We start from the raw sequence: 71,778 nt of genomic DNA on the forward strand, positions 1-71,778 counted from the left end.
CTTGCCTTTTTTCAGAAAAGCTACCATTATATTGGGTTGCTCAAGGCTGTTATGAGATTGTCAATGACTGCGTTGAAAGGTGCAGATGCTAAAGAAATTGCCTCTTCTGTTACTGCAATTGCAAATGAGAAGATTAAAGCAGAAAAGGAAGCCAATGCAAGTAAAAAGAAAGGTAATGCTGTGCCTACTTTTGTCTATGATAATTGTGATTTCCAATGGCAGGGCTTATGACTTTTCCGTTGCAGCAGGTGCAAAGAAGAAGCAGATACATGTTGATAAGGCAGATGATGAAGCTGTGGTAAATGCATATGATGGTTATGATGATTATGATTTCATGTGAAAGGGAAACTTAGCAAACACATGCCTGTTAGGCCGACATTATCACCTTTCTAGTTACATCAGTCCGACAATCTTTTGGATTTACAAGTGACAACTGTGAGGAAGATCCTGCAGCCTGTTATCTCCCAATTCTGGAGGCTTATTGAGTGTCAAGTTTTTTTTTTTTTTTTTTTTTTTTGGGTTTACATTTTGAGGTCAATTACTGGATGGAGATCCTTGGTAAAATATTTTTCAGTTGATCTGCGTTTTCTTGTATGATGTGGATCTTAGATTTTGGACCTATAGATTTCCTGTTACTGTCTTATTCGAGACTATTTATATGGACTCTTTCTTCTCATGCTTTTCTTCTGTTGCTGACTATTTGGCGATTTGTTTATATGATAATTATTTGATAATGTTTCTGTGGAAATCAAATGGCCCAGAGTTGAACGGATGTAACTTTGGTTCGATATAACCATATGAAACTCTTGTTTTAAGACTTGGATTGCCAAATTCAACCTCTGCATGAGAGCGTGAACCTTTGGCAATTCTGAACGCCTCAACTCTTATTCTTTATGTTGTTATTTCTTGAGAAGTTTACGTAATTAATGCCAAAATTGACACATCTTGATGTCTTACGAGCTGGTTTAGTTGACGCAAGCCATGATCTTAACAAATAAGATGTACTAGTAGCACTAAGAATCGAAGTTGAGGTGGTTCGGTTTTCTTTGAATGGAGAAGTGGCTTCGTGTATTTCAAATTCTTGATTTGGGTATAACGTCAAACCATAAAAAATTATGATATTTGAACACATGTTCTATGTAATTTTAGAAATTTGATCTTAAAATCCAAATTTCTGAATTGTTCTGGGAAACGCAATTAGCAAAATTGAAACATTTCTTGATGAGTGTTTAGTTTTCTATGTTATTTTTGAATATAGGAATGTTGATATCACTTCAATTGCCGTCAGGAAACATCCTATGACGGTGAAATCTTAGTCTGGTGGTGACGAACTCGCATAATGATACTCGAACAAAGATGTTTTATGTTTAATTTAGTTTTAGTTTGAATTTGTGTCCAACCTATATATTGATATTGCTTCTCTCTATAAATAGCTAGTCTCAATTAGAAAAACAGCAACAGTATAAAGAATGAAATCACTACGTTTTATTTTTCTTTCTCAATATTAAAATACAAAAAGGTGTGAAAGCAAAAAAAAAAAAAAAAGAATCAAGTAGGAGTATAATTAAGTTGAAAAAAACAAATGGGAGTATAAATAAAGTATTACTATTACTGTCCCTTTTAATTACTCCATTCATACCAAAAAGAATAATAGCCTCGGATTTTGAATTTTGAATTATTATACAGTAATTATTTTTTATTTTCCCAAATATTCTGTCCGAAATTCATGGTCAGATTCAACTCTGAAAATTCCAACACTTAATTTGGTGACCCAGTTCAAATTATTACCCAAAACCCCGCCCTCAATTCTCTCATACTTGAGCAGGCGCCACTGCGCAGCGACATACAGACAGCACAAAGACGCCATCAGTCGATACTGATATAGTAGCAGCCATGGAAACAGAGGAAACCCAAAGAGTTCTTCCATTTCAGCTTCAGTTCGACAAACCCATTGCTTCGAATGTATTCACATATACAATAGATCTTTTTTTTTTTGTACATGAATACTTATATAAGGTGTGTAATGTAAACCTTCTTCTATTACGATTCTTTTCAATTTTCTTCTGGGGGTGTATTTTGCAGATTAAAATAGCGGAATGGAACCCAGAAAAAGATTTACTTGCTATGGTTACACAAGACTCTAAGCTTCTTCTTCATCGTTTCAATTGGCAAAGGCTTTGGACTGTTTCTCCGGGTACCCCCTTTTGCTTACACCTGTAATTTTTGTTTGTAACAAGTTGCTTGATGTATTGGTCGAAGTTCCTGCAAACTGACCAGTAGTTTTTTTTTTTGATGGTTTGGCTGTTAGGATAGTGTTATTGTGGGGGGGTGTAAAGACTCTGATTTCATATATTCCTGATAAGAGGGGGAGAAATGATTAAGATTGCCATCATGATATCAAAATTGATCCTATTCCGTGGTCAATTTGGCATGTTTCAGTGTCCAAGATGTTAAGTTACAACATCAATTTCCTAATCTTGATCATCCGCTAATGGGATTATAGGAAAGAACATAACATCCATATGTTGGCGCCCCGATGGGAAAGCAATTGCAGTTGGGCTTGAAGATGGCACCATTTCCTTGCATGATGTAGAAGTGAGTTTGGTGATATAAAGGATGCTTTTCTTAGTTAAAAAATTTGTTAGTTTAATTACATGAGTACTTCAAGAATCTGTTTAATCAAAATATTGTGGCTGCAGAATTGAAGATATTTAGCATTAGATGATCCTTATATCTATCTTCCGTTATTTTATTTCTTATACTTGTAAAAACAAAGAAAAAATAAGTTATGCCATGAGATAGCAAATAATTATCTGAATACTGTGAAAATAAAGCCCTTCCACTTTTTTTCAAACTTCTCTTGCTCAGTTTAGGATGTTGCTTTTATTCGTGATATTTGTGTCCTGTCACTATTGACTAGATACTTACTCCTGCTGTCTTTCCTGAAAGAAGTGATACAATCCTTTGTAATTTGGGATATAAACAATAGGTTCATCTTTTTCCTTTTTCAGAACTTACAGATTGTTTTTCCCCCATAAGCCTTGTAAATACTTTTACTAAAGGAACATCACTACAAGGGTCCATTAAACATATCGTATGAGATACTGCATCTTTCAAGGATGTCCATAAAGCTTCTTTGAGGATCACATATGTAAATTCAATGTGCATTACTTGTTTTGGATTTTGACAGAATGAATACAATACTAGTTTATCTCTTGAGGATTATATTCGCTGAAGAACCTTAATCTACATTTTTTTAGCTGCAAATTAGAGAAAACAAACTACTATGTTGACACTGAGTACTTTGCTAATAAAAACGTTATTTTCAAGGGCTTGGTTGATTTCATTAGGTTTAGGTTGAGTTGCAGGAATTTCATTTCGTATACTTGAGCCTTTATTGCCCCTATCAATCAGAATATTGTTGGTTCATTCTCTTCTGTTTCTGTACATACCATTTTCTCATTGGGTGTTTCCTTGCAGAATGGGAAGCTGTTGCGAAGCATAAAATCCCACTCGACTGATGTTGTGTGTCTCCATTGGGAAGAGCATAGGAAAAAGGTTGTACTACTTTTTCTTCCATTTTTTGACCGACTGCTTTTTCTTGGGTAACGGTAGTGTAACTCTATTCAATCTTGATGCAAGTTGTTATTTATTGTGCAAGGAACATCAACAAGTTGAGGTCTGACTTTATTTGGACTTCCATTTGTGAACTAAGCTGCATTATTCCGATTCACCTCAAGTGTAGGAAAATAGTTCCTAACTCGTAAAAATATCTAAAATTACAAGGCAAGTTGCCCTCTCTTTCTTGTCTTAACAAAATTCCTTCCTACAAAAGCAACATTTAGCATCCACCTGGATATTTGCTTTGTGCTCCATGATGAAGCTCGTCTTGATTTCTTTTCATCTCTTAGTAACTCTAAGAAACTTAAGAGTGGTTAAGATTTCTTACTATATTGAATTTCCCTAAGTACTATCTCAAGTCCAAGATCAAACAACTTGTCTCGACTGTGTATAATATTTGGCTGTTGGGGAACTGTATGTTTTGATATTTGTTATTTCTGTTGAGATGTTTGACTGTGATGAAAGCTGAAAAGATGTCATAGCATATTTTACAGTGTCTACAAGGGCCAATGGCCCAAAAAGATATACCACAGCTATGCATATTTGACATTCAGATGACTTGCAGACGGTTACTTCCCTTTTGTAGAACCTGGAACTTTATGCTATTGTACTAATTAGTCCAGATGGCTTCTACATATGTTTTTGTGCTTCGCTTTCTGTGCTTTCTTAAATCTTGATATTTTTCTTTTACTTTTCCTGAGCATGTAACTCTTATTCTTGCTATTTAGGACAACAATAGTAACACTTCCAGTTATGAAGATCGAACTTCACGGTTTTTTCCTCCTCCCCCTAGAGTTCCTAAGATGCCTGGACTAGTACCTGGGGATAGTGGCTTCATGGATGATATAGAAGATTCTTTCCAGGAGCTATCAAATTCTTCACATCAAAGATATAACATTTTATGCAGCGGGGACAAGGATGGAAGTATCTGCTTCAATATCTTTGGCATATTTCCAATAGGGACAGTTGTAAGTTGTTTTTTATCATTGGAGATGTTGGTGGTTTTTCTTTTTAGAACAATATTTTTATTTCACCTGTCTCTTTGACTAATTATCTGATACTTCCTTTCCTCTATGTGGATTTCTTGGACTTGCTCACAAGAACATACACAACCTTGTTGTCTCTAGTTCACTCTCAAGTAGCAATGCTGCTAGCCGACTTCTGAATGCTTCCATTTGTAAGGTATGTGTTCCACGGTCTTATAATCTCTTTGTAGCATAGGGATTGAAGTATTCATGCTTTGTTCAATGGTACTTATTGCTACTTCCTGCTTATTCACATCGATATTTTATTTTAGTTTCCATTTAAATAATTTTATTGAATGGATACCGGGGAAAGAGTACAGTCACTATAGAAACAGAACAAAGTCTCAAACACCACGAAACAATAGTGATAGTGGTAAAAGTAGTGATAGTAATTTAAAAAGAAAAGTAGTGATAGTAAAAGATGCTTATGCAGAACCAGCTTTGGTTTCTCAAAACTTGACAGTATATAACATTCCAAAAAATGATGACGTGTTTGACGATTAGTAATTGCCACTTCGGATGCGAATTCTTCGCACAAATTGTGCCTAATCGTGCCTAAATTCTATTCATCAATTTCACTATGCATTTTCATGGTACGCACATTCAACAAGGAGCACTGCAAGACTTATTCATAATATTTCTTGAAATTGAGGTGCTAGGAAGATATTCCTAGTCCACTGATTTATTACCTGTTCAGTTATGGTAAACTTAAGAGTAGAACATAAGCTAATTGATGCTTCTGGGTAAAGGGTTATGCTGCTTTAGCTTTACCATTCAAGAAAAGTACTGATGAACAATTCCGATGATAAGTTCCTGGTTGAATTCAACACTGAGATAAGGATAACTTGATTCTCTGAAGAGAAGGTAGTAAAAATGGTCAAAAATAAACTGAGAACAGGTTATGTGTTAGCATCAACATGAACTTTGTCAATTATTTTCTAGTACGAGCATAGCAGAGGAGTATGTCTGATTCTTAACCTTTTTTTGCTGATATCTGTGTTCTTTTATGATGTCATTGAAGGTGGCCTTGTCTAAAGATCTTTGCCATTTAGTAGTTTTGTGCAATGGGGAGCTAATCACAGATGAGGTTGAACAAGGTGAAGGGCAGCATGGGTTACTTGGCTTACACTGCTTAGTCCTCAACACTTCAATATTTTCAAAAAGGTAATTGTAAAACACAATTTTATGAATTTTCACATCCTGTTTTAAGATGTGAAAACACTCTATTGCAGCAACCATCAAATGTTCTTTCTGAGATAATTGTCATATATGAATTACGATGAATTTGACTTTTACTTGCATTGGCTTTTTGAGGAAATAAATATAAGGGAACTGGAATATCGGAGATAAAAGAGATTGGAAAAGTTTGTTTTAAGATTATTATTTTTTTGAAATAAAAGGAAAAAATTGGAAATTTGACTGGGTGGAATGTAGCATATCTGTGACACATTGTGTTTTTAAGGGTACTGCATGCTTAAATTTTTCCACTGTTCTCACGGTTTGTCATTGTTGAAGAAAGAGTAGGGTTCAGTTGTAAGTTTGTACAAGGAGCAAGGCAGCCAGTTTGGTGAGATATGGAAGAAAAAAATAACAACAATTTTTAGATAGATAGATAGATAGAGGGAGGGAGGGAGGGAGAGACGGAGGGAGAGAGAGGCTAAGAGAACTCTGTCAAGAAGAAGTGACATTGCTGGTTTCATTGGCTACTTTGATTAGGCATAGGATTGAATTTATTAAGTGGTCGAACTTACCTATGCTCTTTCTCTGTTAAGAAGGTCAAGATTGGGTGTGTAGGGCCCGCATGAGATATGCTTCTGTTTTATGGCTCATGGCTCCAAGCAGAGTGGTTTATATACGTATAATAATATGGAGACTGGAGAATGTATCCTAGGTGATTTAGCCCTTAAACGAACTGCTTGAATTGTGATTTGCTGTTTTGTTTTTTATTTGGCATGTATTTTAACTGATGTAACCAACCAACTCCAGGAAAACTGAACTTCACCAGGTAGCCCAACAGGCTTCCAACATTGAAGATCTGAGTGAAGTCGTCCGGACATCACTATCAGTCATGTCTAAGATATGGTCTGATGCTGTGCACACATTTCACGAGAAGTTCAATACTGTATCGACATTGATCATTGACCATGGTAATGGCTCAAAATTCAAAATTCAACCTTTAATTGTTTCCTTCTCTTCTTTATTGATGTTAAACTTTTGTTTTCCATTTCTCCAAAGGACTTGACTCTACTCCTCAGGATGAGTTTCTAAGCCTTTTAGGTGGTGCCAGGGCCAGTCCTCCACTTCATCAGTTTTTAGAAAATTCTCTTGGTGAAGCGGTATGGCTTCTTCCACAGGAGCATTTAAAGTAGGAGAAGTTTTACTGGTTAAATTTTTATTTATTTAACTATTATTGCCAGGGTCTCAAGCGGGTAGCAAAGGCAGTTAATGGTGCTGGGAAAGAGCTTCAGCTAATTGTTCTTGATCATTTACAGGTGTCCTTGACTTTTTACTATGTTTTTAGTTTGTGAAACGATGATTTTTCATGGTGCCAGAACTACACAAAAAATTCATTTATCCTAAGACAAGCCTGTCTCTGATTCCATATTATTACTTGGAATTACTTTAAGATGATACCCATTCTAAAAGTGCCTTGGATTCTCGTAGATTATCATGGTTTAACCAGTTTACAAGGTTAACCAACTTTTATTGGCGTAGTATGTTTGGTTGCCTTTCTTTTTTCTTGAGAAACAGCTCAAAATCTGAACGCAATATTGTTTTTATTATAGTTGGCGATTCTTTTTAAAAATCTGTTTGTCTGCCTTTTGGAGTAAAGGGTAACCATGTTGTATTTATATGTTGTACCTGTCCCTGATGAATCGAAGAAAAGATTACTATTATTAGTTGATTTTAATGGGTGAAGTTTAACGGTGAATAATTATGCAAGGAGATGAGGCTATTTTGCTCTAGTTCTTTTTTTTTTTTTCAAAGAATTGATTCTACCTGCATTTAGAGAAGCTTTTATAACTGCTCTGAACAAAATGGAATCTATCCATTTACTCAACTTCGTTACTAATGGTGTATCAATTAAGTATTCTGTGTTTCTTAGTTATATTTACTTTTGTCAATTTCTTTGATGCTTTGAGAACTGAGCTCCTGTTTCCAGCCTGCTGCAGAAATTATTGGATTCAGAATTGGAGAACTGAGAGGGCTTTCAAAATGGCGTGCACGATATAAAGGTATCGGCTTGGATGAAAAGTTGATGGATAATGCTACGGAAAGGGCTGGCATGTTACTTGTACAGGTTGAACGTTTTATGAGGGTTTTAGCTTCTGTTGTACAGCAGGTAATTGTTTATTTGTTAACTACTCTAGTTGTACTCTTTTCTAGAGTAGGAGCCTGCTTGTTACTTGTATTTAGCGCTATATTTCTTGTGGTTAAAAATCAGTTCTCATTTATTCTGCTAGTAAGGGACTATAATATGTTGTCTCGAGATTTCTGATTTTGCTTTTCAAGATAACGAGGATAAAATGTAATCTTTATAGCTTGAAATGTTTGTTACCCTCTTTGAAAAAGAAAATCACAAAATCATGGAAATATTGAATGCTAGAATTGTGCCGTTCTATATTTTTCTAGTCTAGATTTCAATCCTAATGATCCCATTGTGCATAAATAGCATATTGACAGACAAGCTTTCTTTTTTACTACTTTATAATAATGCTGTAAATTCCAAAGTAGATCTTGATTGCCAAAACAGCCTTCTTAATGTAGCTGTATAGTTGTGTCTATGTTAGAGATGAATAAGAGGAGATTATTTTATCACCACAAGGATGGGCAGGAGTAAACTGCTCGCTTCATACCGAGAAGTTATCCTTAACTAGCATTGTTATCCTCAACCATAACTTTCTTTTAAAGAGTCCTCAACCTTTTGTATACAACAATAACAACAACAACGACCCAGTATAATCCCACAAGTGGGGTCTGGGGAGGGTAATATGTACGCAGACCTTACCCCTACCCCGAAGGGTAGAGAGACTGTTTCCAGGAGACCCTCGGCTCAAAAAGCAACAGGAGATGATATATTAGTACCATAAAAATGCGTAATAAAAATAACAACAATATATAAGAGATATGAAATATAAAATACAGGATACGAAATACGAACTACGAAATAGATGGCTGGTATAGTACAACTAGAAGGTAAAGCCCCGCATCGATAGACGACCAATGACATTCCTAGTCTAACTCCTAACTGGATAGTCTCCCTCTATTGTGCTGTAGAAATATTCACACTCTCCCCTAACCTACAACCTTAATGCTCGACCTCCATAATTCCCTATCAAGGGCCATGTCCTCAGTAATCCTAAGTCGCGCCATGTCCTGTCTGATCACCTCTCCCCAATACTTCTTAGGTCTTCCTCTACCTCTCCGCGTGCCCACTACAGCCAGTCGCTCACACCTCCTCACCGGTGCATCAGTGCTCCTCCTCTGAATGTGCCCGAACCATCTGAGTCTTACTTCCCGCATCTTGTCCTCCATGGGGGCCACACCCACCTTCTCTCGAATATCTTCATTCCTAATCTTATCCATCCTTGTATGCCCGCACATCCACCTCAACATCCTCATCTCTGCTACTTTCATCTTCTGGATGTGTGAGTTCTTTACCGGCCAACATTCAGTTCCATACAACATGGCAGGCCTAACCACTGCTCTATAAAACTTACCTTTTAGTAACGGTGGCACTTTCTTGTCACACAAGACTCCCGACGCTAACCTCCACTTCATCCACCCCACCCCTATACGGTGTGTGACATCCTCGTCAATCTCCCCGATCCCCTGAATAACCGATCCAAGGTACTTGAAACTACCTCTCTTGGGAATGACTTGAGAGTCAAGCCTCACTTCAACTCCCGCTTCCGTCGGCTCAACTCCAAATTTGCACTCGAGGTATTCCGTCTTCGTCCTACTCAACTTGAAACCTTTAGACTCAAGAGCATGTCTCCAAATCTCTAGCCTCTCGTTGACGCCGCCTCTTGTCTCGTCAATTAGAATAATGTCATCAGCAAATAGCATGCACCATGGAACCTCCCCTTGAATATGATGAGTCAGTGCATCCATCACTAGGGCAAATAGGAATGGGCTGAGCGCAGACCCTTGGTGCAACCCCGTAATAACTGGAAAGTGTTCAGAGTCGCCTCCTACTGTCCTAACCCGAGTCTTAGCTCCATCATACATGTCTTTAATCACCCTAATATAGTTACTCGGGACCCCTTTATCCTCTAAGCAGCTCCATAAGACCTTCCTAGGAACCTTATCGTACGCTTTCTCCAGATCAATAAACACCATGTGGAGATCCTTCTTCTTATCTCTGTACCGTTCCACCATCCTCCTAATAAGGTGGATAGCTTCAGTGGTAGATCGTCCTCAACCTTTTGTATGTGTTTGCAAAATGTTGTTATTTCAATCAGCGGCCAACTTCCTAATGTCACTGAAGGGTAGTATGGGAAGACTGAAGAGCACTGAAAATCCCAGAAAATAACAGAACTATTATATATTTTACAAAGCTTAGGAACTATCTATCTTCTTAATGCTTCTCAGCACCACCTCCAAGGTCTACTTTCCAATGTCATGAGCTTGGGGGTAGACTAGGCAAAGCTGCTGGACATGGGCTGGAGAGAAGTGAAAGGGGGCTGTGGATGAGGGCTAATGGTGGAGTAATTATTTGGGATGGGCCTTGGAGAAGAGTGTGCTCAGCTTAGCTGTGGGGAGGGGGTAACTTCAGAGGAGTGGAAGAGGGTTTACAGTGACAAGGGGAGTTGCAACTGTGGCAGTGCACATTGACAGTGAATTACCTGAAGAAGAAAGGGGTACGAAGATGGATATTTATTGGCTGGATAATATTCTTGGTTCATCTTTTTTAATTTTTATTTTTTAAATTTTATTTGGTAAGTTTCCTATCTTTTCTCTATGTAGCATTAGAAATGAACTTAAATGGCTGGCAGCATGAGAAGACACATATAGCATTGGAGCAGATTTAGTGAACCATATCTTTGTGCATATTCTGGACAATTTGGCTACTGAGAAATAGAGCTTGTTTGATGGGCAGAAAAATCATATTTCTAGAATAAAAAACAAGTGTCTGCATAATTTCTTTTTTTGGTGTAAGATTATTCTCACGGAAAGCATTGATCAATATATGGACTTTCTGGAATTGTTAGGGAGATGCTGTAACTGACTGTATGGATATTCCCAGCATTTTTATGTAACTTTTTATTACCATCTTGATACTCAGTAATAAAGTTTTACCTTATCTAAGAAAAAATGAACTTAATAATGTTTCTGGTGGTGTTAGAGGACTATATATAGAACAGAAATAACAAAATTGAGTACATTTCAAAGTGTTGACATTTGTTCTCTTTTTGTTTATATCCATATATATTAACTGCTGAAGGAAGCTTTAGGCCTTCTTGAAAGCTTTAGCTTCTCTGAGTTTGTAATTATTTATTCCTTTTCTCTTCTGATTATTATAGTGGTTCTAATTAGTCTTGTTTCCAGTTTTCAAATTTCTTCAGCTGGCTTCTGAAATCTGTGAAGATTCTAATGGCTGAACCAAGTGATCAGCTACCTTTTAATAGGTTTAACTTTCATACAGTCTCACTTGTTTCCACCATTTTTTAATTTTATATCAACTTATAAACAGAATCACTTGGTTTTAATGTTGAATGGTCTTTCCCTGTGCTTCTTTGTTTTGACAGTGAACTTGTTATTATATTCTTGAAGTTCCTATATGATCAAGATCCTGTAAGGCAGTTACTGGAGATTTCTGAGGGAGATAGCAGCGTTGAAGTAGACCTGTAAGTTGTATTCCCGCCGAAAAGAAGTTTGTGCACGAGACAAGTTATTATGTTTTATTCTCCATTATGGTTATGTTTTGTTTTAAGTTTAACCTTTATGTATCATGTTTCTTTTCTTTTTGTTTTCCTGAAAACTCCTCTGCTCCCAGCATCACTTTCCTCGAACTTTAAGACCGCAGCCCAAGCCCATGGGGGGCAGAGAAAAATAACCAAAGCTCATTGCAAAATTTTCCTCCTGATTGAAAAAGTAGATCGATCCTTCATAGTTGGTTTCTTTTCCATGAACATTGACTAAAAAAGCTCAGTTAAATTAAGGCTCTTGGAAATGGAATTGCAGTTATGGTTTTGGATGAGAGATGGAAGAGCCTGGAAATAGAAGTCGGTTGTGGGGGGGGGGGGGGCATTACTCGAAACTCTTGAAGCTCAACTTTTTAACTGTTGGGATTCGTTTGAAGATCATTGCTTGTCTTTTTTGTGGATGATTTAGAAGCTATTATTCTCTTTCGAATTCACTCCGGAATTAGACGAAACTAGTTTAATCTACTTGTGTTTTCACATTTTTATTGTGCTGGTAGGGAAACGATGCAAAGAATTAAACAACTAGCACACTTCGGAGGGTTTTCAGATTTAGAATATTTGAAAAGGACACTAGCAGAAGAATTTCAACAAATGGAGTCTTGGTGCGCCTCACTTCTCTTTGTTTTCTCTATCCTAGATTTTGTGCATGATCTTTGTTAGCATCATTCCTGTGGCGGTGATGGCTGTTAAAGATCCCAACTGCCTGGGGCTTGGCGCATATTTTTATTATTTATTTGTTTGTTATTTTTTCATGATCAAATATAGCCAGTACAGGTGTAGGGTGGATATTTTTTTGCTGAATTTATTGATGGTCCTAGAGTGCCAACAAACCCAGAAATTGGAAAAGAATTGTTGGATGCTCTTGAATATATGCATCTCAGACCTAAGTTACTCAGACCCGGGTGCAGGTATCCAACATTTGTACGGATCCTAAGCTCGGATCCTTCATGATCTAAATTTTAGGATTCGAGGATACGGATCTAGGTGCGGGTGCGGGGATTCAGCAAAAAATAAATTAAAAATCTAAACATATAGTTATAAAGATATGCATAATTATGAGACATTTTATGGAAAACTTACATGTAACTTGTGCCTGTGTAGTAACTGAGTTTTTTATTTTTCAAGTCGTAGGCATGCATGTAGACACTCTCCAAAATGGCACAATTCATAAAATTTCCTACAACTCGCACAACAAAGTATTAGAATAAGATATCATAAACTTATTGAAATATAACAAGTAAAAGTTAAAAAGAGATTTAGAGATATAAAACAAATGAAACATACCTTTAGAAGTTAGAACTTAGAACTAAATAGACTAACAGAGAATCACAAGTCAAAAGTTTTAAATAATTAGCTAGTCAAATTAAGTTAGTCTGACCACCAAAAAGTCTTACACAAATTGTAAGTTCACAAGTTCATAGACCAAAAATAAGTACATAACATGCACATTTAAACTAAGCTAGACTTGTCACTTGAGGCATTGTACATGAGTAAATTCTATTCAAAGGTCATCTTCCTCAATGTCAACTTCTTGCAAATCTTCAACTTCCTCTTCAAAGAAGACTCCTTCTAGTTGAGGTTCGTCTATTGAAAATTCAGCTAGATCATTAATACTTTCATCAATATTAAAATGATCTCTGCCTAAAACAACACCAAAATGAATTTAGAAGATTGTGAAAGGAACTTATCATGCTAAAATAATTACTCAAGAAATATCAAATGATGGATATGTGTATATACCTAAATCCCAATATTTGCTTGGACCACTTGTATATTTTTCCTTTCTTCGAGAGAGCAAGCGAAGATTATAATGGACAAAAACTAAATCTTCGGCTCTAGAAGTAGCTAGCTTATTTCTCTTGATGCTATGAGTCAATGAAAAAGTACTCCAATTCCTTTCGCAACAAGATGAAGAAGCCGGTTGGGAAAGCAAGTTGTAAACCAAACTTTGTAAAAGTGGGGCATTTACACCATGGTTATCCCACCAAAATAGAGGTTCCTCATACCCCATAATATCAAGCACATGAGGCTCACCAAAGTAACCATTCCCACAACAAAATGCCCCGTACTCCAAAGAAGCTTGCTTTAAATCATTTGGATCCTTGAAATATCTTTGAAAGCATTTGAGCCTATTTTGTGAAATCTCTATATCTTCGTTAGGATTAAGTCTTCTTATCCCACCTTTAAGCTACGACTCATGATAGTATTTCGGAATCAATGAATGTGTGCCATACAATGCAACAAAGTATTACTCTTATTCCACCTAGCCACAAGAATTCCTTGAATTATATCAAAAAATTCGATTGGCTAGTAATTAGATCTTTCCCCTCATGCTCAAATACAATCACCTTCACCTTTTCAATCATTGTATCCCATATGTCGTAATTAAGGTGCAATTTTGGACAATCAAGGTCGGCCTTCTAAGCATGTATACAATTGTTTCAATACACTTCAAAAAATATTCAATAGTATCCCACCATTCATCATCCATCACAAGAGATTTTATTTCACTCGCTTCAGCTTTAATTACTTTATCTCCCTGATAATTCTTCCATTCGTCACCCATCACTATTTTTTCCAATGACGATTTAACTTTATGAATACGAGAAGTCATAATAATATGGGAAACAAATCTTGTTTCCGCAAGTTTCAACAAAGATAACTCCGAATGCTTTTGGAAAATAGCATGTGCCATGTCGTGATTCACCACAAAATTCTTTAAGCTACTCACTTGACCAGTCAACTTTAATACCCATTTGCTATTATTAAAGTGGGTTGATTTTTTTGAAGGCTGAAACATACTTTTCAAAGCAAGATTTAAATAATGAACAATACATGGTATCCAAAATATGTGCGGAAAAGTTTGCTCAACAATAGAACCGGCAAACTTCATATTACCTACATTATCAGTGATAACTTGGACAACGTTTTTTGCTTCGACATCTTCTATGGCTTTAATAAACAACTTGGCAATATATTCACCAGCCTTAATAATCCCACTTGAATTGATTGATTTCAAGAATATCGGTCCGCCACTAGATGCTCCCATTATATTTATCAATGGTTGCCTTTTAATATCCGACCATCCATCTGAACAAATCGACAATCCTTTTCTTTTCCCTGTATCTTTAATAGGTTGTAGTTCTTTTTATCTAGATGCGCATTTCTTGGGCCCAAAGAGTTGTTCTTAACCTATTAAAAGTTGGTGGAACATAACCAGGTAAATAATTCGCTGCCAAAACTCTGAATAATTTTTAAAATAAGGAGAAGTTGCAAAGTTAAATGATAAGCCTGATGCGTAAAACATACGAGCCGCCAACTTGTCGGCAGTGATTCTGTTACAAATGTTAAAAGATTTCTCCCGTGCTCCACCATTTGAGCCTTTTTTTCCCCAGTTATGATAAATATGAGCCTTCCGATTAAGATACATAACCTGCCTTTTTTTTTTTTGCATTCAGTTGTGCATCTAATTTTTTCTTTTCAGCTTCTTAATTCTCCATCTTCAATGTTGCACATACTCATGAAGTATGTAAAGAGATTACTCATGAAGTATGTGCAACATTGATGAATGAGAATGAACAAGCCGAAAAGAAAAAATCAGATGCACTACTGAATGCAAGAAAAAAGGCAGATTATGTATCTCTACAGAAGGCTCAAATTTATCACAGCAGAAAAAAAGAAAATGTTCTGTGGAGAAATCTTTTAACATTTGTAACAAAAACATTGCCGACAAGTTGGCGGCTTGTATGTTCTACGCATCAAGTTTATCATTTAACCTTGTAACTTCTCCTTACTTTAAAAAGTCTTTGGAGTTTTTGGCTTAGGTTCCGCCAACTTTTAATAGATTAAGAGCTGACTCTTGGAACCAAGAAATGCTCATATAGATTGAAAACTACAACCTATTAAAGATACATGGAAAAGAAAAGGATTATCGATTTGTTCGGATGTTAAAAGGCGACTATTGATAAATACATGAGAGCATCTAGTGGCGGATCAATATTCTTGAAATCAATCAATTCAAGTGGGATGGTGAATACATTGCTAAGTTGTTTATTAAATCCATAAAAGATGTCGATGCAAAAAATATTGTCCAAGTTATCACTGATAATGCAGGTAATATGAAGCTTGCCGGTTCTATTGTTGAGCAAACTTTTCCGCACATATTTTGGACACCATGTGTCATTTATTGTTTAAATCTTGCTTTGAAAAGTATGTGTCAACCTTCAGAAAAATCAACTCACTTTAATAATTGCAAATGGATATTAAAGTTGATTGGTCAAGTGAATAGCTTAAAAGAATTTTGTGGTGAATCACGACACGGCGCATGCCATTTTCCAAAAACATTTTGAGTTATCTTTGTTGAAGTTACGGAAACAAGATTTGCTTCCCATATTCTTATGACTTCTCGTATTCATAAAGTTAAATCGTCATTGAAAAAAATGGTGTTGGATGACGAATAGAAGAATTATAAGGGAGATAAAGTAATTGAAGCTAAAACACGTGAAATAAAATATGGTGGGATACTTTTTGAAGTGTACGGAACCAATTGTATCCACGCTTAGAAGTGCGACCTTGATCATCCAAAATTGCACCTTATTTACGTCATGTGGGATACAATAATTGAAAAGGTGACTTTATTTGGCGTGAAGAGAAAGATCTTATTACTGGCCAATCGAATTTTTTTGATATAATTCAAGGAATTCTTGTGGCTAGGTGGAAGAAAAGTAATATTCCGTTGCATTGTATGGTACATTCATTGGTTCCAAAATACTATCATGAGTCGTGGCTTAGAGGTGAAAGCAATGGGAGTATGGGGCATTTTGTTATGGGAATGGTTACTTTGGTGAGCCTCATATGCTTGATGTTATGGGGTATGAGGAGCTCTATTTTGGTGGGCTAACCGTGGTGTAAATTCTCCACTTTTACAAAGTTTGGTTGTTGCGAAAGGAATTGGAGTATTTTTTCATTGACTCATAGCATCAAGAGAAACAAGCTAGCTACTTCTAGAGCCGAAGATTTAGTTTTTGTCCATTATAATCTTCGCTTTCTCTCTCGAAAAAAGGAAAAATATACAAGTGGTCCGAGCAAATATTGAGATTTAGGTATATATACATATCCATCATTTGATAATTCTTGGGTAATTTTTTTAGTATGATAAGTTTCTTTCTCAATCTTCTAAATTCATTTTGGTGTTGTTTTAGAGGGAGATCATTTCAATATTGATGAAAGTATCAATGATCTAGTTGAATTGTCAACAGACGAACCTCAACTAGAAGGAGTCTTAGAGGAAGATGACCTTTGAATAGAATGTACTCAAGTGTCAAGTCTAGCTTAGTTTAAATGTGCATGTTATACTTATTTTTGGTCTATGGACTTGCAATTTGTGTAAGACTTTTTTGTGGTCATTTGACTAGCTAATTATTTAAAACTTGTGATTCTCTGTTAGTCTATTTAGTTCTAACTTTTAAAGGTATGTTTCATTTGTTTTATATCTCTTTTTAACTTTTATTTGTTATATTTCAATAATTTTATTTTAACTATGTCGTGCGAGTTGTAGGAAAATTTGATGAATCGTGCCATTTGGAGAGTGTCTACATGCCTGCCTACGACTTGAAAAATAAAAGACTCGGTTACTACAAGTTACATGTATGTTTTCCATATAATGTCTCATAATTATGTATAGCTATATTTTTTGATGAATCACCGTATCATAGTATTTAGATCATGAAGTACCTATGTCGGACATCCACACCTGGGTCCGAGTAACTTAGCTTGAAGGCGTTTCCTTTTGTTCAATGACTAAACGAATTTGTGTTGTTTCCTTGTTCAAATGGTTAATCTGATTTCTGAATTGCAGCTTCAACGACGCTTTCGAGATGCCATTTTCTACTATTTCGGGAAAACTACTTTGTGAGGATCTGCTACCACTTTTTCCTATTGCATCCTCTTCAAAACTAAAGCCTTACAAGGTTCCTGCATCAGTATCTTACAATGAGGTACTTGTCCGGTCTTCCTAAGATCCTTATTTTTTCCTTTTCTCTATTTAGTGGGCGGTTGAACATAAGAATAAGAATTGTAAAATTTCGGAAAAAGGTGAATTTTTTTTTTTCAAGTGAAAATGGTACTTGAATGTTAGAGTTGTGCTTGGACATGAATACAATTTTGGGCTGTTTTTGAACTTTTGTGAGTGGATTGAAGTGAATGTGAAAAATAGCCTTTTGGAGTTTTTCAAATTTTCGATTTTTTTTTTAAAATTCATCTTCAAGTGAAAATTGAAAATTTCATGGCCAAACACTGATTTCCAAAAAAAGTAAAAAAAAAAAAAATTGAAAAAGTTTGTATGGCCAAACGGCCCCTTAGTGTAATTAGGTTATTTGGTATTAAAAACCAAATCTTTAAGAAAACTTCCAACTCGGAAAGGATGTTTTGGAACGAATGATTTGCTCTCAACCCTTTGTGTAATAATAGCTCATGAAAATTTGGTGGAGCTTCAAAAAGACTTCATCAAGGTTTGGATATCTCGTGGTCCAAAATGGCTAAAACAATGTTGATCTAAGTTGCGCGGACTCTTTGATTTTGGTGCCGTCCCCGTTCTGATACAAGGACGGGAGCGAGAGCGGGATACGTCCCGGATTTGGTCAACTGACTTCGGACATTTTGACCCGAGTCCATCGACAAATTTGGGAGAAAAATTAAGATTTTGATTTCTCAAAATCAAAAATAAAACAGATTTAGGAGAATGAAAGAGTAATGTCCATCTTGGAGAATGAAAGATTGAATTCTACAATATTCATGTAAGTTTTTCACAAAATATCTCTCAAAATTTACAATATTTTTATAGCTCTATTTTTATTAGCCGAATCTCCACACCCGTATCCATATCCGGATCCGCACCCCCGAATCTTAAAATTTAGATTTTGCCGTATCCGATGCTCGGATTCGTCCCCATATCGGATACCCACACCCGAGTCCGAGTTGTCTAGATTCTCATTAAAGAGTTCTGAAAGCTTAATTTCACTGTAGGTGTATCCTAACCGTCGAATTGCTTTTGTTATACCTGATTATTCTTGGAGCTGTTGGAAGTTGGTAATTTCTCATCCCTTCCATTTGTCAGGACATTTTGCATGAGTCTTCAGAAAGTGAAATACATCAACAGGCGCTCACTGGGTACATATCCTTCAAATTACCAGATGATTGTTTCTCAATCGCAAACTGCATTGGTATTGTCAGGGGCCTTACACATGATTTAGGCAAACTAGAGGGCATATCGGATCCAGTAGAAGCAGCCCTCTTATGTATTCCTGATGGATATCACTGTATTGACCTCTCACTTTATAAAGTAAGTGAAAAATTGTCACCTGGTATTAATTTTGTGGACCTACAAGTTTTCTACCCTTCAACTGCCATATAACATGTCACCATTCAAAGCAGGAGGGTCAAATTGTTTTATTGTTAGATGAAACTGTAACCACTTCTGAGAGCTCTGGAAATGCGTACATGATGATTCTACAAGCCAGTGACCTCCCATTTGTATCTCTTTCAAAATCTAACACTCTCAATTCTTGGAAACTTCACGAACTTCAGGTATATGACATCATCACTCCACCAAATATTTGCATAATTTCTTGGACATTCTGTATCCTATTGCATACATTCTATTTTATGATCTTGGTTGGACTAATCTTGGTTGGCATCACTGAAATTGAAATAGGTAAAGAAGTATCTTTACATGCTACATACTACATAGTTTGTTTATCCGAATATCAGAACTAAGTCTGGTGCTTTTCCCCTAATTTTGTGTTGATTTCAACGTGATGATCAGCTTTCTTAGATGCATTATCTTTTGCCATTGATAGTCATGTTGACTTTTAATCTGCATGATAATCTAGGATTCTGCTATATACCTGCAACTGGAGAGTGAAAAGGCTCGAAGTATTCCACATTCTGTGGTTCCTCCCCTGGCAGTCAGTGGTGAGTGGTTCTCTGTCTTTGTACTATTCGGGTTCTAAATGTTGGTAGTATATAGGAAGTCTGTATAGAGGCTAACCCATTCATGAGAAATAGCCAAGAAAATCTGGGTTTAAAATGATTCATGCAGATATGAGTGATGTTATCTTTTAACAATTCTCATACAATACGGATGACAATTGCTAGACACTAAACTCATTGCGAATTTTGTTTGGATATCCTAGCAAGTGATTTGACATTTCAATATGATTTTGTTTATCAGCATCAAGAGGTGTAGCTTGTGTTTTTGCTGCAAGAAAGCGCGCTTTAGTTTACATCTTGGATGAAGATGAAGATGAAGTCTCTGATATAGAGTGACAGTCAGTGCCTTCTGCTTACTGACTCTTCTGCCCCATCTATCGATATTGGTCAGATAAGGCAGTGTTTTTTTAGCTTAAATGTAGATTCCCTGTAGGTGTAGTTCTTGTTGTATCCGTCGTAATTTTTGTTTGGATTTTTTTCTTGAGAAATCATGATTTTGTAGGATTACAACAGAGTCACAGAGATAACTTCGGCTTGGTAAGAAAATGGATCTCAACTTACTTGGATATTGTTTGTCATTTTGGGGCTCGACGTCTTAGGAATAATGATACACATCATTACAATTACAGTTGCTATAAACAATTACATTGAGGCTCCAGTTGGAAGGTTGTATTAGTGATTGGACAGCCCCTACAGGCTAGAAATAAGAGAGATGCATGTTTAGATGATCGATGGAAAAATATATTTCCTTCTCTTTTCTTTCTGAAGGAGCTTAATTAAACCTTCACGAAACAGTTAAATAAAAAAAGACACTTAAACGCACTCATTTATTCCAAAAATAATTTTTTGAAGTTATCCTATTTGTTGGTTTTTTAAAAGATGGGGCAGCAAAAAAATTTTGATTGAAAATGTCTCTCAATAATTTTATTAAGCACAATAAGGCTTTAAATAGCTAATTAAGAACAAAAAATTCACATAATTTAAAAAACCTAAAATATCTCAACTAACTTAAACAATCTAATAGAAATTTAAAATTAAAATTCATCTTAAAACTAAGCAACTTATTCTGCTAAAAAAGTTACTTCAGTAACTGAAAGCAACAAAATATCTAACACTCCTCCTTTTCTTCAGTTGTTGCAATTTAAAAAGTTTCTCCTCAAATCTTGCTTCCGTTGTTTGTGCTTGAAGATTGTTTTGAGCGTCGCTAAAATTGCACACTTTTGTAGTGCAATTCTTTTTCTTCTTTCTTTTTCGTCTTATGGTTTTGTGCATAAAAACCATTCCTAGTGACCTTGTCTTATCTAAAATATTTTTTGAAAGTATTTGATTCTGGACAATGATAGGATTTTCAGGGATTGCTAGTAAGTATTGTTCTTCCATTACAACATTCAATAAAAAATAGGTTTAAGTTATGATTTTATTTTCACTACACAAATCCGATAGTTTTCGGCAGTGAAAGTTTGCGGGGCATTTCAAGGAGAGACTGTTGCTTGCCATATTTGAAAATGGGTTTAAAAACTGATATTGGTTAAAATGATTTGAAAATGGTTATTTGGAAGAACTCACAGATCCCATAAGACCAATAAGGCTCTGATACCACTGTTGGTTTTTAAAAGTTAGGGCAGCAAAAAGATTAAAAGTATTGATTGAAAATGTCTTTCAATAATTTTATTAAGCATAACAAGGCTTTAAATAGCCAATTAGGAACAAAAAATCACATAATTTAAAATTCAAAAAACCTAAAATATCTCAACTAACTTAAACAATTTAATAGAAATTTAAAATTGAAATTCATCCTAAAACTAAGCAACTTATTCTGCTAAAAGTAAGTGGAAGCAACAAAATATATGTTGTGTCAAAATATTATTCACTTGCCTTGAATGAAAGCTCTAAAGAATTCCAAGGCTTAATTCTCTCTCTAGGATGTTCCTCTCACTTCTCTCTAAATCCCCATCGGCTTTCATACCTCTCTATACACTAATTCACAACTCTCATACTTGTTAGGAGTCGTTTGGTAGGAGGTATTAGAAAAAATAATGCAAGCATTAGCTCTATGCATTACTAATACCTTGTTTGGTACATTTTTTCAACATGTGTATAACTAATACAAGTATTAGTTATACATCATACTTGGAATTATCCTATGCATTAGTAATGCATAGAAAACCATGACATTAGTAATACCATGGCTATTAATGCATGCATTAGTATGTTTAAAGATAAAATTGCCCTTAAAGTCCTTTAAAGCTAGAGAATATGGAGGGTATTTTTGTAAACAACTATTTTTCTTAAAAATTATGCAAAATTATAATTTTAATACACCACACCAAACAGTAGATAAGAAATAATATATGCACAACTAATGTTTGCATTACTAATCCATGCATGACTAATACACTTTATTCCGCATTATTCTTATACATCCTACCAAACCACCCCTTAATCAACTACCATCAACCATGGACCCACCAAATCCCCACAATATGCAAATTGACAAACCGGACATCCAATCACCACCCAAATCCTTCCTTTAGACACTAACCTCCAATTCAAATTTACCGGCTTACATTTCTAACACCCAATCCCTCAACGCTACAGTGGACTTAACAGATGAAACATCAAATGAGGATGAGTTAGACAACTTTATTCCGTTAACAACTGAAGAAAAATATCGATTATATGCTCCTTGGAAAAATTCCATCATAGTAAAGGTTTTTAACAAAATGGTTGGACACCAACTGCTAAAAATTAAACTAATACACCTATGGAAGCCATATAAAGAAATTCATCTTATAGACTTGAGATGCAATTTTTTCCTTATCAAATTTCGTAATGAGGAAAATATGTGTAAAGCTCTACATGATGGGCCCTGACTCATACTAAACCACTTCCTTTCTGTTCGGCGTTGGGAGCCTAAGTTTATTGCGTCCACAGCTCAACTAACGTATGATGCTCTATGGGTACGGCTACCAAAACTTCCGACAGAATTTTATGATTTTGAAATACTGCAAAAGGTAGGAAATAACATAGGGTAACTTTTAAAGGTTGATACTTGTACAACCACTACTACAAGGGGTAGGTATGCCCGCATATACATTGAGGTACCTCTAAAAACACATATCCATATAGGCACTCACAAACAAGTCTTCCTTTGTGAAGGTTTAAACCTACTCTATACAAAGTGTGGTAGATTTGGGCACGCAGGCTGGAATTGCCAATTTTCACTAACACCACCACTAAATTCCATACCTTCCATTATTACGAGCACACCAAATACTTCCTCCACAACCCCCATAAACGACTCCGAATGGAAAACTATTACTTTTCCAAAAAAAAATACAAGATATGGCCGGAACACCCAACGTAGACAATCAGCTGAAGTTCAAAATTTTCCTACAGATAATTAGACGAGGAAAGGAAAGTCGGTGAACATGGCAAACATACAGTTAATGCTAGGTAAGGTTACAAACCCTACTATTAATCAAGTATGGGCCAAAAATGTTAACAAAACATATTCCTCCTCCAATCAACAATTGTTATCGATTGCCAACACTTTTGGCAATTTAGAAAATGTGGATTCGACTTCTTACACTATAATGAATGGGCCTGGCAACCAAACACCCAATGGGCCCATAAGCCCAAGGTCGTTAAAGGATGCAATAATGGGCCAACAACAAAAAGAAGTTGTTAAGAATTATCCAAACAATAATAATATCATTGCCAGCCATGCTCAATCCACTACATCCAACACCAGCGATCCAAATATTACGACCCTTAATTCAAATTACAGGGATATATTTATACAAAATAATTCTAAAGATACTGACGACCTAATGGAGACTAAACCTCTATCATTATCATCTAATATAGCCTCTACAGGTGGCTTAACAACAACTCCTCCTATCACTACAAACGACATGTCAGAAGCAGCCTCTGACAAACACAAAATCCATCTTAGCCCACATACAAGTTGTATCCTTGCATGCCACCCATTCCCAGCAATACCTTCCTCAAACACACACAACTCTTCTCCAACTCCAATGGAAGATAATTATTTCCCTCCATGTGATCCTCTTTCATCAATAGTTACCCATATACCTAGTATACAATAAGAAACCACTACTACCCCTACTGTTAACCAACATAAACCCAGTAATACTAACACAAACAACACTTTGCTAAACCATAATATAACATACCCAAAACAAACTACACAATATGCAACGACCTTGGTATACCATATTCAGAGAAAACAACCAGATCAACCACCAGCACTTCCACTTCTCACATTTGATAATGAGCGGACCACCTCATACACAACCCACAATACCATTGATATACACCTCCCAAACACCACCACTGGAATATCCACTCCAGTCGTGGTTAGAGCTAGGGCTACATGGATATGCTCTAATATTCACAATGGAACTAAACAATCAGGAAATAATTGTTCTAGTCCAAAACCTGACTCATCTAGCGGAGATTGTAACAGAAGATATGAGACTAAGGATGGAGCCAGTTGTTTAGACCGAGTGGTCCAACATTCACACACCACTGATGATGGACCACACTAGGCCTTCATTATCAACACAATCACCATGGGCATACCCACCAACTACTCCACTACACATTTTCAATCAGATCATGGGAACTCTCCCACTCTACCCACAACACCATACGGGGATGATCTATGCCTCATGGTTCCAACACATAAACTCATTCTCACCGCCACAAATGAGTCTGTCTCCAACAAGCATCCAGGAATCACTGTCAACAATCCTAAGTCCTCCACTTACTCCACCTCCATCGCCCAACGAACTAGGAGAACAAACAAGGTTAGAGTTAGCACAAATAATGGAGGAAATGAGGAAAATACGGACAAAGTTCATATGGCTAAAGGGGTTCTATCTCTACAGCCTCAAAGAGCAGTACGCAAACATATTCAAACTCAAATTCCCTCTAGAGCTAACAACATGCAGTGTCAACTTCAGGGCAAATCCAAACCCACATGAGGGAAATATTCCATGGTAATAATTTCCTCCCTGCGATAGAACCCTCCAAGACAACATCACACTCAGACTCCATTGGGAGTAATGAGTGACATAGCTGACCTAGATGAAACTATAAACCCACAACCTATCATGAGTTTAATAGTATGGAATTATAGAGCTTCGAACACTGCAGAGTTTAGAAGACAATTCAGATCGCTTTTGGATAATTATAAACATGTCTTAGTTGTACTGCTAGAGACACGCATACATGATCACACTGTTTTAAATAATGATTTCAATTTCTCCAACATGGCACAAGTTGAGGCACAAGGATTGTCGGGTGGTATAGTCTTAATGTGGCATGTGGAACTTGTAACTGTGGAGGAAATTACCATGACTACACAGGAGGTGCACTGCATGGTCTAGGTTGGCCTAACCTTATTAAATGGTTGTTTTATTCAATTTATGCAAATAATTCTACTTCGTTACGTAAAATACTATGAGATAATTTAAAATGTATTTACGATTCCTCTAAGGGTCCTTGGTTAGTTTTTTTTTTTGGGGGGGGGGGGGACTTTAATGAGGTACTTAGAGAAAATGAAAAATTTGGAACCCCATCAATAACACAAGGGTGGATGCCTTTGCATAGTGTATAAACTATTGTAAGTTAGTAGACCTAGGGTTTAAGGGTAGTCGATATACATGGACAAATAAACGACGGAATAAACATGCTATATTAGAAAGGTTGGACAGACTCCTAGCAAACTATGATTGGATTTGTAACACTACTCAAATTTATAGAAGTTTCGAGACACGCTAACTATAGAACTAAATTATTACTATTTTTATCTTACTTATAGTGAATATATATAAATTGGATATACAATTAGGAAAATATTAATAGTTTGAATATTATTAATTATTAAAAATAGGAATAATTAAATACTAGTTAAGTCAAAACAAAAAAAACAAAAAAGCAAACGAAAAAAAGTCACGTGAGCCTTAAGCCCATAAAGGGCTCTTGGCAGGTAAAGGCGTGAGAGCCTCAGCCATAGAAGGCTGTGAAAAAAGGGATTAAACAATTTCAAAATAGAACACTTACTGACGCAGAGCAAAAAAGGCGTAAAGCCTTATACGAAATAGAGGCAGCCACGAAATTACAAGGAAAGTTCTAGGGTTCTTTATAATCACTAATTCTTGAACTCAGGTATATAAAATTTCTTATTCTCAATTACCCTACAATAGTAATAGGTAAAAATTGAATAGTTAATTCCCTTCTTTCTCTGTATCAACAATAAATCCCATGTTTAGGTGTGAAACTTTAAAATTAATTAAAATGCACTGGTTGTTGTAGAATCAATTGTTTGACGGGTATAAATTGTACTAGGGTCTACATATTGGCTCAAGGAGTTTTGAGGTGAGTTGATATAACCTTTTACTAAACTGGTTTAACTTACAAAACCACGCATACAAGGCGTTTGACGAATTGTTTAAAAGAGTTTATATTTACTTAATTGGAGCAAGTGAGTACCTATTAACTTAGAATTGTTCTAGCAAAAGTTTAGATGATTTATTATGATATATGTGCATAAATTTTTGGATTTTGTGTTATTCTTATATGCTATTTTCATGTTGAAAATTTATGAAAAAACAAGAATCTTTAGAAATACGTTTAGATGTTTATTTTATTCTTATGCCATGCTTTACATTTAAGGATACCAGCATGAGCATGTACATAATGTTCCAAAAAAAGAAAAGATTTAGACTTGAAAAGTCACAAGAAGGAGTTTTAGAAAGAAAAGATTTTTGGGAGTATTCTTTATTCTAAGAAGGGGTCATCGTCCAGGCTGAGGGTCCTGACCAAGGCGTTGACTTCCTGAAACTACTTGTGCCAAAGTAGGGAGCACACGAGCCGAGGGTCTCATTGCTGAGAATTTACTTAGCCATGCTTAGGTATGATACATGAGCGCTGAGAACCATGAAGCGAGTGGCACCTCATGGATTGGGCCTATTCGATCAGGTTGGAATCGAACCCGTGCCGATCCCACGGTGACTGAGACAGAATTAAGTCAGGATAGTTGGAACTCCCAAAGTATAAAGTAAAGTATTTTTTATAAGAAAGAAAAAGAAAAGAATTTCTTTTAGAATATTCATAAACTACTATTATGCAATTATTTTAGAGTTGTTCTTATAAGCTTTATGTCTTATATGCATTTAGAATCTTTGCTCGTAATGTATATGTTATTAAAGTTTCGTCCCTTGTCGTTGAGACTCACTGAGTATAATGGATGGTACTGACATTCTCTTTTGGCAACCTACGTTGGTGTGTGGTACAACGTAAGAACCGATTTTCCAGGCGATCAGGCTATAGTTTAGAACTTTCGTCCCTTCCAGTGCTATTGGTGAGCTCCGTTTTTGTTCTTGGAGTATTCCTAAAGTCATCTTTATTTATTTATTTCTTTGTTTACTTAGAGAACTGGCCAGAAAATCTCATGTCCTGAGCAGTGCGTCAGTTTATCAGTAGAGGCTTCATAAACACAGTCAGTGGGTTAAGATTCAGATGTTTTCGATAATAACTTAGCGATATTTTATAGGTTACTACGAATAAAGTTTTGAAGTTGGCTTATTTTAAGTATTTAAATTATTTAAAAGTATTTGGTTACAGTAGTGCCTTGTGGCATATAAAGTTTGAAGTTATAATCGATTTGATAAGCGCAGATGGTTCGCTCGGTCATGTTTAGTGATAGGGTGCCGGTTCCGGTTTGTTCAGAAAATGGGTCGTGACAAACTTGGTATCAGAGCGTTAGATTTAGGGAGTCCTAGGGGTCTATGAAGTCGTGTTAGTAGAGTCATGTTTATGGGTATGAAGCGCGCCATACTTATAAACAAGAGGCTACAAGCATTTAGGAAAAGTCTCCTTTTTCATACTTTAGATAGTGCAGTAGATCCTATCTCGAAGAAACTATCTGATGTATTCGTTTCTTTAAAACTCGCAGAAATGGCTCGTACTCGCAACTCTGACATAGACACTCAGTATGTTACTCAAGAAATTATTGCTACTATTGTGGCTCAACGCAGAACTAAGAAGGCTTTAACTCATAAAAGGAAGGGTAGATCCACAAAAGAGGTCCAAGTACCCCGAGTTGAACATGAAGAATGGGTGGATAATGATGAGCAAGTACCTCAAGATCCAGTGTTGCCCCCAACAACAGCTACGACTCAGACAACTATATCCCTAGAGGTGGGTCAGATATTTAATGTAGTCAACAGTGCTATGGGGATGTTTAAAGCCTTCATGGCCAACCAGAACAAGAGAAGAGATGAGTTTCCACCTCAATCAAATAGACAGAACAATTCTGAGTCCTCAAGAATGAATGAATTTTTGAAGTTGAGTCCTCCAGTGTTTCATGGTTCTATAGTTGAGGAAGATCCAATGTTATGGCTGGAGGGTGTCAAGAAAGCCCTCCGAGTGATGAAAGCATTTGATGATAAAGTTGTGGAGTTGGCTGCTTACCAGCTTAGAGATGTGGCTGGCGTTTGGTTTGAGATGCGGGAAAAGGAAAGAGATGAAGATGATGGTCCGCCTACTTGGGAAGAATTTGAAGAGGCCTTCATGGCTAACTTTATCACAGAAGAGGATAGGGAAGTTAAGGCTACAGAGTTCGAACAGCTCAAGCAAGGGAATAAAAGTGTGCAAGAGTACTACATGGAATTCATAAGGTTATCTAAGCATGCTCTTCACATGGTTAAGACAGAAAAAGCAAAGATTCGCAGGTTTGTTGGCGGTTTGGCTTACCACATTAAGGATACAACATTAGCTGCAGCGGTAAAAATGACAGCTTTCTCCTCTGTTGTGGGATTCTCCAAGCACTTAGAAAAAGACAGACAACAAAGGAGAGAAGAAAAAGAGCATAACAAGAAAGCCCAGACAATGGGCAGGTTTAATGGTGCATCCAGCGGAGGTGGAAAGGATTCCTCTAATAAGGATTCATTAGCACCAGCTCAGTCCAGTCATCAGTCGGGTGGTGGGTCTTCCTTCAGACATACTCAGAGTTATGGAAACCAATCTCGCCAGAATTAGAATTTTAGGGCAGCATCCTCACATAGCCAGAGTCATGCTGAGCAACATTCACACCAACAAGGTCTTTATGGAACATGTAAGCGGCAACATTCAGGTCAGTACAAGCTTGGGTTTCATGGTTGCTATCATTGCAGAGACATTGGTCATATAAAGGCCAACTGCCCAAAGTTGAGACATAATTTCAGTGGGGGATCAACTCGTCCTTCTAGTTCCTCAGCTACTGCAGTTGCACCATCCCAGGCTCGTGGTTCTCATAATCAGGTCGGGCATGGGGCAGGCAGAGGTGCAGATCGAGTTACTCAGGGAGGGGAACAACCCCGTTTGTTTGCTACACTTGATCTTCAGAGTGAAGAGGCATCTTCAGAAGTTACTACAGGTATACTTTTAGTCTGCTCACATAATGCTTATGCCATAATGGATCCAGGTTTAACGTTTTCATATGTGACTCCATACTTTGCGATTAACCTCGGACTAGAACCTGAACAAATTAGTGAGCCATTCCTAGTATCTACTCCAGTTGGAGAGTCAGTGAAAATCACAAGAGTCTATAGAGGTTGTATAGTTTCAGTCCAAGGTCGTAACACCAAGGCCGATCTCATAGAATTAGAAATGCTGGATTTCGATGTGATCATGGGTATGGATTGGTTGTCTTCCTGCTATGCCATGTTAGATTGTCATGCCAAGATAGTCAGGTTCTAATTTCCAAATGAAGAAGTCTTAGAGTGGGAGGGTAGTTCAGCATCGCTTGTAGGTAAGTTTATTTCTTATCTTAAGGCACAACGAATGATTGGTAAGGGGTGTCTCGCCTATTTGGCTCACATCATTAATTCAGAATTAGAACCACCAGCTCTTCAGTCTGTGCCAGTTGTTAGAGAATTCCCAGATGACCTTCCCGGACTTCCTCCCGAAAGAATCATAAACTTTGGCATTGATCTCATGCCAGGCACTCAGCCCATATCTATACCTCCTTATAGGATGGCTCCAACAGAACTTAATGAGTTGAGAGAGCAGTTGAAAGACCTTCTTGACAAGGGCTTCATCAGGCCGAGTGTTCAACCGTAGGGTGCCCCGGTCCTGTTTGTCAAAAAGAAAGATGGGTCTCTCAGAATGTGCGTCGACTATCGGCAGTTGACTAAAGTTACCATTAAGAACAAGTACTCACTGCCAAGAATTGATGATTTATTTGATCAACTTTAGGGTGCAAAGTACTTTTCAAAAATAGACTTGAGGTCGGGGTATCATCAGTTGAGAATCAGAAAAGAGGATATATCTAAAATAGCCTTTAGAACTCGCTACGGGCACTATGAATTTTTAGTAATGTCCTTCGGGTTGACAAATGCTCCTGCTGCATTCATGGGCCTCATGAACAGAGTTTTCAAGCCATTCCTTGATACCTTTATTATCGTGTTCATAGATGATATTTTGGTATACTCTAAGAGTAAGGAAGATCATACAGAACACCTTAGAATAGCCTTGCAGAATGAGCTTTATGCCAAGTTTTCAAAATGTAAGTTCTGGCTGCAGTCAGTGGCATTCTTAGGCCACGTGGTATCTATTAAAGGCATAAAAGTAGACCCTCAGAAGACAAAAACAGTCAAAAATTGGCCAAGGCCGACAACGCCAACCGAAATCAGAAGTTTCTTGGGGCTAGCTGGCTACTATAGAAGGTTTGTAGAGGAGTTTTCCTCACTTGTAGCTCCATTAACTAAGTTGACTCAGAAAGCAGTTAAGTTCCAGTGGTCAGACGCTTGTGAGCAGAGTTTTCAAGAGTTAAAGAAGAGGTTGACCACTGCACCTGTATTAACCTTGCCGACAAGTTCGGGTGGGTTCACAGTGTATTGTGATGCCTCCAGAGTTGGTCTCAGTTATGTTCTTATGCAAAATGGAAAAGTTATTGCTTATGCTTCCAGACAGTTAAAGAATCATGAAAAGAACTATCCCACACACGACTTGGAGCTTGCAGAAGTGGTGTTTGCATTAAAAATATGGCGACACTACCTTTATGGCGAGCATTCTAAAGTGTTTACAGATCACAAAAGCCTTCAGTACATTTTCAAGAAAAAAGAATTAAATTTGAGACAGAGAAGGTGGCTCGAGCTATTGAATGATTATGATATCAATATCCTTTATCACCCAGGCAAAACTAATGTGGTAGCAGATGCACTTAGTAGGAAATCAATGGATGTCTTGTCCCATCTTGCAGTACAAAGGCGATCTTTGGGTCGGAAAATTCAAAAATTGGCAAAATGATGGAATTAGATTGGATGAGACCGAAGAAGGAGGTATAACTGCTTATGCCTTAGCGCAATCCTCCCTTGTTGCGCATGTTAAGGCTAAGCAAGATGAAGATACGTACTTAGTGGAGTTAAAAGAAAGAGTTAGAAATAAAGAAATTACTGCTTTCACTCTAGGAAGTGACGGAGTTTTGAAGTTGAATGATCGGTTATGTGTGCCTGATATAGATGGTCTTAGGAAGACCATAATGAAGGAAGCTCACAGTTCGAGGTACTCTATCCACCCAGGTGCTACCAAAATGTATCTAGATTTGAAAGAGTTGTATTAATGGAAAGGCATGAAGAAACAAGTAGCAGATCATGTAGTTAAATGTTTAAATTGCCAGCAAGTCAAAGCCGAGCATCATAGGCCTGGTGGCCTAGCTCAAGATATAGAGATACCACAGTGGAAGTGGGAGATGACTAATATAGATTTCGTAGTAGGTCTACCTCGCACGTACCGTAAGCATGATTCAATTTGGGTTATTGTAGACCGACTGACAAAGTCCGTGCATTTTCTACCAGTAAAGATGACAGATTCTGCAGAGCAGTATGTGCAGTTGTACATCAAAGAAATAGTCTGATTGCATGGTACTCCAGTTTCAATCATATCTGACAGAGGCCATCAGTTCACGACATATTTTTGGCAGGCATTTCAGAAAAGATTAGGTACCAAGGTCAATTTGAGCACCGCTTTCCATCCACAAACCGATGGCTAGGTAGAAAGGACCATTTAGGCACTCGAAGATATGTTGCGTGCATGTGTTATAGATTTTGGAGGTAATTGGGATGATCACTTGCCACTTATAGAATTTGCTTACAATAACAGCTATCAAGCCAGCATTGGTATGGCTCTTTATGAAGCATTATATGGGTGGAGATGTATATCTCCAGTAGGTTGGTTTGAACCAGCAGAGGTGTCGTTGATTGGTTCAGAGTTTGTTTGTGAGGCCTTGGAGAAAGTTCAGCTAATTAGAGAAAGACTTAAAGCAGCTCAGATTCGTCAAAAGTCTTATTCTGACAAGAGGCATCGTGAGTTAGAGTTCATGGTTGGTGATAAGGTATTTTTGAAAGTTTCACCAATGAAAGGAGTTATGAGGTTTAGTAAGAAACGGAAACTTAGCCCTAGATTTATCGGACCTTATGAAATTCTAGAAAAGAAAGGAAACGTGGCTTATAAGCTAGCGCTACCCGTTGAGTTGTCCTCTGTTCATCTGTCTTTTATGTGTCTTTTCTTAGAAAGTACATTCATGATGAGTCGCATATAATACCTGCCGATACTATAGAAATTAAAGAAGGCTTGACTTATGAAGAGGTACCTATAGAAATTCTCGATAGGCAAGTAAGAAAGTTGAGAACAAAAGATTTAGCATCGGTAAAAGTTTTGTGGAGTAATCATGATTCAAAAGAGGCTACATGGGAGGTCGAGGAAGATATGAGAAAGAAATATCCATATTTATTTGAGGAAAAAGGTATGTGAACCTAAGTTTGGTTTGACATTTATATTTTATTTATTAGATACAAGTTAGCAAGTATTTATGTCCTTCCTAGATTATATTTAGTTGTTGTAGTAATTTAGTTTATGCCATAGTATATTTAATTCATTAAAGTAATTTACTTGTGCTAAAGTTGTTGTGCTTTAGATTCTTGTTAGTTATTGTGGTACCTCCTTGTCGGAGTGTGAGTAATTTATTTATGAGATGTGTATGGTGCCTATGAATGGCCTGTTATGGTATATTTGGTTGTTGTTGATGTAATTATGGTATTTATGGCAGGGATATTTTTTTGGATAGTCCAATTTACAAGGAAAACTTTGCCTTTGAAAATTTAGAGAGTTAGCCAAAATTTTGAGACCCTTGAAAGAATGAGTAGTGCTAAGAAAATTTAAGAGGTTCAAGGACCCAAGGAATGATTGTTAGCTTAATAATAAGGCCCTACTAACATTCGAGAACGAATGTTTTTTAAGGAGGGAAAATTGTAACACTCCTCAAATTTATAAAAGTTTCAAGACACGCTAACTATATAACTAAATTATTACTATTTTTATCTTGCTTATAGTGATATATATATATATATATATATATATATATAATTGGATATACAATTAAAAAAATATTAATAGTTTAACAAAAAAAAAACAAAAAAAGAAAAGAAAGAAAGCAAAAGAAAATAAGCCACGTGAGCCTTAAGCCCATAAAAGGCTCTTGGCAGGTAAAGGCGTGAGAGCCTCAGCCATAAAAGGCTGTGAAAAAGGGATTAAACAATTTCAAAATAGAACACTTACTAACGCAGAGCAAAAAGGGAGTAAAGCCTTATACGAAACAGAGGCAGCCACGAAATTACAAGGAAAGTTCTAGGATTCTTTACAAATCACTAATTCTTGAATTCAGGTATATAAAATTTCTTATTCTCAATTACCCCACAATAGTAATAAGTAAAAGTTAAATAGCTAATTCCCTTCTTTCTCTGTATCAATAGTAAATCCCATGTTTAGGTGTGGAACTTTGAAATTAATTAAAATGCACTGGTTGTTGTAGAATCAATTGTTTGACGGGTATAAATTGGACTGGGGTCTATGTATTGGCTCAAGGAGTTTTGAGGTGAGTTGATATAACCCTTTACTAAAGTGGTTTAACTCACAAAAGTACACATACAATGTGTTTGATGAATTGCTTAAAAGAGTTTATATTTACTTAATTGGAGCGAGTGAGTACCTATTAATTTAAAATTGTTCTAGCAAAATTTTAGATGATTTATTATGATATATGTGCATAAATTTTTAGATTTTTGTGTTATTCTTATATGTTATTTTCATGTTGAAAATTTATGAAAAAGCAAGAATCTTTAGAAATACTTTTAGATGTTTATTTCATTCTTATGTCATGCTTTACATTTAAGGATACCAGCATGAGCATGTACATGATGTTCCAAAAAAAAGAAAAGACTTAGACTTGAAAAGTCACAAGAAAGAGTTTTAGAAAGAAAAGATTTTTGGGAGTATCCTTTATTCTGAGAAGGGGTCATCGTCCAGGCCGAGGGTCCTGACCAAGGCATTGACTTCCTGAAACTACTTGTGCCAAAGTAGGGAGCACACGAACTGAGGGTCTTATTGCTGAGAATTTACTTAGTCATGCTAAGGTATGATACATGAGCGCTGAGAACCACGAAGCGAATGGCACCTCGTGGATTGGGCCTGTTCGATCAGGTTGGGATCGAACCCGTGCCGATCACACGGTGACTAAGACAGAGTTAAGTCAGGATAGTTGGAACTCCCAAAGTATAAACTAAAGTATTTTTTTATAAGAAAGAAAAAGAAAAGAATTTCTTTTAGAATATTCATAAACTGCTATTATGCAATTATTTTAGAGTTGTTCTTATAAGTTTTATGTCTTATATGCATTTAGAATCTTTGCTCGTAATGTATATGTTATTAAAGTTTCGTCCCTTGTCATTGAGACTCACTGAATACAATGGATGGTACTAGCATTCTCTTTTGGGAACCTACGTTGGTCTGCGATACAACGTAGGAACCGGTTTTGCAGGCGAGCAGGCTACAGTTAGGACTTCCCTCCCTTCCAGTGCTATTGGTGAGCTCCGCTTTTGGTCGTGGAGTATTTCTTAGAGTCATCTTTATTTAGTTATTTCTTTGTTTACTTAGAGAACTAACCAGGAAATCTCATGTCCTGAGCAGTGCGTCAGTTTATCAGTAGAGGCTTCATAGACACAGTCGGTAGGTTAAGATTCAGATGTTTTCGATAATAACTTAGCGGTATTTTATAGGTTACTACGAATAAAGTTTTGAAGTTAGCTTATTTTAGATATTTAAATTATTTAAAAGTATTTGGTTACAGTAGTGCCGTGTGGCATATAAAGTTTGAAGTTATAATAGACTTGATAAATGCAGATGGTTTCGCTCGGTCATGTTTAGTGAATGGGTGCCAATCCCGGCTTGTTCAGAAAATGGGTTGTGACAAGATTCAACTGTTTCTTAAAACAATAGTGCAACACCTTCCTTGTACATACTCAGACCATTGCCTGCTACTGGTCACACTTGAACCTAACAGAATACCTAGAAAAAATATATTTCGCTTTGAAACAATATGATCAACAAACCCTACATTCCCATCTGTAATTTAGCAGTCCTGGCAAAATACTTCTTCAATAGTTGAAGCTATGGAAAATTTTCAACAAAATGTAACTTATTGGAATAACCAGACTTTTGGAAATATTTTTAAAAGAAAACGAAAAATACTAGCTAGAATTAATGGAATTCAAGCATCCATGCACTATCCTACTAGCAATTTCCTACAAAATTTAGAAATTCAACTAAATCATGAATTTAATGCTTTATTAAAGCAAGAGGAAGATTTTTGAAAATTAAAGTCAAGAATTCAATGGTCAAACGATGGCGATGCTAACAAAATTTTTTTTCACATGTCTACCTCACAGAGACGTAGGCGGAATCGCATTAATGCTTTAAACGATAGTGTAGAAAATTGGATATTTGATCAAACAGAAATTCAAGAACAAATCTTTCAATACTACACTACACTATTCCAAACGCAACACTCAATAACTAACAAAATAAAAAATGAATCGACAATGGTTAATTCTTTGAACTCTTCTGATCAATATCAACTGGCACAACCTCTAAAGTTGATTGAAATAAAGCAAGCTCTATTCTCTTTTCAACCTTTCAAGGCACCAGGGCCTGATGGATTTCATCCGTATTTCTTTCAAAAATTTTGGAGAGAAGTGAGTCACTCGGTTATATTATTGCGGCAATGCTTTCAAACAAAGTGAAATTCCGGAAGAAATCAATAAAACCTACTTGTGTCTAATTACTAAAATAAAAAAAATGCCACATCCATCATTCAATATCGTCCTATAAGTTTTTGCAACACAATTTACAAACTAATTACAAAAATAATTGTAAACCGTCTAAAACCTTTCATACAAAAAATAATTGGTCCAACACAGTCAAGTTTCCAACAAGGGAAAAGAGCTTCAGACAATGCAATCATTGTACAGAAAATCCTAAATTACTTAAAAGGGGAGAAAAAAGAGCGAACGGGCCAGATGCTACTAAAACTGGACTTGGAAAAGGCTTTTGATAAGCTTGAATAGTCCTTCGTAAAAAGCACACTACAATACTTCAACCTACCACACAATCTCATCTCCCTCATAATGTTCTCATTACAACATCTTCCATCTCTATACTGATAAATGGATCATGTACCAAGTTTTTCAACCATCTAGGGGTATACGCCAAGGAGATCCTTTATCTCCTTATATCTTTATTATGTGCTTGGAACGCCTCTCAAGGAATATATTCCAATCAGTGGATTACCTATTATGGAAACCCATACAAATTTCTCATAATGGACCTCAATTATCGCATCTTTTTTTCGCAGACGACATCATCCTTCTGTCTAAAGTAAATAGTACAAGCTGCAGCACTATCATTGACACCCTTAAAACCTTTAATAACTTATCAGGACAAACTATTAACTTCCAAAACTCAAGAATATTTTTCTCCAATAACTGCACTACTGAAGCAAAAAATAATATTATGTCTTGCTTTAGCATGAATGAAGAAAAACACTTTGGAAAATACTTGGGTTTTCCAATGTTTCAAAATAGACCTAATAAGTCAGATTTCCAATTCCTATTGGATAACTTCAAGGCTAAACTTGCAGGCCGGAAGATTAATTTTCTATCACTAGCAGGTAGAATTACTCTCATTAAATCAACCCTTTCTACCTTAACAAATCACATAATGCAATACATTTCAATTTCTAAAAATATTATCAATAAAATGGAGCAATATATGCGTAATTTCCTATGGGGAACTACTCAACAAAAAAAATCACTTAGTCAATTGGAAATGAGTTACCACACCCAAAAATTTGGGAGGCATAGCTATACAGAAGCTTGAACTAAAAAATAATGCATTACTGGCAGGATTAACATGACGCCTATTTCATTCACCTAATCAACTATGGGCCAACACTCTTATACAATAATATAAAAACAAACGTACAATAGGAACTTCTTCTAATACTTGGCACAATATACTGTTGGGTTGGGAAAAATGCCAACATGGTATTCAATGGAAAGTGGTACAATTAGATCCTTATTACATGGTCATATACCTTTAGAACACACTACAAGGACTATAGACACTTACAGAGCTCAAAACGAATGGAAATGGGAAGAAATACCTTTTCGCATTACAACCATTTTTTTAAAAAAAAAACAATTCAATAGAATCAATGTACCTGTCTATACAAACAAATTGGACACTATCTACTGGGGATTATCCCAACATGGAAAATTTACTGTCCAATCAATGTTTTCACAGTTACTACAACAGGATTTAAACATAACAGAACACACACTTCTCTACAATTGGATTTGCAAGATTCAAATACAACCCAAAATAAAAATATTCCTTTGGCTTATAATGCATAATAGGCTACCTACAAAACACTACCTATATCATCTTGGAATCACATTAAACGACCAGTGCCAAATATGTCGGAGAGATCCGGAAACTATTAACCATATCTTTTTACACTGTTCTAACATAAAACATATATGGAATGATTTAGGTATAATGAACTTTATCACCCATATAAGTACAGATTCTCGTCCATCGGATTGGCTAATGAAACTCATTAATATAAAGCACAAGAACATGCCTTACCGTATCAATACCAAAACTTTTATTTCATACACTTTATGGCACATTTGGCTTAATCGTAACAATCACAACTTTAATAATACACAACAACGTCTATCAATTAAATTAATCACCACTCATGCGCTGGAATTTACTTACTTAGCCATAACTATGGCAACAACAAAAATTCCTATAATGCAACCTATCAAATGGATACCCCCTAAACCGAACTACTATAAATTAAATACTGATAGGGCTGCTTCATCGATCACTCACAAAGCAGGTATAGGGGGGCTCATACGCGACTCAAATGGAAATTGGATTATAGGTTTTGCAGGCAATTTGGATACTGCCACCACCATCCATGCAGAATTAAAGGCCCTATTCTATGGACTGAAATTGGCAAATACATATAAATTGGTTCTGCTCGAAATAAACATCAATACATCAGAGGTACTTACCATGTTAAAAAATGACAACATAGTCTATACTAATATACTAGCGGACTGAAGATACCTCCTGGGCCAACTGCATAGTGCTACCATTGCACACACCTACAGAGAGGGGAATGATGTGGCTGGTAGTTTAGCTAAGGCGGGATGCACCATGGAATCTACTGAAAAACCAACAGGTTTTGGAGAGCCACTGGATTTTGTCTGTACCTTTTTGCAAATGGATCAGGCAGGAGCGATTCGTTATCGGAAGACAACATGCACACCACTGGAACAAGATATGGACATGGAGCTAAACACTTTTTGGAATTACGACGTTGCTGAGGAAACAACTGCCTCCAATGGAGTAAATGGGGTGGATAACACAATTAGAATAGATAGTATTAATCCTTGTAATAGACAACTATCAAACAACTATATTGTCGATGCACATGCATCACCCTCTCCGTTGTAACTTTAATTATGTTTAATGCAATATTATCTTTCTCACAAAAAAAAAAAAAAATCTAAATACAGTGACATACCACCCAAAAAAAACGGGTCTCTTTTTTGCTTTTGTAAATATAATTTATTTTTTATTCTACCCTTCCACAACACAATAGTCAAAATATGGCACTAAATGTTTCTCAACGAATATAAAACAATTACCAGTATTTTTCACCTTTTCTTTTAATAATTATGCCAGATACAAAATTGACAAACAAGTTGGATCCTAGATTGTTTGATCTAACAGATCCTCAAACACTCATAGTACAATGAAACACGATTGTTCATTCAATATAACAAATTCTTGAAGGTCCACAATATCGTATTTTGATAATTTGTTCACAACAAATGTTTTATGAGGCAAACATTATGTTTTCTCTGATAAACTCATAGTAATAAAACAATAGAAATTACAGCATCGGTCAACATAAACATAAAATTAAACTTTGCTACAATCCTGAGTTAGCATAAGGGAAGTCGAAGTCATTTCCATCCATCTCAGTAGTAGAAATCAGGTCTAAACCATGGGAACTTCCCTTCAGCTAGAGCCAAGAAAACTGCTACAGTCTTTGAACAGCAGATAATATGCTTGAGAAAACTATCATAAGCTTTATGTTATTCTGTGAATGGAGAGACAGCAATCTCCACGGACAGGCATAACTGTACATTAAGAGGCTTCCAGATTCTGATTGACCCGAAACCAGCATCAGATGCATATGCATTGTCATATCAAATTCCAAGAGCCATGATATGCTTCTTAAAGGAAGCCTTTAAACATCCAAGTGGTTGTTATGGAAAGGGGAAAGATCAAATCTAGGAGTCATCCAATTCAACAATTTGTGCTCTTCTTTCAGCAGCTTTCTTCCTGATGAAGATGCCCCATCTCAAGGCAGCTTTGAGTTTGAGCCACCCAACAACAGCCTTACCTGAAGAACGTGTCCGGTCCTCATCAAAACCGAAGGTAGAAGACATGTTGGGCATGTATGATGATCCATACTGGTAATTCTCTTCTCCACTAGAAGAAGCATGACCTTGTCCCATGCTGAAAATACGGAGCAGATGTTGCATGTCCTCATTTTCAAGCATCTCATGACTTCTCATACGTATTTCTTCCTCTGTTAAGAAGTCCTCAGCTCCCTTGTATGGATTAGGCGTGCTAGCAGCAAAATAGCTAGACATTGATGGCTGTGGTGGGCGAAGAGCCAGCATGCTCTCACTTCCATGTGGTTGAGCTTGTTGTGACGTACCTAGCAAATGGTTCTGAGGAGGAAATGAAGCACCATTTAACTGCATGCTGCCATTTAGATTCATGTGCTGAGGCTGCATGGTATATCTGCTACTGAGGCTCTCATTATACCCTGCTAACAGAGAAATATTTATGTTATGAAGTCATAAATTGGTAGTAACTATAAAAATCCAAGGTACAAATGAGGTCATAGTATATCTGTCAATTAGCTTGCTTGAGGATTTATTGACACATAATAACAGCCAGTTTTAGTAGAGCTGGTTAAAGAGGTAATTGCAGTGCTTAAACTAGGTATCCTTCATGTTCTGCAAAGCAGTAAACAGTGCAGGTCGAGAGACCTCCTTCAATGCGAAACAAATTGCCAAGGTATACATTATTTATAACAATTAAATCGAAAAAATTGGATAGTTATTGAGAAGTTTGTTTGAGCATCAAATCATGGTTCTATTGCAAATTAAAAAGAATTTGAGACCTTGAAGTTTGTAATGTATTAATTCAGAAGTGTATCAAAGATTTTGGGATGTCTTAAAATAGGAAGTGTCATGTAGATTTGGAACAAAAGGAGTAAATATGATATGATCCAACAACATGCTTATTCACAGGAAATCAATTGATATAAAACTTGGCATCCAATATTCGCGCTTATGTTTTTTTTTTTTTCAGCTTGGCAATTTTTGTTCTTGTTAAGATACTCATCTAGCGACGATTTATTCTTCAATCACCAAAAAATCACACAAAGACCCTAAACAGCAACAAAAGCAGAGAGGGCATAATTCAACACAATTCATGAAGAACATATGGTAAGTGGTGAATTATTGTTCCAATCACCCAAGAATTGCACAGAGAAGCCCAAACAGTAGTAAAAGCAGAGCAGAAAGAATTTATACTTTAACAGTAACACATATGTTAGGCAATAATACATATTTATACCTCCCATGTTCAGTCCTGTATTCATAGCAGGCTGCTCTGATGAAATTGAAGCTGGAAGACTTGGTAAATTAATTTGTTGATCAAAAGAGGTCGAATGGTTCTGAGAGCCAATTGTAAGATCATTTTGAGAAGCAACTGAGGTTTTATTCTGGCCCAGGCTTAAAAGAGATTTTCCATCATACTCAACGACATGCATCCAGTTGTCATATGCCTTCTTGACTAAAGTATCCACATATACCTGCAAATATTGTTTGATGTTTGCTTAAGCACTTTGTCACACATACATGGCAAATATAACATCCAAAAGGTTTATTAAAGCAAATCATAGCAACACTCAGAAACTCCAATGACAACCACTACTTTGCAAAGTTTTGAAATGTCACAGAAAAAAAGGAATAAGTGCAAACCACATTCAAATATTGTGGCAATTCAGGAGGTTGCAATTAGAGTGCATGTTTTTTTTTCTCCTTTCCTTTAAGCATGTTTAGATGAATCCAAGAGGCCTAACTACACAAAAGAGAGAAATGGCTACAGATTGCAAACCTTCTGATTTTCTGAAAGAGAATCAACTGAATGATACTGGCCACCAGAGATTAAACCACATAACTCGTAGATATTGTTAAAGACAACACCAACATTTCTCATATCATCATGATAGTAGACATAAAGCTTCCCACCTAGAACACAGGTTTTTGCATGCTCCACAAGAGCATCCCACATCTTATTTGACATTCCACTTCCCAGGATCTGAGATAACAAGATGAAAAAACAAAAAAAAGAAACATTAATATACAACCAATATTATCGTTCTAATCTTCAACTTGTCAAGTTTAAAAATCTTACATTTCGGAGCCTCTGCGAGTCTCTCACAACAAGTCGCAGGAAGTCTTCCACTTTATGTATTCCAGCTTTATTTAGCCTCTTGTGAAAGGATCCATCTTTCCCTATCTTTTCCAATCTCCAAACCTCATCATCTAATGCAGGTGGATAATGTTTCTTGTACACTGCACGGAAACAGTCACAAAGAGTTACTACAAACCTCAGTAAACATAATTGTAATTTCCATACAAAAGGGCAAATATTATATGGACTTACATTCTCCTCTATGATCCTTGACAGTGAAGGCATCCGTTTTTGCCTCACGAATGCGAATTCCCTCACAACAACCTGATGCAACTTTTAAGCCTAGCCTGAACTTTCTGCTTCTGATCCAGCTGGAGTTGTCAGTAAACGTCAACTCACCAAGAGTGCCAACACCCTCCTTCAATATCACTTGCAGTTCTCCAGTAAGAAGAGGCCTTTTTCCTTCGCGCTCCTTCACTATATGAGACTCAAATTTTTCTTGAGTCCAGCCATCATCATCCTCGTCATTGAAATCTCCTTCAAGCACAACAATATCTAGTTTAACTGAGGACTCTGGCCCTGATGTTACAACATGGTTTGTATTTCCATCAATCAAGACAATATGTATCGCAGAACCCTGCTCTCCTTCTACTTTTCCTCCTGTGAAGAGAGGTAGTGACAGTTTCGACCGAAACTGAAGCTGCAAATTTCTCCCATCAGGTCCTTCAATTCTTTTCGGAGAAACCCTGCATGGTTATCAAAAAATTCAATCCCAAAACAGAGTGGACAGCCAACTAAAACAAAATACATTAGAAGCTCAACCAAGCAAAGGGCACAAACTTTTCAGTCATGCTAATGCTTGTTATATTAGTTCACAATGGAACATTCCCCATACATAAAAATATACTTGAAAACTGTTGAAAATAAGAATTATGCTCTGAAAGAATTAGTTAAGATATGTGAAGCCATACCTTGCATTAAGTTTAGCAGGACCAAGTTTAGCCAAAGCACGCTCAACTTCCTCACTAACCTGTGAATACAAGTGGACGTTCATAAATAAGAAAACAAAAGCCTAGAAGAAAGCTTGTGCAAGTACAACAAGAACGGACAAGTTTGCAGAGTCTCGCCATCCCACAAACACAGAAATATGAGCACCATTCTGTGCCCTGTACTGTCTCAAAACAATGTAGAGACTCATGGGCTGGTCAACAACAGGGGCGGCCCTTCCATAAAGCAAGTAAAACAAACCGCTTTAGGCCTCATATTTTTGGGGGCCCAGTTTTTGTTACACCTAATAAATTATGTATAACTTTTAAAAAAAAGTCTGTAAAGTGAAAAAGTTTGATTTCTTTCTTTAACAAATATAGATAAGAAGTATTTGCAACTGCTATGATTTCTACCAAGGAAATTGCAATTGAAATGAAAATCAAGCCCAAATTTCATAAGAAACGTGTGATATATAGGAAGTAACAATTTAATGCGAATGTTGATAATGAAATCTCAAAATCTTTCGAAGAGTACTTTAGAATTGATTACTTTTATACATAATAGACAAGACTATTTTTTCACTTCAAAATATATTTGAACAATTTGCAGCATATGAAAATATTTTTGGTTTTCTATTTGGTGGTAAAAACTAAGATCACTACATGTTGAAAATTTGAAAAAATATTGCCTTAATCTTGAATGTTCCTTAAAACATAATAATCAATTTGTATTTAATGGTTTAGATTTATTTTCTGATAAAAGTATTAAGAACAATTGTACAATTAGAAGATAGCAGTTTAATTAATACACTTAATAACATAACAAGATTTAATTCTTTTCCAAATGCCTAAATTGCTTATGGAATAATGTTAATAACTCATGTTACTGCTGCTTCAGCAGAAAGAAGTTTTCAAAATTAAAATTGATAAAATCTTATCTAAGATCAACAATGTCACAAGAAAGGTTAAATGGATTAGCTATATTGTCAATTGAAAAATATTTTTTAGGAGTTATTGATTATAAGAAAATTATTAGCAACTTTGTATCTGAGAAAAGCTAAAAAAAAATAGACTTCAAATAAATAATAAAAAAAAAAAAATTAGGCCCCTCATAAAGTTTGGCTTTAGGCCACAAAATTGGTCGGGCCGTTGCTGGTCAACAAGCCCATGGAAGACATAAATAACTCAGCTTTTACAGCTATAAGGGCACAACCTTGAGTTGATGCCACGTTAACATGCATGAGTCCAACAAAAGAACTGCTGAAAGAACAACTGGAGTGCTAATACACTTAAAATATGTTATCCTATCAAATATAAAACGTGGAAGTATATTTGTGCACCCAGTAAGCATTTTACATGAAAATTTAAAGCTATTTTTCTCCAGACATTATGCACACAAGCAGGATATGGGGACAGCTCTCTTTGATTGATCATTGAGAGAGAGAGAAAGAGGTTCTCAGTGAAAATTCTACAATGATCAAAGCATATAAAATTTTTAGTAGAAGTTTCAGCATATGAAATAAATGGTCTAATACTTAATAATCCAGCTCATTTTCTTGCACCGGCTTTATTCCCAGAGAAGTAAATACCTGTCGCACTGAGTCATACTGGAAATATGTAACTGCCCCAGTAGTTATATAATTAAGAATCGAACTTCCATAACTACTAATTGGTTGGTTGTCTAAGTGAAACTTCACATAAGTAATGTCCAAGAATAGGAAGAGAATTTTGAAGGGCTTAATAATCTTACAACTCTTCGAAGAATTGGCTCCAGTGATGAGCAGAGTTTTTGCAGACTGTCCACCTTTAGCGCTTCAACAATGACACTGCAGTAACCATGTACTTTTCAAAAAACGGTGCTACAGTTACCATGAATAGGCACAGAAAGATGAGTAACTCTATAACAGGTACTAAATTTCAGCTTTTAAAAAAAAATATGAGACATCCAGGTTACATCATTCCACGACAGATGACACCACAACAAACAATCAATAGAAATAAAGACTTCTAAAATGAGAAGCTTTTACTGGTTACTTCATAAGATAAGATGAACACAGTTGATGGACCATAACAAATAGGCCATAGTTAGAGAGGCATCTGCCACTCAGACACTCAGAGGAAACTAAAGCGTTTGGAGGATTACAAACACCAGGTGACGACTTCCCTTGGGAAGCTCAAGTATGTCCATGGCTACAAGATATAGAGACAACTCTCCCTCTGAATGATGATTGAGAAGAATGAAATATGGATAATCCTATTGACAACTAACGGTGAGGAATCCCATTTGAAAGCTGACTAGTGCACCACTCCCAGTCCAGTGGGACTGTGGCAGAGGCAGTCCTTAAATATTCATTGCGAGCCATTTGTCACAAGCTCAAAACCTTTCAATTCACATCCTAGAGTGACAAAATTCTTAAAATGATGTTTATGAATTAGGCACTATGAGCCTCTTCTCATTTTGTACTCTCAGCATACAGCACTATGAACCTCTTCTATTTTGTATCATAGACGATCAAATAAATAGGGTGCTTGCACTTATGAACCAAAGAAAAAGAACGAGCTACTTATCGAGACAGATTCAATTAAAATGTTCCTTCTCTTGCAGTCAACATCCTTATCCTCAATCTTGCAAATTATAAACAATCAATAAAGAAAGCTCTCACTATCTTCCCATCCAAGGATCTTGATAATTATACCTCATTTTTTATAGGTATCTTGATAATAATACCCCATACCTCAAACATATTCATCAAGATCAGATTTTTCTTATTAAAAAATACAATTTCCTCTACCTCGCAAAACATAACCATCATTCTCCACATCCTCACGACAATTCTCACAATACCCTCACTAAATACTCTACAATTGCTTATTATCAAATTCAAAATCCCAGCAAAGTTTACATGATGACCAATTACAACAACAAACCCAACTGTAAGTACAGTACTAAGATTTGCTAAATCATAAAAATTAACTAAAGAAAAAAAAATTCCTTAACAGAAAAATTTAAATAAAAAAAACTATTTTTTGTGTGTGAGTAAATTACCTAGCAAGAGCAGGTCTTTTCCTTTCAGGTTGACCTTCCTCACTACTACTGGGATCCAAAGCACGTTTGTCCATATACCTCGTTTGCATTTTCTTACTAAACACTCTTCTTCTTCAACTATATCTGTTTTCAGATCTGATCTAAAATAAAGTTTCTTTATTTTTTGTTTAATTTTTGAACTGTTTGTAGTGAGGACTTTCTTTTTTCACTGGATAAGATTCCCAACGGCAAAAAGGAAGAGAGGAAAAGGAGCGAAAAAGGGGAAAGCGGGAAAAAATTGAAAGAAGATGAAGAGAGGTTTCTCGGAAAGTTCAAGGAAATAACATTGGACTTTCGTATGATGGCACTAGCTGTTAGCTAAAGTTTCTATTTTGATGGCTGCTGGTTTTGGTTTTGGCTTGTAAACTCGATCTTGCTATATATATATCTAACGCGTGGGTTTTCTACTTGACGCGCTATTTTTGATCTGTCACTTTTGTCCTTTTCAATTTAAATTATCCCTACTTGACCTCTTCTTTTTTTTTTTGGAAAACCTAATTATTTTCTAAGCTGCAAATTTTTTCAATTCATCAAATGTGTGTAGTCAGTAGTGTATGTGATATATAGCTTTGACCCGAGAAGGCAAATTAGAAATTAGATCAAATGCTTAGACATTTCGTCCATAAAATATTTTCAAAAAAACGTGATGAATTTTTTCAGAGGTCATTTTATGGCTATTATATCGACAGAGATAAGAAACATCAAAATTTCGAACCAGTCTCTAAATTGAGATTTGAGAAGTGTAATTGATTATTTTATAGGAAAAGTGAAAAGTCATTTTATTAGAGCAATTTATGCATAAGTAAAAGAGTAGTCCATTGGTGGTCCACCATTAGTGTGCTTTCCACAACAAAAATGATGATACTAGAAATAATAATTGTCAATCAATGATTATTATATTCAGCATTATTGATTACCTTAAACAAATGCTGTTGAGGGAGTATAGTCAAGTAATTAGAGCTAGTGAGTGAAGTAATTTAATATTTAAAAATGCGTGGACTTGAGGTAGGCAATTGGGAATTGCCAATAAATGGTGATAATATTTGGTTGTTAATGAACTACTTACTCTCTGGTCAATGCTCCTTTCAGTTTGTAAATTAAAAGCTTAGGATGATGCTAGAAATTATTTAGAAAAGAATTCGTTGACAGCTGAACAAATGTTTTTAGTGTTGGCTTTCTGAGTTTCATGGTAGTTAAGATTCATAATAAAATGTAGTCAATTCAATTTTATATTTGTCATCATTAACAATATGAAGAAAAAAAACTACTACGTATTATTTTGGAGCCACAATAAAAAATAAAATAAGAAAACTGTAAGTTATAGTATATCTTGTAATTTTCAAATACGTAACACAAAACAAAAATTTTGAGTTAACACCTAATATTAGATGTTTTTACCCTTGTGTTCCAAACTCTATGATTCTATTTGGAAATAAGAAAAGGTATTTAGAAAAATAGAACATAAAGGGTCTGATTTTTTATACATTCATTTGCTTTCTTTCTTTTCTGTTTGGTGTGGGGGTGGGTGGGGGGTTTGGAGTTTCAAAGCCAAAACATTAGTTTTCAGAAACCAACAAATTGTTAGTACAGTGTTTTTTTTCCTTTTTGGGGAGAAAAGAAACAAACAGAACCTTTAATTTCAGTCTATAGTGAGTGGGCATTATTTACTTCCCTGGGGCCGAGAGTCTATCAGAAACAAGATCCAGTATTTTTAAAGTCATGGGTGTTTACTGATAAAAATTTCAAAAGAAGAGAAAAATGGATTTTAGTTGTGGGTGCTAACTCAATATTTATTTAAATATTTTTATAATTGCTAACGCAAATTTACTAAATCTGATCAAGATAATGGGTGCTTGAGCACACACAAGATATCATGTAGATCCGCCATTGAAAGTAGGGGTAAGGTCTGCGTACCCACTACCCTCCCCAAACTCCATTTATGGGAGTATACTGAGTTGGTTCAGAGGCGGACCCAGGATTGAGCGCAACGGGGGCACCACTAACCATAAATATGTCGATAATTAACGATAAAATTTCGCGTGCTACTCTTTAAAAAATTGAAGTATGATAATTTATCCATAAATATAAACGACGAGAAATTTTAAAAGAAAGAGAAAGCACTAAGCAAAGAGTGAAAGATTACTTTGCAAAATAGGTGCTACAGGAAGCAATTTTGATACTTGATACAGGCGACACCGTTTCATTATATATATATATATATATATATATATATATCAGTTTTGTCAAACTGTTTTATAACAAAGCACTGATAACAATGTTTATTTTGCATATTACTTACCTATATATATATATATATGCAGTTTTTATTATAAAACAGTAATGATTTAATAGGTCTGTAATGAAGTTGCGGGGGCGAGTCAAAAATAGAATTGTTCCATTTTCCTTCTTGTTCATCAATCGGAAATCAAGACAAAGCGGGCACTACGGTAAGACGTGAAAACACCCGATCCCATTCCGACCTCGATATGTGGAATCGTCTTGCGCCATATGTACTGAGATTGTTCGGGAGACATGGTCCAAGCCCGGTGAAAAAAAAGCATAAGAAGAGTCCGATAATGGCCGGTCTTTAAAGGCCCTTAAGAAAGAGGCTTAAGTCATCGATGGAAATCCGATAACGCTTTTCTTTTTGCTCCGCGAGCAAGGAGCGAGCTAAGTAAATCTTACCTGAAAATGAGTGAGATTCGATTATTTTTCCTTTGTAGTTTTTGTTTTGTCATTTTTTTTTCCTTCTTCTCTATGATCCCAAAACTTCACATAATACGTATCATTAAATTCTTATACAGTGCACATATATCTATATATACATGATTTTTGCAGAATCTAACGGGTCCCGGTGACCTCGCACCCTCCACCGTAGGTCCGCATCTGAGTTTGTTGTTATTGATGTTGTGGCGAGAGAGCATTATTTATCTCTTTAATTCTTTTGATTCATTTTGATAATTTTCCCTTTTATCATTTGCTATCTTCAAAGTGCTAAGTATATTAAAAAATAGGCTTATAGCAGACAACAAAATTGACCCAGCTTGGTCTTCTGTGTTTCATATTCTGTTTGAAAGAAACGTAGTCACTTAAATTGAATGATTTATTACTTCCTTTTGTACCCAAAAAAAAAAAAGGGAAGAAAGTATAGCACATGCTTAGCAGTGCTAATGTATTGGCGGGTGTAATTAATTAAGTGTCTAATTGCTTATCCAGAGAATAAAATAAGTAGGTGGACGGCGGTAAGGATTAATCGTGGGCGTTGGTTTAAAGAACGGAGCGACAGTTAGTCATAATTGTTGGATCCCGCCCACGTGACATTAATTTTTGCATTCGATTTTGTGTCTAAAGTTGATTCCTTTTTCTCTTCCAATTGTGTCAAATAATGTGACGTGGGATATAAGGGTTCCAATTATTAGTCAGTTAGTACTAGTCCAGTTCGCTAGCAGCCTGGCAGAACTTAGCCCACTCCCCGTCTCATTCTAAGTTTATCCCACGCGCAATCATCTTATTGGAACAAGCAAAACTTCAATTAATTTGAATTTGAATTTATATCGCGTGAGGCTCGTTAAAAAACAAGCATTCTTTATCAAAAAAATTTATATTCAAGGATGGAACCGAAATAACCTCTTATATAACAGATCAGTGATTCTTTTCATCTTACTATAATCCTTTGATAGTTCAAGCTTAAACCAGGAAGTCATGAATAAAGCATAGGTCTTATTAAAAGATGGGGCATGTATGTCTCCAGACTCCATTTCTCTTAGATTGTAAAGTTTGCTCCATTTCTCTTATAGTTTTTTCCTTCTTATATCATATATGAAATTTTATTATCAAATATGTGTATAGTTTCTATTTACCCGCTATGTTCACACTTTTCTACAATTATTATAATATTCATTAAATACTAATTATTAGTAGCTGAATCTTTCTAATTAGGCGCGCTACAAATCAGGAACAGAATATTCTAATTGATTTAGCGACCTTCAGATCAAATTTGCAACGCAAATCTTATATCTTCAATTTTAAAATCAAAGTACATAGACTCTTTTCTGCAAAAACTTTGTTCTTCGATATTTTTTCTTAAGCCACAAATCAAAAAAAGATAAAATCGTCAACAAATTCGAATCAAATTGTAGAAAACAGTTCTGCAAAAGCTCAGTTTGTCGACATATTCTCTACATCTCTCTCCATTTCTCGATCGCAAATTTCAGTAATACAAAGCAAATGAAAATAGAGCAGCAATTCCACCATTGACATCCATTAAAAAGCTTGAAAGCATTGAATTCAAATTTGGGTTTTCAAAAATCATTATTTGTTTGGCTTGGGTGTTGTTAAAAATAATCGGGAATATGGTTTGGAGTTTATATTTCAATTTTGAGGGGTTTTGGTGAAGATTAGACTTGGTTTTGACTGAACTTCAGATTGAAACTCGAAGAAGAAGACATATTGCAGAAATTGTAGATAAATTGTAGATTATTTGTATTCTGATTGTAGATGCTTTATTTTCTGTTTTCACAAATAAAAAACGACTAAAACTTCTACAAATCTTCTGCAAGAAACGCAACTATGTCGAAAATCTCAATTAAACTACAATCGAATGGGAATTGGGATATTAAAATTCAATATACCCAATTTGTAGATATTTTGTAGATGAATTGTAGATTATTTGTATTCTGATTGTCGATACATTGTTTTCTATTTTCACAAATCCAAAACGACTAAAACTTCTATAAAATCTTCTACAAAAAACGCAATTATGTCAAAAATACCAATTAAGCTACAATTGAATGGGATTGTTGGTTGTTGAGGAGTAGTCAAACTTGGAAGACTTCATATTTGATTGAATCTTTTCCTATGTGATCTCATACTTTAATATCATGATATATATCAAGTACAATCCTAATTCGTAAATGGTTCTTTGAGGTTTTTTAGACAGTCCCTACTATTTACCATTTGTCACGATCTCAACCCCGGTCGTGATGGCGCCCAACACATTGCTAGGCAAGCCCGGCCAACAATCAATCTCAACCCTTTTCTTTTTAAAATTGTTACCAGTTAACAGTGTTTCAATACCAATTTAACATAATATAAGTCTGAAAACTGTAGATTAAATGTGCGGAAGTCATAATAATATTGCCACATAGCCCACCGATCCGGTGTCACAAGTCTGAGCCTCTAATACTAGTTTACCAACCTAATACATATCAATCTAGGAAATGCGGATAAAAACAAAGGATAGAAAGGAGAGATCAGAGTTGCGGACGCCATGCAGCTACCTCGATGCTCCCGGATATTCGCTGCTCAACTGAAAATCCTCACTCAGCCTCAGATGTACCTGGATCTACACGCAATGTGCAGGGAGTAATGTGAGTACAACAAATAAGCAGTTAAGTGACAGACATATAAAGGAAATCAACACATAGAACGGTACCCTGTAGTACCCGCTGCGGCGCGCAGCCCGATCCATTTATTTATCGTCGACGACGCTCACTGGGGGTGTGCAGACTCCGGGAGGGGCCCCTTACGGTCCAAGCACAATATCAAGCCATCTCGTGGCATCAAATCTAGGCCCTCGCCCTCATATTAATCTCAGTATAACACTGCTGCGGCGCGCAGCCCGATTCCATAGTATCCTCACATCTGGCCCTCGGCCGTGTTCAGTCCAGAAATCATATAAGCCCTCCGGGCATTAGTAAAACAGTAGTTCTCATCCCAAAACATCATTTAATATATCATTTTAGTTTCAAAACTGAGTAAAAAGTGGCTGAGTTGTAAAATAGTGGAAAAACGATACGACTGAGTTCAAATAGTAAGTCAAAACAATGAGGAAATAGTGATAAAAATTCCCCGAATGGTTCAAATAGTTGGTATGAAGCCCAAATATGGCAATCAGTTCAAATAATGATGATAACAATTATACTTCAATCAAATACGCGGTAAATCATCACTCGGGACGGACCAAGTCACAATCCCCAACATTAAACGACCCCACGCTCACCATCAAGCGCGTGTCTCACCTCAATATAGCACTACGATGTGCAAATCCGGGGTTTCAAACCCTCAGGACATCATTTCCATTCATTACTCACCTCGAACCAGCAAAAACTCTAGCTCGCGACGCCTTTGCCTCTCAAATCGGCCTCCTCGTGCGTTGAATCTGACCAAAACCAGAATGAATACGTCACAATATGCTAAGGGAACATAACCCAAGCGAAAACAATCGAAAAATATCAAAAATCTCGAAATTAACAAAACCCGAGCACCGAGTCCACTTCTCGAACTCAGAAATTTTCACATCGTTAGATTCCTTATCACTCCACGAGTTCATACATACCAAAAGTTCTCAATTCCGATCTCAAATGGTCCCTCAAATCCCAAGTCAAAGGTTCAAAGTCCCAAGCGCTAATTCTTCTAAAGTTTAGCTTAAATTCCATGAATTTCTAGGTTAATTTCACAATAGAATCACGTTTTTTTGGTTCATAAAACTTATCTCCAATCAATTCTTCTTGAACCCCTCTTCAATCTCCCTCAAAGAGCTCTCAAAATGATCAACTATGGTGGAAAAATGGCTCAAAATCGCGGAGGAAATGTCTTATAAACTTTCTGCCCAGTTCTGATATTCCTTCTTCGCGAACGCAGTCAACGTCTCGCGTTCGCGAAGCACAAACTTATGTTGACCAATTTTTGCCCTACGCGAACGCGTCACACCAATAGCGAACGCAATGCTTCTCCTTCCTACACCTTCGCGAACGCGACAACCTTACGCGAACATGATGAACAAAATGCCTTGGACCCCAATTTGCTCTAAGCGATCATGAGGCACCTCTCGCGAACGCGAAGGCTTAATTCCGGTGTTCCTCAAATCCTTCTACGCGAACGCGACATACCCCTCGCGAACGCGAAGGGTTATTTTCAGCAACACCTGAACTCCCAAAATCTGCAACTTTTCAACTTAGAAAATGGTCCGATTGACCACCCGAAACTCACCCGAGGCCCCCGGGATCTCAACCAAGAGTACCAACATGTCCTAGAACCTCATTCAAACTTGTTCCAATCATCAAAACACCTCAAACAACACCAAAACCATCAATTCTCATCGAATTCAAGCCTAAGTTTCTAAAAACTTCCGAAATACGCTTTTGATCAAAAACCCAACCAAACCACATCCAAATGACCTGAAATTTTGCACACACATCCCAAATCACATAACGAAGCCACAACAACTCTCGGAATTCCGTTCCGACCCTCAGATCAAAATCTCACCTATCAACCGGAAATCACCAAAATACTAACTTCGCTAATTCAAGCCTAATTCTACATCGGACCTCCAAAACCACTTCCGATCACACTCCTATGTCACAAATCACCTTCCGAATCTAATCGAACTATCGGAACTCACATCCGAGCTCTCTAACTTATAAGTCAACATCCGGTTGACTTTTCCAACTTAAGCCTTCTTAAAAGAGACTAAGTGTCTCATTTCTCATCCATTCCACTCCAAACGCAAACCAACCAACTCGACCACATAAAACACAGCTAACGAAGCATAAAGAAGCATGAATGGGGGAAAATGGAGCGGTAATTCCTGAGACGACTGGCCGAGTTGTCACACCATTATTCCGTAAATGCATTTTCTTTCCCTCTTTCCCACTTATACATGTAGAATCTATTGTCTAATGGAGATTGTTTTGTTACTTCTGGATTTTTATGTTTGTGATAGTATTAGACTATTAGATCTAAAGATTTCTAGTCCGGGATGGTAGCCACACTGGTGTTTGCGAAGATGACTTTAACGACATGGGAAAAACGAAGTGTTGGACTTGGAGCTGAACTGATGACTACATAAACCTAATGTTGCAAATCTATGTTTCCATAATCATAGTTTTTTATGTTTAATAACAGTACATAAACGTGGGTGAGGGTGAGGGTTTGGGAGAGAGAAATGTGGGAGGGGTGGGATATACAGTACCTTGAATTAAGGAGGGATATACGCTGCATTAATTGTACCCTTAAAATATACTATGATATAGATTTGATAATTTGGTATACTAAATTAGTGCATATCAATTTCTCACTTCCTCGTTTAAGAATAAATGGAAAAAATATGTGTATGCCTTCATCCGTTCTACAAAGAATGAAAAGTTTGAAGTTTATATATATATCATTGCTTCACTAAATTTGAAGTAAACATTATAATATTAGAAATTATATTAAACGTTATATAGATCACGAGCTTTTAAAATAAAAAATATAATAGTCAAAGGAAAAATGCTAGAACTCTCATATATAATTTTATTCGTTTTGGAGTTGAAATTAAAGAGTGTCATTTTTACTTTCATCAAACTATACCAGGCAACCAATCGCAATATCTATTTCCTATCAACTCGGGACAACTAAACAGTGTAAGACTACTGATACATAAATCCTAGGGTTAATTTCATCGATGGTCGCTCAACTATGTTTCAATTTCACTAAAGTCATTCAACTATTTTTTGTCACTTAAAAATAATTAAACTTTCACATGGTCACTTAAAAGACATTTTGGCTCCAAAACCCTACCATAAATATGACATAGCATAAAATTTAATGAAAAAATTAAAAAATAAATGCCACATAAGCTTAAATGGACCATATCCACTTTAGATTCATTTCTCTCTTAATGTGATTTGACCCATAACCCAAATAGGTTTCAATAGGAGGAAAAAATACACACTCCTAATAAAATTAGGTCTTGCAATTTTTTGTGGGGTTTTTTATCGTACAAATATAATATTTCTTTTGTCTAAACAATTGCAATAGATTGTCCGTAATTGCATGTTCATCGTGAAAATACTCTTATTAGCCTTATTATTATTATATGCTTATGATACATTAATATGTTATGTAAGATGAATACAATACTATTTAATTTTACTAATAAATATGTTATGTGAGTTGGATACAGTCGTATTTTAACTTCAGTAGAGTTATAAAACGACTAGGATGGGGTATATAAACAAGATAAGAATTTTTTTAATATAGAATAATTATAAATAAGCATTATGTAACAGAAAAGACAAGAATTTTGTAATATAGGATAATCATTTTAAACTAATGTAAACTTTAATATTTTTTTTTATTGAAAATATTTAGGTTATGGGTCAAATCACATTAAGGAAGAAATGGATCTAAAGTGGCTATAATCCATTTAAGTTTATGTAACATTTATTTTTGGATTTTTCTCATTAAATTTTATGTCATGTCATATTTATGGTAGGGGTTTGAGCCAAAATGACTTTTAAATGACAATATGAAAATTTAGTTACTTTTAAGTTACAAAAAATAGCTGAGTGACTTTAGTGAAATTGAAACATAGTTGAGTGATTATCAGTGAAATTAACTCATAAATCCTAACTATCGAATTGCCTTATAATTAATGCTGTGAAGCAAGAACAAATATATATAATTAAATCCATACTGGGCATGCTTGTATCTCAAAGTCTATTCAAAATTGCGTTCAACAAGCAAGAAAAGATCCAAGTATGAAGTAGAAAATGTAGCTCATAATAATTTCAAAAGCTGGACAGCCTTCACTTCTGTGTCAATTAACAGTAGGTCGCTGAAGCAATATGCGGCCTAGCTGTTTAAAATTTTTTATCACATTTTGCTTGTAGCTTAGATTTAATTACATTATGTTTGAATTGAAGGGGTATAATTTCTTATTTAAAATATAGTTTTAATTTTTTTATTTAATTGAAATTGAGTTAAAAGAATAGATTAAACTGAAGTGAATTTATTTTGGTTTAACTGGTTCATAAGAAAATGTTTCATGAAAGAACTTAAATTAATCCAAAGCACATTTAACGAACCGTAACCATATTTTTTCTTTGGCGCCAGTGATAGGTTTGTAGTAAATAGAGTAATATTTTGTGATCTTCAAATCTCAAATTTGCCTCACGTTGTCATGTTTTGTTAAGAGTTGGATCCAAGGATTTAAGTTTATTGATTCCTATAATAATCTCAAGTTAATATTCGATAATCAAATATTTATTGATATTGGTCTTTATGTTTGTGAGAGCAGGGTTGAGAAAAGAGGGCTCATTAAATGTCCTTCATTTGAAAATTATATGTACTATACAAATATGGCCAAAAAAATTAAATTATATGCGCTGCTAAATTTTCTTGACTTAATTACAAAAAATTCTACTGAAGCAACATGGAAATTTTAAAATATCTTATGTCAAATATTACAAAGTGCACGTCAAAAGTAAGTAATATATTATTCTCAATCAATCAAGAATGCCTTAACTAGATAAATTCACTTATTTCATACAATTCTTCTGATCATATCTTTTCCTCTTTACTTTCTATATTCCTATATGCAATGAAGGAGATGGAGTATTTGGAATAAGCAGAATTCTAAAACTATGGAACCAAAACATTGAAATTGTTGGAGTATATCGAAGCAAAAGAAAGAAAAATGAATATATAATGAAGTATCATACCAAATTAAAGTTATAAGATGTAATGTATTAGGAAAAAAACGAAATCACAAAAATAAAAAGAGAAGCGAAAAAATCTTAGAATGAAATTCTCTCCGGTTTAACATCTTGAGCAAAGTATGCTGATAAAAATATGTCGTACTAAAAAAAATAGTACATTAATATTTAGTCAACAATCTTTGCACTAAATAGTATAGCTAACCAAATCCATATTCATAAATTTAAATTGCAAATAGAAGATGCACTAGAAAAATTGAAAAAGCTTAAATATGAAGCCAAAGAGATGGAGGTCTAAGCAGTCCTTTGGGGTGAGAAAATGATTGAAAAACTTATGTGACTTATAGCCCGTTTGGCCAAGCTGCAAAAATCAGTTTATTTTGAAAAATACTTTTTTTTAAAAGTGTTTTTCTCAAAATTACTTTGGGTGAGAAACAATTTGTGTTTGGCTAATTAGTTTGAAAAACACTTTTAAGCAATAATTAGTGTTTGACTAAGCTTTAAAAAACTGCTTTTAAATATATTTTTTTCAAAAGTGCTTCTCAAAAAAAGTACTTTTGAAAATAACCTACTTTTTTCTGCTTCTCCAAAACTGTTTCTGCTTCTCCTCAAAAGCACTTTTTTTCTTCCAAAAAATTGGCCAAACACCTTAATTTTTAGCCAAAAGTGCTTTTGAAAAAAAAAAAACACTTTGATCAAAAAGAAGGTTGACCAAACAAACTAGGACTGGCAATATTTGCCGTTCACATGTCAACTTGTGGGTCTCATGAGTAGAAGATTTACGTGTACACTTTCCTTGGAACGCGATTTACAAGCAAAATTCCTCAAAATCTACGTCTTATCTCATGGTACACTGAACCGGGTTTTCAGCTTACAAATAAAGTGGACGAGCCTTAATTAGCAGGAGAAAACGATGGACCCGAAGGACACCGGAGCTCCCGTACTGTCGGACCGGGTTCAGATAAACGGAATTGTCGTTCCCTTGACTCTGACTGCCGGAGGACAACTCCGATGGCCTGACCGGTGTTTATCAATTGAGAAAGATGTCCTAGGGTTCGTCGTCGAAGGTTCTCGGATCAAAATCAAGGCTGTCATTGAGAGCGGAGCCGGAATTTGCTGCGCCGGTGACGGCGGAGCTCCGTTGAGGAAGACTTTCACTTTTGAGCCATTATCTGAGGATTCTCTTCGGCTTTGGAATCAAAGACTCCAAGCAGTCCTCGATTCACTCGGTAACAACTGACGACATAACCTTTGAGGAATGCAGTAGTTTATGTTCTATTAAAACTACAGTATTACAATTTATAAAGTTACTGAAATGTTATTTGGAACCATATGAAAATATTAATTCATGTTTCCGAATAATTCTCTTATAATGCGTGATTATTCATTCAGAGTAACAATGAGCTTTGGTTGAATTACATACAGGCAGGGGCGGCTCAAGAACATTGGAGGCCCGAAGCCAATTTTTTTTGTAAAAATAGCACGGTATAGCCAGTTTTCGGACTAGTCATTCAAAAATAGTCAGCGTTTACTAAGTCAATGAAAAATAGTCACTATTTTGCTGCAACAGAGACTGGTCCAGCATAATATATTGGAGTTCGGTGCACCTGTGTATGAACTCCAGCATATTATGCTGGACCGGTATACTTTGCTGACTCCAGTATAATATACTAGAGACTGGAGAGTCTAGCATAATATATTGGAGTTCGGTGCACCTGTGTATGAACTCCAGCATATTATGCTGGACCGGTATACTTTGCTGACTCCAGTATAATATACTAGAGACTGGAGCACCGGTGCTCCAAACTCCAGTATATTATACTGGACAATTATACTTGCTGGAACTCCAGTATATTATGCTGGAGTTCTAGTGTACTTATGCGGGAACTCCATCATATTATGCTGGAGTTCCAGCATACTTATCCTGGAACTCTAGTATAATATACTGGCGTATTTTTCGGGTTTTGAACAGTTCGCTCAGATTTATCTTTACATGAAAAGTGGCTAAATTTCGATTACTTTTGAAACTCGACTATTTTTGAACGACCAGTTGTAAATCTGGCTATTTTTGATTTCTCCCAAAAAAAATTTGAGGCCTTAAGCTTTAAAAAAAAATCATATAGAATAACCTGATTCATATGTCAAATTATAGTTGACATATATGAATTCTTATACATAATAATAAAAAAAATAATACTACTATGAGGTAAAAATATCAAAATAATAAATTTTAGAACAATAATAGGAAGTTAGAACAATAAAATCTAATTCTTGTCCATAACTTGATATCAGAATAAAATATCATTGTTGTTGCAGTGCTTGAAAGAATGAAAAAGAAGCAATTTAAATTTATTCAATGTCTTTTCATCCTTAAAAACTCATCCGCACTGAGAGTTTATACTTAACTATGTATTTAACCTTAAGAATATAATGAATAAACTAAAGTGAAAATACATATCACTCAACCATGATTAAGTGTTAAAAATTATATATGCAAGACAAATTTCTTCAATTTATTGGCTTGGTATAAACATCCAATGCAAATAAGTTTTTATCGTCTTTCATCCCTTATTATTTTTAGAGAATAGAGAACTTAGTTAGAGGAAAAGAAAGAATATAAAATACAAGTTTTATTATGAGAAAGAGAAAAATAATATTAATATTAGAATGTAAATTTACTATTAGTCGCCACAAATCACATTGGCTAAATAATACTCTTTTTTAGAAGATTGTTATATACTATTTTACCATAAATATTCAATATATTTTGGAAAAAAAATTATCATAGAATTAACCTATAGTATTAATTAAAAATGGGCCCTAAATATTTGGGGGCCTAAAGCCATTGCTTCATTGGCTTTACCTTATGGCCGGCACTGCATCCAGGTGAGTCAAAATAGTTTGATAAAATAGTTTGGATTATCAGGTCCTGCGGCTTTATGTGAGGGGGAAAAATGTTCATTTGAAGAAAATGTAAGATTTTTAATACTTAAGCATCAGAGATTCAATAAGTTAATCAGCTACAAAGTTCTTTTTCCAAAATTAAAGATTGCTCTTTTCATTTTGTCTTAAGTCTTGATCTGATGTGTGATAGAACATGAATATGACAGGGCCTACTAGCATATATAGTAATAGTATGTAACATAGAAGAAAAGTTAAAGCAAATGAGTGCTCACCTAATTTAAAAAAAGGAGTGCTTCCAGCTTGCTTTTCCTTAAATCTAAGAAGCTGTCTCTTACTCTCTTTAGTTAAGTTGGCGCTTCTGCGTTCTGGCAAGCTTTGCTTTTCGTCTTGCTTAAAATGATATTCTGTTCTCTTAACTACAGATAGTGAAGGGTATTGTTATATCATCATTATTCTGGTTGTTGTCGTTATTATTATTATTATTGTTATTATTTAACTCTGTCCACCAAGACTTGGACAGATAGAAATCACCCAGTGTTTTTCGCATTCACTGGGATTTGAACTTGAGACCTCATGGTTCTCAACCCACTTTTTTTACCACTAGGCCACACCCTTGGGATCTTCTTCTGTTTGTTTTTATTATTATTTATTTTGGTGTTTATACATGATATAGAATACTTGACATCATGGAATTTTAGGTCGTCCTAAGAAACTTTTTGTACTTCTGAATCCATATGGAGGAAAGCGATCTGCATCAAAGATATTTCTTGATGATGTAAAGCCCCTACTCGATGATGCAAATATTCACTACACACTGCAAGGTTTGAAATATTGAATCTTCTTATCCACGTGTGGCTGGTGTTTGTTCAATGATTTTACTTGAGTCTATGATCATGCCTTATACTCTTAATCTTTCACTCTCAGAAACTAAATATCGGTTACATGCAAAGGAAGTCGCTCATTCATTGGATCTTTTGAGCTACGACGGAGTTCTTTGTGTCAGTGGGGATGGAATTTTGGTTGAGGTAGGTTGGTCATGTTTTTTTTTTCTTTTTTTATCTTTTGTCTGGCCTATTGTTGTCTTTCGGACAATGTGGCGATGTTTCATCCCACAAAATGCGGAGATGCGGCAATATTGATTTTCAATAGAGGAAATAGGCAATGCTTAGCCATATGCGAGAATGAAGGAATGCAGTGCTTAGCCTTGTGTGAGATGAGGGCAGTGCTGAGCCCTATACTGATAATGAGGGCAGTGCTTATCCCTATGCGAATGAAGGCAATGTTTAGCCTTGTGCAGTGATGTCTTAGCCTTCCATCAGTCCGGCTCAAACAATTTTGCAGTATACTCTTCTTTTGACATATAGTACTTGATTATGGAATACCTAGCTTGTTTATTGAATGGAAGGTTATCCTTTCCTGTTGTAAGGCTCAAGATATTTTAATCTATATAAAATTCTGATTTAAAAGATGTCAAAGATGAACCCTAGTGGAAAAACTGATATGTAAATTTTACTACTTAACCAGTCAGTTCTTCCTAAGACTTTTACTCAGGTGCATTAGAGAGTGCATTAAGATCTTCAGGGTAATTATTTGTTAACTTACTGAAAGGAATTGCTAATGCCAAGAAATAAACTCATAAATTTCATGATTAAATGTAAAACAATCAAAGATCAATTTATAGTACTTATTAATAAACATTAAAAAGCTTATATATAACTATGTTGTTCTTATGCTTCATATGTATACATAGAAACATCTGAACATCATTTAAAAAGAGAAGCACAGATGCTTTGTACATTTTCCCCCCTTCCCCAAAAAGAGAAGAGAGAGAAAATAAAAGAAAGTCAAAGAGTTATGTTGAGCTTCTAAGACACATCGCACTGAAGTAGATGAAATGTCTTAGAGGTGAGTCCTGGAACAACTTCAGAGTTGCTCCACTATGATTTTGAAGGAATCCACAACAAGATTACACGCATCTCTGTTCTCCAGTTATCCTGCGTTTTAAGAGGCTTGTGCCCGGCTCTGTCTTTTAAAATTTTTGGCTATTCGTTTCTGAGGTGAATGATGATAATCATACAAGTGATCATCATGTTCTTACTTTCTTGATTTTCAATTTTTAGTAGGTAGTGAATGGACTACTTGAAAGGGAGGATTGGAGTTCTGCAATAAAGATGCCTCTTGGAGTAATACCTGCAGGTCTGTTTCCTTCTCTTGCTGGCGTTTGTATATTTTGATTAGCTTTTGTTGTGGAGCTTGATATACATGATTATGGTCTGTCACATTAAGCTTTTTTTTTTTTTTTTTTTTTACATGATTTATACCTGTAGTTGCTAAACTTCTATATACCATTATTCAAAAGGAAAAAAACCTATAGTACGCTTAATTACCAGATTAATTCTTCACTCTATCTTCTGAAAGGTCGTCAGGAGCACATGGTGCTGACACACATTTCTATGACCTACATATCTAGAATAGACGTGCGATGACACACATCAGCAAAGACAAACTATGTCTTGTCATTTTGGATATTCTTCTGCTTGGGGTGTGTGTATGTGTATGTGACTCCTTGTGACTTATAAGTCACGGGTTCGAGCCGTGGAATCGACTGCCTACATCATACCCCTTGGGCTGCGGCCCTTGCCCGGACCCTACGTGAACGCGAGATACTTCGTGCACTGGGCTGTCCTTTAGTAGGAGAAGCCTACTTGGGGAATCGAAGGGAGCCCTAACTAACAAATTATTAACAGAAAATGTGTGCACTTCAAGGACACCTTAGGATGTATATAACACTTAACAACTTATTCCAGCAAAGAAAATGCTTCAACTGCCAACAAACCAGATTAATAGCTGCAAATATATGCTAACAATTTTCAGCTTTAACCTTTTCATTCTTAGTAGTTAACTGATTAAGACCTATCTTGTTGTTTCAATAACACTGTATTTGGTAGAGGCAGCTGGATCAGGTTAGAAACTTCTTACCCCTAATATTCTAAACAACACACCCCACCTTCCCCTCCCCTCGCGCGTAAGGAACTGAAATTTGCATTTACGTTCAAGAGAGAGATTTGGACATCCTTATGAATTCCCTTCACCAGAATCTTTCTCTGATCGCAAATATTCCACATAAATTCTAATCTTGGTAGATTCGTTTTCAGCTTTGAATTTCGTTTTGGCTTTAAATGTGTAAAAACCTGAGATCCACTTGATGCTCAAGGATTTTTGTTTATGGGACTTACTGCTTCGCTCATCGTCTGTTCATTAAAGTTTTACAATATAATGTGCATAGTTTTTTTAATAGCTTTTGACCAAAACTTTAGCACATGTAAGCAATGTTGTTACTTTCGTCCACTGTCTTATAGTTGCATTTTTGTGTATGCAATGCAGGCACTTCAAATGGGATGGCAAAATCTCTTCTAGATTCTGTCGGTGAATCTTGTACTGCATTTAACGCAACTCTTGCTATTATTAGAGGTAAATAATTGCTATCCTTTTAAACTAAAATGGTGATTGCCGAACTGATGTTTCAATTTCATTTCTTTTTCTGTTGAACCAAAGAAGCTCTTTAATTCTCTATGCATGCTTTGATCAATGGCAGGGCATACAAGATCACTAGATGTAGCTACAGTTTCACAGGGGCAGAAAAGGTTTTTCAGTGTGCTAATGCTTGCCTGGGGTATGTATATTTGACATTGGCTCTTCTGGCTTTGACACTGTTTTTGTTTCATATCTGCTTAAGTTCATTGCAAATTGATATATGATTAAACTATCTGACAGGACTCTTTGTTTTTCAGGTCTTGTAGCTGATATAGATATAGAGTCCGAGAAGTATAGATGGATGGGTAGTGCTCGAATGGATTTTTATGTATGTTTTGCATCTGTTTCCTCTATTATATATTTTTCTTATATTTCAGACAGAAGTTAAAATTCCTGATTGTATCACTCGATTTATTTACAAATTCTCTAGCTTGCTATACAACTTCATTCCATGGTTTCTCTCTCTCTCTCTCTCTCTTTACTCCTTGCTCCTTCTCTTTCCTTGGAAGGTTTGGTCTCATTACGATATTTGAGCTTCACTGACCCAGAAATTTGGTCAGCTTTTTGTGTACCCGGATTTCTTCATGGACACCATTTCCGTCCCCCTTGCATCTCTCTTTTCGTATGAGGACAAAAAAAAGAAAAGAAAAAGTAGAATGCCTCTTCAGTTGATCACGTGCTTAGTGGTTCTTGTAGCCATTAAAGTATCATTGTTTGCTTTTTAATTGCTAGTCTCATAGACTCATACTGTTTTTCCAGGCAATACAGCGGATATTTTGTCTTAGAAGGTATCATGGCTGTATAAAATTTTTGGCTGCACCAGGATATGAAAATTTTGGAGAACCACTTGAACTTGAAGGTGAAATTAATGAACTTAACTCGAATCGGGTTCAGCAAAATTGCTATTGTGGTCCAGCTTTTGACATGAAGGGTTTCAACCGCAAGATTGAGGGGCCTTTTGTCTCAATCTGGCTTCATAATGTTCCTTGGGGAGGTGAAAATGTTCTCGCAGCACCCGATGCCAAGGTTGGTTGAGTTTCTTTGGACATAATTGTAAATGTTGCCTCCATTAAACTTGTGATCGGATTCCTCTCAGTGCTACTTTCAAAGTATACCAAATAGAATGGCTTCTGTAATATGTAGTTTGAATCTAGGGCTTATTTCGAATTACTTTAAATCAGGGGTTACCTTTAAAATATAACTGTGAGTGTCTGCATCTTTCATGCCAAACTTTTTAAAGGTAACTCCTGATTTAAAGTAATTCTTGGGGCATCTTCACTATACTGTTTTTTTTTTTGGGTAAGTAATCAAAGATTTTTACAAACTTTTGCACCAAGCCAGTGCAAACATAACATCACTGCTAATTGTTTTTTTTTTTTTTTTTGGGTGTAATAAGTAAGCAAAAAATTTTGTCAATCAATTACCTTTCCACATTTTGAATATAGAGTCAAAGATAAATATTTTGACTTAGCCGTAAAAAGATGAGTTTCTTTCTGTAGGCTAAAAGTAGGCTTCCTACAATACGGGCCACGATATGGGCCTAACTTTACTGATTAAGTTTTATGATGCTCTAGAGGTGAAAACCCTCTGCTTAGACTAGGACTCTTGCAGGTAGTAACTTGACATGGTAGTTTTCTTCTTTTATCTTCTCCTAACCATAAGTCTGCATTTTATGTGTAGAATATTCTGCAATAATGGCTTCATTATAGTGCCATTGCTGAAGGAACATGTCTAATCCCATACCTATAAAAGGCCCTGCACTTGCAGATGCATATACCAAGCTACTACATTTCCTCTGTTCTTTCTTTAGAAGCACTAAGCTGTGGATACTTAAATTGCGACTTTCCCGCTGCATGTTTCATTGTTTTAGCATATCTTGAAGTTCCTTTTTTCTTTTTGCGCTCATGTGCAGTTTGCAGATGGTTACTTGGACTTAGTTGTGATGAAAGATTGCTCAAAATTATCCTTGCTGGCATTGATGAGTGACTTAAATAAAGGAGGTCATGTTAGATCACCGCATGTCTTGTATTTGAAGGTTAGATTCATCATCTTAGCTCTTTAAGTAACTTCTATTATGCAAGTTCTTGTCGCGTTTATTTTTTCTTCCTTTTCTTTATTATATTTTGGAACAACTCTTACAATTCATTTTATTGTCGCCAATTAAAATAAGACCTGAAATTTTATTTTTTTCATTTTTCTGAAAGTTTCATAGATGACATAATTAAGTAAATAAAAGTGTGCTATTTAATCAGCTTAAGCTTTTAGATGAATTGATCATACACACTTCAACATGGTACCAAAGCAGGTAGAGGTCTTGAGTTCGAGTATCACTGCCACCCATTATCAAAAAGAATTTTTATGTGCTTGGCCCATAAAAAAAAAAATCAAACATGCACGTGAGCGGGCATTTAAAAGATACAATTTAGTAAATAAAGCCGTGCTCTCTTTAATAACTTAAGCTTTTAGATAAGATGGGTACCCATTTCTACAGTTTCAAATTCTGATGTTTGTCTGGTAGTGCAATCAAAATGTAATGTAATTCCTTGACCAAATAGGTTTTGGTTTTGTAGCAGCTGATTTAAACAATGACACCCTTTGCCTGAATAATCAGCAATACAATAACCCAGAGGCGGACCTATGCAATAGCTAGAGGGGTCGCTGGCACCCGTAAAGTTTGGCAAATTTTTTACGTATACATGTATATGTCTTTAGAAAATAGTGATATATTAATAGTGGGAACCCTATATACAAAACAGATTTTGGTTGAATCAAAAAGAGCATCCGCAACCTTCAAATCCTGAGTCCGCCTCTGCAATAACCCCAACCCCCAACCTTAACCCGTGCATATTCGCGTTTATGTGTTAAAATTAGAGATAAGTTATTTTTTGAAAACTCAACTATTTTGAAATTAGAGACAAGTTTTGTACATTAATTAGGATTTAACTTGAGGCTTCTCATTGATTTAAAACAACCACAGGTAAAGGCTTTTGTTTTAGAGCCTGGTCCACGATCAGATGATCCAAACAAGGAAGGGATTATTGATGCAGACGGTGAGGTCCTTGCCAGAGGTAGAGGAGCTTACAAGTCTGAGCAGAGGACATTGATGGCCTATGACAAGCTCCATATTGAAGTAGATCAAGGGTTGGCTACAGTATTTTCACCTGTCTGTTAATTTTTGTCTGGTTCAATTTATTCACCGAAAGAGAAATTAGTTCTAGTTGGTGTTTTCTGTATAGCATGATGGCGAAAGAGTGGTTAAATGAAGGAAGCATATGAATCCATTTTTTGGTGTGTGGGGCTGTGTTACTTCTGAACTTTGTCTTGAGCGCTTTTGGTGCTCACAAGTGGACTGATCTTCACCTATACAAGGTTGCCATTTTATTCTTGTGACTCCGGCTTATCCGACTGGAGACCACAAATCATTCTAGACTATTTTTGACTGTACGAACCTAATTATTTCACTCTGCCGCTTGTTGTCAAATGATATCATTTTTGAATTGTTCGCTTTATATGTCATTTTCATCTATTCATGAAAATTGATCCTTCGTCTTCTGAAACGTTGGTTCTTGTCTTCTTTGATTTAGTGTTGCTACACATCTCTGGTCATGAGTGTCATTGACCCAAATTTATTCATATTCTAAATGGGCGGGTTGGGTGGGAACCAAAGTGACATTTTGCTAATTAAAGAGCTGAAATCAAATTAAAGACAGGAAATGGAATAGATAGCGCTGCATTTACGTAAAAATAATTCAGAACTACATATAACTTATTTGTTTTATATATGCAAAGAAATACTCTTGAAGTTACGGATAGTAGATTTTCTAGTATTTTATTATGCAAGGTTTTGCTTGTATATCAAGCCTGTCCTAGTTTCTAGCTAAAGTTCGAATACAGACACTACAACTCCATCAATGTACTCCACCCTATGTAGACTTGAAATTCACTCATTTGTTTCTTCCAAAATACCTGAATACATTGAGAAATAGACAAATCACATCTTAAATACTTTTGACTTTCCAAGGAAAAAGAAAGCTAAGAGAATTGACTTGACATATAGAACAACGCCCGAATTACTGGTTTAATGATAAAGGGTCTAATAGTAAATTCAAGGTCCAGAAGTATAATCGAATTCCGCCTTTTACCTAGCATGCTAATTGTTACGCAACGCCTTCCTGATGATCTTTGGAAGGGCAACGTAAGGCTAAGCAACCGATGTCAGTGCGGTTGCTGTCCGCCAATGAGGTCCTCGCCGCACGCTAGACTAGATTGTCAGTGCCGTGCGGGAAAACCAATGTCGTAAGCAAATTGCGGAAGCTGAGAGAGAATTGGGTTTTGAATGATGATGATGATTTTATTGCTGAATGAAAATGCTGATTACAATGATGTGGTGTCGAGGGGGAGAGACACCAGAAAATGCTGATTGAAATGTTTGATTGTTTGGTCCCCCTTAATAATGCTTAAAAAAAATAAACCAACATTACAAGACTAGTCCTAATAAAGCTGTAGAAGCACACTGAAATGAAAATGATGTAAACTAGCCTATGATTACAATGAAAAGGACTTAGATTATTACAAGGAAAAACTAAGTCCGATGGCAGCATCTTTGTCTTGCGGGTCAGGGTCTGCGCGCGCGTTGCTGTGGGCGCGCGCGACACTTGATGTGCTGGCCTGAGGCTGGGCACTGGTGCTTGGCATCAGGGTCTGTGCGCGAGGCGCTGTTGGAATGGGCCTGCAGCTGGGCGCTGGCGAGGCATCAGGATCTGCGCGCGCGGCATTGTCAGGGCGCGCGGCGCTGTTGTCAATGACCAGCCCTTGGGCGCTGGCGAGAGGCATCGGTGGGGCGACAGAGGCACATGCGCGCTTGTCACTTGGCGCAGCCAAGACCACGGGGCCGACCATGGCGCTAGGCATTGTGAGGCTTGCTAGGCCGCCATGGGGCGCGGCCAAGGGGTCATGGGGCATGTCTGGAAAGCAGCCCATGACATTCTCCCCCACCTGAGTTGGCGCCGTCCTCGGAGCCTTATGATGATGATGATGATGATGATGATTCTGATGGTTGTTGGATGGGAGGTCTGCGCCCCTCTGTTCTTTGAGCTTGCTGTTGTAGCGAAGCAATGATTTCATGCGGCTGACATGGAAGACTGGATGGATCTTCCACCAGGATGGAGTTTTGACCTGGTATGTGGACTTCCCAATGCGTTTTTCAATGGGCAGGGGCCCGATGTATTTTTGTTGCAGCCGAGGGTCATGGGTCCTTTCTGCAAACAAGTACCGCTTTGGGATGCATAGCATTACTTTGTCCCCTGGTTGATGTTGGGCAAAGCAAAGATTTTGTTCGGTGAACCTTTTTGCCCGCTCTTGGGCCCTGATGAGATAGCTCCGCACTATCTCCATGTTGCGCTCCCATTCGCTCGAGAAGTTGGCAGCTCGAGGAGATTTCGGCATGGTTGATGCATTCACCGTTTGCGGGAGAAGCGGTTGCTGTCCGGTAACAATTTCAAAAGGGCTCTTGTTTGTATGATGGCTCTTTTGAGAATTGAAACACAGTTGAGCAGCATCCAGGAGCTTCACCCAATGCTTCTGTGATCCGGTTGCGAAGTTGCGGAGATATTCCTCCAGCATGTCATCGAACCGGTCTGTCTGGCCATCCGATGGTGGATGGATGTCTGTGTTGTGACTCAATGTTGACCCAAAGCACCTGAAGAGATGGGTCCAAAAGTTGCTAGTGAAGCGTGAGTCGCGCCTACTAACAATGTTTTTGGGCAGGCCCCAATGTTTGACAATGTGCGAGAAGAAGAGTCGAGCTGTATCTTCTGCTGAGATGTTTTGCGGGGCTGCTATGAAAGTTGCATAGTCTGAGAACTGATCTATGACAACCATGATGGATGCAAGATTGCCGACTTGGGGCAATCCCGTGATGAATCTGAGGGAAACACTTTCCCATGGTCTCTGAGGGACATGTGATGGCTGCGAGGGTCCCGGCTGTGATGAGTGATCCGACTTGTCCTTGTGGCATGGCTGACAAGTCTTCACACGATGATGAGCGTCACCAGTCTTTTGAGGCCGATGACATGATGGCTGATTGTTGCTGCGAAGGGTAGCCTGAACCTGGGGTTCATGTCTGTTGACTACCTTCTCCAACTGCATGGCCGAGATGTTTTCAGCGGCCATCTTTATGGGAAAGCATGGTATGGTGCAGGGCTTGGCCCCTTTTTCTCCCATCATCAGGAGCATGTTGGCATATGGTACCGGAATGGTGTTGGTTTGCCTCATGAAATCCAAACCCACTATGATGTCGAAGTCATCTATGATTGCGATGCGCAGGTCGATGCTTCCTTTGTATGGGCCAAGTTTCACTGGGACATTTGTAGTTGTTCCACCCAATGTCTGAGGTGGTGAGTTGATAGCCTTGACGCGGCCTTTGCTCTTTTGTACCACAAGACCTAGGCGCTCTACTTGCGTTGATGACAAGTAGTTATGGGTGGCACCCGTGTCTATCAATGCGTGAAGGGGCTTGCCGTTCACTTTCAATTCGACGAACATTAGGGTCCTCGCTTGCTTAGGAGGTCCTTCGTCCATCTTTTCTTTCCCTTTCCTGGTGATCGGGACTGATGTTTTCTTAGGAGGACATGCACTGGTCCCCGCTAAGGCATGTGGGATAGAGCCAACAATTGCATTGAAGGCGCCTACCTGGTTGTCTTCAGATGTGTCTGATGCATCTGTCTCATCCTCGACAGTCTGATGAGCATTGACCTTGATGTTTGGGCATTCATTGTTCCAATGTGCCCCGCCGCAATGACGGCATTCTGAGGGAGGCTTTCTCCCCTGATTGTTGTTGATGGATGCAGCACTGTTGCTGTTGGAGGGAGGAGTCTTAGTTTTGGATGCACTCCGATCTCCCCCACTTTTGCTTGGGCCACCATTGCTGGGATGGTGCCCGTTGAATCCCCCTCGGACAGACGGCTGGGGCCTGTCGTTCTGAGTTCCCAAATGATAGTCGCCAAGGCATTCTGCAGCTTGAATGGCCTTGGGCAGGGTGTCTACCCGTTGTCGCTGTAGTTCCATACGGGCATGAGGTTTCAAACCTTCTATGAATGCGAAGAGTTTGTCTTTGTCCCCCATGTCGCGTATGTTTAGCATGAGTGCGGAGAATTCGCGCACGTACTCCCTCACTGATCTGGTGTGGCGGAGGTCCCGTAGCTTTCTCCTTGCGTTGTATTCCACATTTTCGGGAAAGAACTGCAGGCGTATGGCTACCTTCAATTCATCCCATGTCTGGAGAGTATCTTCACCGGCCTTGATGGCTTCGTATTTGACCCGCCACCAAAGTTTGGCATCGCCCTGAAGATACATGGCAGCAGTCGCTACCTTTTTGGATTCCTCCAAATGGCCCACGGCATCGAAGTATTGTTCGATGTCGAAGATGAAGTTTTCCACTTCTTTAGCATCCCGGGATCCGTCGTATGGCTTTGGCTCCGGTATCTTAAGCTTTTGTGGAATGGGGGTGAGGTCTGCTGCACCCCTGATGTGATGGTTGCCTTCTCGAAGTAGGCTCTGTAAGGCAGCATTGACAACGTTGAGCTTGTCTGTCAAGTCGTTTATGGTTTGCTGCATGGCAGTTAGTCTGTCTGCCTCATGTTGCTGATGGGCTAAATCGTCGGCACGCTCCTGTTGGAGGTCCTCAAATTTGCCATGAATATTGGCAGTTTCGATGGCTGCCGTTTGTCGGTCCTCGTCGGAGTCACGACTGATGTTTGCAATGTCATTTTCGGCCTGCCGCATTCGGCGGTCCAGGTCGTCCAACCTTTGCACTAGGTTGTTGCTTTGATCAGGCACCGTTTCTACGATGGGTCGTAATCGGTCAACCGTCTCTTCTAGGGATGCTAGACGCTCCCCATGATTCACCATGGTCAGAAATGGTGATGATGGCAAATGTTCCCTCGTCCGATGTCGAGCCTAGGCTCTGATACCAACTGTTACGCAACGCCTTCCTGATGATCTTTGGAAGGGCAACGTAAGGCTAAGCAACCGATGTCAGTGCGGTTGCTGTCCGCCAATGAGGTCCTCGCCGCACGCTAGACTAGATTGTCAGTGCCGTGCGGGAAAACCAATGTCGTAAGCAAATTGCGGAAGCTGAGAGAGAATTGGGTTTTGAATGATGATGATGATTTTATTGCTGAATGAAAATGCTGATTACAATGATGTGGTGTCGAGGGGGAGAGACACCAGAAAATGCTGATTGAAATGTTTGATTGTTTGGTCCCCCTTAATAATGCTTAAAAAAAATAAACCAACATTACAAGACTAGTCCTAATAAAGCTGTAGAAGCACACTGAAATGAAAATGATGTAAACTAGCCTATGATTACAATGAAAAGGACTTAGATTATTACAAGGAAAAACTAAGTCCGATGGCAGCATCTTTGTCTTGCGGGTCAGGGTCTGCGCGCGCGTTGCTGTGGGCGCGCGCGACACTTGATGTGCTGGCCTGAGGCTGGGCACTGGTGCTTGGCATCAGGGTCTGTGCGCGAGGCGCTGTTGGAATGGGCCTGCAGCTGGGCGCTGGCGAGGCATCAGGATCTGCGCGCGCGGCATTGTCAGGGCGCGCGGCGCTGTTGTCAATGACCAGCCCTTGGGCGCTGGCGAGAGGCATCGGTGGGGCGACAGAGGCACATGCGCGCTTGTCACTTGGCGCAGCCAAGACCACGGGGCCGACCATGGCGCTAGGCATTGTGAGGCTTGCTAGGCCGCCATGGGGCGCGGCCAAGGGGTCATGGGGCATGTCTGGAAAGCAGCCCATGACAGTAAGTATGAACAAATTCAGACTGTGAAACTGCGAATGGCTCATTAAATCAGTTATAGTTTGTTTGATGGTATCTACTACTCGGATAACCGTAGTAATTCTAGAGCTAATACGTGCAACAAACCCCGACTTCTGGAAGGGATGCATTTATTAGATAAAAGGTCGACGCGGGCTTTGCCCGTTGCTGCGATGATTCATGATAACTCGACGGATCGCACGACCATCGTGCCGGCGACGCATCATTCAAATTTCTGCCGTGGTTTGAATTGAAAATTCGAAGTAAAACCTGAACATGAAAAAAATGATATGTGTATCACACTATGTATCATTTGTGTATCACATATGTATCATATTTGTATCAATTATGTATCACATGTATATCCATGTATACCTGTGTGAGAGATACATGCGTGATACATGTTTGATACATGTGTC

General features: G+C 36.9%; 5 protein-coding genes across 9 annotated transcripts in view; 4 read left to right on the top strand and 1 right to left on the bottom strand.

The window, feature by feature from the left end:
* The window catches only part of LOC104241632 (uncharacterized), a 5,715-nt gene extending 5,039 nt beyond the window's left edge, over positions 1-676 (top strand). Inside the window, exons 6-7 of one of the 2 annotated variants that reach the window (XM_009796570.2) lie at positions 16-172; positions 246-676. In XM_009796570.2, the coding sequence (XP_009794872.1) occupies positions 16-172; positions 246-340 (252 nt within the window). In that variant the 3' untranslated portion in view covers positions 341-676. The remainder of the gene's footprint in view (positions 1-15; positions 173-245) is intronic. The other variant, XM_009796571.2, reaches the window with a different exon arrangement.
* Positions 677-1,715: 1,039 nt separating this feature from the next.
* Positions 1,716-20,292, top strand: LOC104241634 (anaphase-promoting complex subunit 4). The gene is made up of 19 exons (XM_009796573.2): positions 1,716-1,962; positions 2,083-2,194; positions 2,504-2,595; positions 3,481-3,558; positions 4,350-4,589; positions 4,723-4,803; positions 5,668-5,810; positions 6,633-6,793; positions 6,882-6,982; positions 7,064-7,138; positions 7,810-7,989; positions 11,199-11,278; positions 11,399-11,497; positions 12,073-12,177; positions 17,433-17,571; positions 18,690-18,914; positions 19,007-19,159; positions 19,465-19,546; positions 19,806-20,292. The coding sequence occupies exons 1-19, from the start codon at positions 1,894-1,896 to the stop codon at positions 19,898-19,900; spliced, it is 2,310 nt and encodes a 769-aa protein (XP_009794875.1). The 5' UTR covers positions 1,716-1,893; the 3' UTR covers positions 19,901-20,292.
* An 8,378-nt stretch (positions 20,293-28,670) lies between these two features.
* LOC138883975 (uncharacterized) lies at positions 28,671-29,335 on the top strand. The gene is made up of 2 exons (XM_070164704.1): positions 28,671-28,730; positions 28,790-29,335. The coding sequence occupies exons 1-2, from the start codon at positions 28,671-28,673 to the stop codon at positions 29,333-29,335; spliced, it is 606 nt and encodes a 201-aa protein (XP_070020805.1).
* A 9,462-nt stretch (positions 29,336-38,797) lies between these two features.
* LOC104241635 (calmodulin-binding protein 60 B-like) lies at positions 38,798-45,974 on the bottom strand. The gene is made up of 8 exons (XM_009796577.2): positions 45,584-45,974; positions 44,288-44,363; positions 42,523-42,581; positions 41,804-42,297; positions 41,552-41,712; positions 41,252-41,455; positions 40,709-40,946; positions 38,798-39,890 (listed from the first exon to the last, which is right to left on the bottom strand). Exons 1-8 carry the CDS (start codon positions 45,670-45,672, stop codon positions 39,346-39,348), a joined length of 1,866 nt encoding a protein of 621 aa, XP_009794879.2. The 5' UTR covers positions 45,673-45,974; the 3' UTR covers positions 38,798-39,345.
* A 10,932-nt stretch (positions 45,975-56,906) lies between these two features.
* LOC104241636 (sphingosine kinase 1) lies at positions 56,907-66,050 on the top strand. Of its 4 annotated transcripts, XM_070167809.1 has the most exons (11): positions 57,203-57,332; positions 57,529-57,588; positions 59,706-59,828; positions 59,932-60,032; positions 61,128-61,203; positions 62,392-62,478; positions 62,603-62,680; positions 62,799-62,869; positions 63,301-63,567; positions 64,454-64,576; positions 65,519-66,050. In XM_070167809.1, exons 5-11 carry the CDS (start codon positions 61,179-61,181, stop codon positions 65,711-65,713), a joined length of 846 nt encoding a protein of 281 aa, XP_070023910.1. In that variant the 5' UTR covers positions 57,203-57,332; positions 57,529-57,588; positions 59,706-59,828; positions 59,932-60,032; positions 61,128-61,178; the 3' UTR covers positions 65,714-66,050. The 4 variants fall into 4 exon arrangements, with proteins under 4 accessions (XP_009794881.1, XP_009794880.1, XP_070023910.1 ...); XM_009796579.2 differs by lacking the exon at positions 57,529-57,588 and having other exon boundaries at positions 56,907-57,332; XM_009796578.2 differs by lacking the exon at positions 57,529-57,588 and having other exon boundaries at positions 56,913-57,332; positions 61,131-61,203.
* Positions 66,051-71,778: the final 5,728 nt, after the last annotated feature.

The sequence above is a fragment of the Nicotiana sylvestris genome, chromosome 2 (genome assembly GCF_000393655.2).
Source record: "Nicotiana sylvestris chromosome 2, ASM39365v2, whole genome shotgun sequence".
Lineage (NCBI taxonomy): Eukaryota > Viridiplantae > Streptophyta > Magnoliopsida > Solanales > Solanaceae > Nicotiana > Nicotiana sylvestris.

What these genes read in the sequence shown, in the direction of transcription:
- LOC104241634 (XM_009796573.2), top strand. Translation starts at nt 1,894, where the DNA reads ATGGAAACAGAGGAAACCCAAAGAGTTCTTCCATTTCAGCTTCAGTTC. An exon ending in GGAAACTTCACGAACTTCAG is followed by an intron (nt 19,160 to 19,464) that starts GTATATGACATC and finishes ATGATAATCTAG; the next exon opens with GATTCTGCTATATACCTGCA. An exon ending in TCCTCCCCTGGCAGTCAGTG is followed by an intron (nt 19,547 to 19,805) that starts GTGAGTGGTTCT and finishes TTTGTTTATCAG; the next exon opens with CATCAAGAGGTGTAGCTTGT.
- LOC138883975 (XM_070164704.1), top strand. Translation starts at nt 28,671, where the DNA reads ATGCTGAGCAACATTCACACCAACAAGGTCTTTATGGAACATGTAAGC. An exon ending in ATGTAAGCGGCAACATTCAG is followed by an intron (nt 28,731 to 28,789) that starts GTCAGTACAAGC and finishes GGTCATATAAAG; the next exon opens with GCCAACTGCCCAAAGTTGAG.
- LOC104241635 (XM_009796577.2), bottom strand. Translation starts at nt 45,672, where the DNA reads ATGCAAACGAGGTATATGGACAAACGTGCTTTGGATCCCAGTAGTAGT. An exon ending in CCTGCTAAACTTAATGCAAG is followed by an intron (nt 42,298 to 42,522) that starts GTATGGCTTCAC and finishes ATAACCATGCAG; the next exon opens with GGTTTCTCCGAAAAGAATTG. An exon ending in ACTCGCAGAGGCTCCGAAAT is followed by an intron (nt 41,456 to 41,551) that starts GTAAGATTTTTA and finishes TTGTTATCTCAG; the next exon opens with ATCCTGGGAAGTGGAATGTC.
- LOC104241636 (XM_009796578.2), top strand. Translation starts at nt 57,017, where the DNA reads ATGGACCCGAAGGACACCGGAGCTCCCGTACTGTCGGACCGGGTTCAG. An exon ending in TCTTGGAGTAATACCTGCAG is followed by an intron (nt 61,204 to 62,391) that starts GTCTGTTTCCTT and finishes TATGCAATGCAG; the next exon opens with GCACTTCAAATGGGATGGCA. An exon ending in AACTCTTGCTATTATTAGAG is followed by an intron (nt 62,479 to 62,602) that starts GTAAATAATTGC and finishes GATCAATGGCAG; the next exon opens with GGCATACAAGATCACTAGAT.